Source organism: Pleurodeles waltl, chromosome 2_2 (genome assembly GCF_031143425.1).
Source record: "Pleurodeles waltl isolate 20211129_DDA chromosome 2_2, aPleWal1.hap1.20221129, whole genome shotgun sequence".
NCBI lineage: Eukaryota > Metazoa > Chordata > Amphibia > Caudata > Salamandridae > Pleurodeles > Pleurodeles waltl.
Genome location: NC_090439.1, coordinates 518,023,119 through 518,095,207, shown reverse-complemented (window position 1 = coordinate 518,095,207; position 72,089 = coordinate 518,023,119).

Below are 72,089 nucleotides of genomic sequence, written 5' to 3'. Positions count from 1 at the left end.
GCTGCCTGGAACTGCTTAGAAGCTGCCATTTTCTGAATCTCCTTGTTGTGCATTGGTGTACAAATCACTTGTGTACCAGAGCCCTTGGGGGATTGTGTAACAGTGCAGACCACAGAAGAAACTGTTTTTAGTTCCCACAGTGTTGTTCCTGCTTGTCCCAGTCAGAGTCTGCTCACTGTGTATTTGCCTTGTTCATGTTTGTTCATGACAGAGGGGGTCATTCTGACCTCGGCGGTAAAAGGCGCCTACCGCCGGTCAGAAATCCTCCATAATCCGGCCGCGGTCGCGGAAACCCGCCACGGTCATTCTGACCCGCAGAAGGCAAACCTCCGAAAATCCGACCGCCACAACAGACCGCCAGACCAGCGGTCGGCGGAAAGGTGGAGGTGACCAAACCTCCACCGCCACGCCAACAGAAATACGCCCATCCCATTACGACCCACGAATCCACGCGGCGGTCATTCAAACGCGGTATTCCATTGGCGGGACACACCGCCGCGGTCAGAATACACACAAACGAACAAAACTCAGCCACATTGGACGATTTGAATCCCACACACCTGATACACATACACACACCACTCCCACACACACACACACAATACAATATAAAACACACACCCACATCACCCACAAACCCCTACGCTAAAAAATTCGTCAAGAAGGCAAGAGCGAGACACCAGCATCCAAAAAATAACAGCCACTCAACACCATCACCCACACACTATCCACACACAAAACAACACACACCACCACACTCAACTCACTTAAATACACATACTCCACCCCACACATCATACACACCACCCCATGGCACCCCAAAGACAACCCCGCTTCACAGACGAAGAACTCAGGGTCATGGTGGAGGAAATCATTCGGGTAGAGCCCCAGCTGTTCGGCACACAGATACAATACACCAGCATTGCCCGGAGGACGGAGCTATGGCAGAGGATTGTCGACAGGGTGAACGCAGTGGGACAGCACCCCAGAAATCGGGAAGACATCAGGAAGCGATGGAACGACCTACGGGGGAAGGTGCGTTCCATGGTATCCAGGCACAACATCGCCGTGCAGAAGACTGGCGGAGGACCCCCACCTCAACCCCCACAATTCACATCATGGGAGGAGGAAGTCTTGAACATCCTGCATCCTGACGGCCTCGCAGGAGTCGGCAGAGGAATGGATACTGGTAAGTTGAAGCTTCAATACTGCTTCCCCCCCACCTGCATGCCAAATCAGACCCCAAACCTCACCCCCATCCTCGAACCCCACCCTCACCCCCACCCCCATCCTCACCCCCACCCTCACCCCCACCACCATCCTCACCCCCACCACCATCCTCACCCCCACCCCCAGCACACCTATTCCCCGCCAATGTCTCACCATCACAACCCACACATCCCAAAACCTAGGCCTGCATGCGTCCACTAAGCATGGACACCCATCACCAAAGCATGCCCAATGCATATACACATCCCCCCCACAAGCCACCCTCACCAAAGCCCCCACACACGAATGCCAGCACTTGGGGACACGAGAACCCACAGATACACCCATATGCCACACATTGAAACTATAACCATACCTCTATACCCCTGCAGGACCCGACCGTCAACACACCGCGGCGGAGGGGCCAGAATTCTCCACACCCCCCACCCAAGAGGCCGTCAGCGATGACAGCAGCTCTGTCGACCTGGACACCGATGACCAGCCCGGACCATCGGGGACCTCTGGACAGTCGGTTCCCCTCACACAGGCCCAGGCCACTACAGACCCAAACCCCTCTGGGAACACCAGCACAGCTCCCACCCAGCGGGCCCATGCCTCTGTCTCCAGGGCGCGTCAATCTGCGGTGTGTCTACCACTACAGGGCACCCAGGATAACCCACCACCCCAACAACAACAGGGACCTGGGGGCAGTGGTAGTGGGCACACCGGCCAGGGGGCAGAGGCCCAGGGAAACAGGGGAACTCGGAGGGCAGCTGTGCGACAGGGGGGGGAGGAGAGGCCCAGGGAACCCACTCTCCACGAGGTCCTCACCACCATCATGGGAGCATACAACCGCTCCCAGGAGACGATGGCGACGGTACTGGCCCGGTTCCAGGAGATCCAGGTGCTGCAGGAGGAACAGTATCGGGGGTACAGGGAGGACATCAGAGCCATCAACACCACCCTGGTTACCATGGTAGGGCTGCTGCAGGACCTCGTCAACAACAGGGCGGACACTGAACAACACCCAAGGGCCCCTGCCACTAGCCTGGACCAAGAACAGCCAACCACCTCCGCCGGCGCTAGTGGACAGGAGGCCCCCGCACAGCAGCAGCCCACCAGACCCCCACCTCCTGCAGGAGAAGAACCACCACGCAAGAGGGCCCTGAGATCTCGCAAGAAGACAGAGTAGGATGTCAAGACCCCCGCCAGCAATGGATACCACCTGATGTCATCCCACTGTCCCACATAGTCACCCTGTCCATCCTTGAACTGCCCATGCTCCATCTCTCCACAGGCCTCTGGACAATGCACCTGTGTGACTGTTACTCTGGACGCTGCCATGGACATTCCTTCACCATAGCCCCCACCCACTTGAAACCACCCATCCCATTTTGAGCACTTAAATAAACACCTATTTTGCACCAAAATATCTGGAGTCTGGCTGTGATTTCAATAGATTGTAATTGACATGACAGTGCAAATATGTCCTTGTACATGGTGAAGTCAACAAACAGCTGCCACAAAGCTGTAGTCCATGGGGAAACGAAGCACAGGACTCGTAGTGGGGACCCCAGATCTGAAATAGGGAGGGAAAAGCCAAAACTCAGTCATCATACACTGGGGCAAATAGACAGGCAGCAGAGATGCTGGAGAGTAGTTAACTTTTACTAAATTATCTTTGAAATGTTACCTGTGTCCTATTGGAAGTACTGTTCAATGATTCTGTCCCTGTTGTCTGTTTCAGCCCCGTCGTCTTCCTCCTCGTCACTCTCCTCAGGTTCCACCGCTGCCACAACACCACCGTCTCGACCATCCTCCTGCAGGAAAGGCACCTGGCGGCGCAAAGCCAGGTTGTGAAGCATGCAGCAGGCCACGATGATGTGACACACCTTCTTAGGTGAGTACATTAGGGATCCACCTGTCATATGCAGGCACCGAAACCTGGCCTTTAGGAGGCCAAAGGTGCGTTCGATCACCCTCCTAGTACGCCCATGGGCCTCATTGTACCGTTCCTCTGCCCTGGTCCGGGGATTCCTTACTGGGGTCAGTAGCCACGACAGGTTGGGGTACCCAGAGTCCCCCACTAGCCATACACGGTGTCTCTGTAGCTGTTCCATCACGTAAGGGATGCTGCTATTCCTGAGGATGTAGGCGTCATGCACTGACCCTGGGAATTTGGCATTTACATGCGAGATGTACTGGTCAGCCAAACACACCACCTGGATGTTCATTGAATGGTAATTTTTTCTGTTCCTGTACACCTGCTCCCTGTCTCTTGGGGGAACCAAAGCCACATGGGTCCCATCAATGGCACCAATTACGTTGGGAATATGTCCAAGGGCGTAGAAATCACCCTTCACTGTAGCCAATTCGCCCACCTCAGGGAAAATGATGTAGTTCCTCACGGATTTCATCAGGGCAGACAACACTCTGGATAACACCTTCGAAAACATGGGCTGAGACATCCCAGAAGCAATTCCCACGGTTGTCTGAAATTACCCACTTGCCAAGAAATGGAGTACTGACATGACCTGCACCAGAGGGGGAATCCCTGTGGGTTGGCGGATGGGGGACATCAGGTCGGGCTCCAGCTGGGCACACAGTTCATGGATAGTGGCACGGTTAAGACGGTAGGTCAGGATAATGTGGCGTTCTTCCATTGTCGACAGGTCCACCAGCGGTCGGTACACGGGAGGATTCATCCGTCTCCTCGCCCAACCCAGCGGACGGTGCCTAGGAAGGACAACATGGAGCACACAGTCAAGCAACCCACAGGTACGTACTCACAGCTAGCACAGTATACGATTCTCTATGCAGTGAATGGCGTGTCTGAGTGGCTATGAAAGGCCTAGGCCTGTGTGACGCAGTTGAAATTGAGCCATGTGGGCCCTGGAAATGGCGGCTGCCTGACCTGTGAAGTGTGACAATGGGATGTGAGGTCAATGCGCTGGCGTGGCACACCGCGGCGGGCGGCGGGCGAAGACCGCGGCGCGAAGCCGCATTGGTTAACATTGAAGCCTATGGGTTTCAGGAGCCAATGGCGAAGGGCGCCGGCGGTGGCGGGACGCACCGCCGCGGTACGCACCGCCGCGGACGTGACCGCCATTTTCTATCTACTTATCCACTTGCGACTTGAACTTTCACAGGAGAGGACCTATACTGCAAGTGTTGCTGTGACCTCGGTCTGGAAGGGACAATGGCTGCTGCGCCTGGGGAAAGGGCCCCTGCCTTCACTGGAGAGGAGTTGGAGAAACTTGTGGATGGGGTCCTCCCCCAGTATGCGCTACTCTACGGTCCTCCAGACCAACAAGTGAGTTTCATTCAATATGGATTTGGGGCCACTGGCTGGCTTGGGGGCCTGGCGGGGGGCCTGGCGGGGATGGGGGGCATGTTGGGCCTGGCGGGGGGCATGGCGGGGGGCCTGGCGGGGATGGGGGGCATGTTGGGCCTGGCGGGGGGCATGGCGGGGATGGGGGGCATGTTGGGCATGGCGGGGGGCATGGCGGGGGGCCTGGCGGGGATGGGGGGCGTTGGGCCACTGGAAAGGAAAATGCTGAGAAACTTGAACGTGGTATTTCTCCCTCCCTGTACGTGTCACATAGGTCCGCGCCCATGAGAAGATCGGGATTTGGCGTGCCATCGCCAAGGAAGTCCGGGCCCTGGGGGTCCACCATCGACGGGGCACCCACTGCCGCAAGAGGTGGGAGGACATCCGCCGCGGGACCAAGAAGACCGCCGAGTCTCTGCTGGGGATGGCCTCCCAACGTAGGCGGGGTGCCTGCCGTCAACTGAGCCCCCTGATGTTCCGGATCCTGGCGGTGGCCTACCCTGAATTGGATGGGCGCGTGAGGGCAGCACAGCAGACACAAGGGGGTGAGTACAAGCATTATCTACTCTGTTGTCGCGCAGTGGAGGTGTCTGGGTGGGGGAGGAGGGCTGGGGGTCCCCCTAGGCCAGGGCGATATCTGTAGGCTGGGCACCCCCGTAAGCCCCTGTGTCCCCAGCCACCACCCTCAGTAGTTTGTCAGTACAGCCATCCCTGGGCCGTGTCATCCATGGGTGCAGTTGTCAACTCTAGGAGTGTAGGGCATGTTCCACGGAATGCGTAGCGTACCCCAAGTGCGCAACTTAGTGCAGGGGGCATCTGTGTCTGTCATGTCCGCTAACTGTACCGGAGATCCATGTACTCAATATCCCTTTATTTCTCTCTCCCCCCCCTTTTTGTTTGTCTTTCTGTGCTTGTGTGCATCAGCATCATCAGGCGGAGGAGAAGTGGCATCGGGGCAGGAGGGAGCTGCATCTCACATGGCCCAGGAGGGCCATGCCACAGAGTCAGACTGGACCAGTGAGACGGAGGGCGAGGGGAGCTCCACGACGGGGACGACTGGACCCTGCAGCGACACGGACACGTCCTCGGAAGGGGGCTCCCTTGCGGGGGTGGCACCATCCGTGCCCCCCGCCATTACAGGTACAGCCGCCACCCAGCGCACCATCTCCGCCCTCCCAGCAGCCCCTCAGCGTTCGCCCCGTGCCCGCTCTGCCAGGAAGCCGGGCATCTCCTTCGCCCCAGGCACCTCAGGCCCTGCCCCTGTTACCCCCGCTGCCCTCAGTGAGGAGGTCATTGACCTCCTCCGAACGCTCATTGTTGGGCAGACTATCCTTTTGAATGCCATCCAGGGGGTGGAGAGGGAGGTTCATCGCAGCAATGCGTACCTGGAGGGCATTCATTCGGGTCAGGCTGCCCATCAGCGATCGTTCCAGGCTCTGGCCTCAGCACTGACGGCAGCCATTGTCCCTGTCTCCTGCCTGCCTCTACTAACTCCCTCCTCCCAGTCTCCTGTTCCTCTGCCTGTCCCACCCACACCATCAGACCAGCCTGCACACACCTCAACACCCAAGAGAAGCTCATCCAAACATAAGCACCACAGATCACGCAGACATTCACACACGCAACATTCCGATGCAGACATGCCAACAGTCACTACCACCTCTGTGACCCCCACCTCCTCGTCTCCCTCCTCCCTCCCTGTGACGTCTACACTCACACCTCCATTCACCTCACCATCAGCCAGTGTTTCCATCACCAGCACACCCTCCACTCCAGTCCGCACACGTGCAGTCACCACCCCCACTGCCATTTACACGTCCCCTGTGTCCTCTCCCACTGTGTCTGTCACCCCCTCTTCCACACCACACAAACGCAGCCACCCACCCACCCAACAGCCATCCACCTCACGACAGCCTATCCCTCCTGCACCTGCACCCAAAGACAGCAAACGTGACTCACCTACAACCACATCCTCTCCCTCCACTCCCATTCCCACTGTACCTACCACTCTCCATTGTCCCAAGAAGCTCTTCCTCGCCACTACTAACTTCTTTCCTGACCCTGAGCCCCCCCCTCCTTCTCGTCGGGGTAAGAAGAGCACCTCAGCCACCACCAGCCCTGCAGCCCCCTTGACAAGGGTGCAGGGGTATTGGAGCCCGCCAGCCCGCATGTCTGGATCTTCGCCCAGCAGCAAGGGGACAGCCAGCCCACCCCCTGGGAAGAGGAGCAGAAGGCGGAAGGGGCGCCGCAGGAGCCCGCCTTCTACATCCCCCCCGGACACCACCCAGAGACAGTCACCAGCCACAGCTCCAAAGGGAGGAAAGGGCCACAGGCCCACGACTAAGGAGGGCAAGGGCAGCAAGTCGGAGAGGTCAGGCAGCAGGCCTGCTGCCCAGGAGGAGCCCACAACCCCCATAGCCGCTGCCCCGGGAGGAACCGGCACAGCTGCCCCGGGAGAGCCCACCACCCCCATAGCCGCTGCCCAGGGAGGACCCAGCCCAGCTGGCCAGGAGGGCCCCACCACCCACAGCCCAGGTGGGCAGTGAAGGAGCACCATCCCCGCTGCCCAGGAGGGCACCACCAGGCAATTAGCAGTTGGCCATAGACCGGCCGCCGTCTCAAGAACCGCTGAACTGGGCCCCGCCGTCTCAAGAACCGCTGAACTGGGCCCTTCAGGGCAAGAACCGCTGAACTGGGCCCCGCCGTCTCAAGAACCGCTGAACTGGGCCCCGCCGTCTCAAGAACCGCTGAACTGGGCCCTTCAGGGCAAGAACCGCTGAACTGGGCCCCGCCGTCTCAAGCACCGCTCCGCTGGGCCCCGCCGTCTCACGCACCGCTCCGCTGGGCCCCGCCGTCTCAAGAACCGCTGAACTGGGCCCTTCAAGGCAAGGAGCGCTGAACTGGGCCCCGCCGTCTCAAGAACCGCTGAACTGGGCCCTTCAGGGCAAGAACCGCTGAACTGGGCCCTTCAGGGCAAGAACCGCTGAACTGGGCCCCGCCGTCTCAAGCACCGCTGAACTGGGCCCTTCAGGGCAAGAACCGCTGAACTGGGCCCTTCAAGGCAAGGAGCGCTGAACTGGGCCCCGCCGTCTCAAGAACCGCTGAACTGGGCCCTTCAGGGCAAGGACCGCTGAACTGGGCCCTACAAGGCAAGGAGCGCTGAACTGGGCCCTTCAAGGCAAGGAGCGCTGAACTGGGCCCCGCCGTCTCAAGAACCGCTGAACTGGGCCCTTCAGGGCAAGAACCGCTGGCCCTTTGGCAGACGTGGCAGGGCAGGATCTATCTCGGGCAGGGCTGCAGGATGTCCTCTGGCCAACTTGCCTCCTCCAGTGGCAGTGGGGTCTGTTATGGACTGTATGGACTGTGGCTTTGCTCTCCCCAGGATGGCCCAGTGGGCAGGCCACCCACTGTGTGGACTGTATGGACTGTGGCTTTGCTCTCCCCAGGATGGCCCAGTGGGCAGGCCACCCACTGTATGGACTGTATGGACTGTGGCTTTGCTCTCCCCAGGATGGCCCAGTGGGCAGGCCACCCACTGTATGGACTGTATGGACTGTGGCTTTGCTCTCCCCAAAATGGCCCAGTGGTCATGGAGTCCCCTCGTGGATCTGGCGTCGTGTACTCAAGTGGCTGAGGTGCCCCCCCTTCCCTTCCCCCTGAGGTGCCTGTCCTATTTTCTTTCTGATGCCCCTGCAGTGTTCTCTCCGTGGAGTTCTTGTCGTGGGACTGGGCCTTGCCCCTTTGCACAGGACCCCTGTGATCCACGGACAGTGGTTGGACTACATTTAGTAGCTGTATATATTTTGTACATAGTTTATTTATTAATTGGGATTACTGGTGTCCATATTTCAATATATCTGCCCGTTTATGATCTCTTCTTTTGGTCTTTGCATTATTTCGGAGGGGGGTGGTTTGTGGGTTGTGACAGTGATCTGTGGGAATGCATTGATGTGTGTGTTGTAGTGGGTGTGGGTGGGTGGGTGTGTGCCGGTAATCTTTTCCCTCCCCTGTGTCGTAGGTGCAGTACTCACCGATGTCTTCCGCGCCGCCGGGCGTGCTCCTGGTATATGAGCAGGAATAGGAGTGCGGGGATGACCTGCAACTCTGGCTCCATACTGCCGGAATCTCGCGTGGAGTGCGTAGAGGTGAGCGTTTTCCCGTTCGTAGTCTGTTTCCGCCGTGTTCTTATCGGCGGTGCTCCCGCCCCGGAAAAGGTGGCAGATTGGTGGGTCGTAATAGGGTGGGCGGTACATTGTCTGCCGCCGGGCTGTTGGCGTGAACCGCCGCGCTGTTTGTTTGTACCGCTGTGGCGGTCGGAGTGTTAAGTTGGCGGGCTGTGTTGGCGGTTCCCGCCAGGGTCAGAATTGCATATTTTAGACCGCCGGCCTGTTGGCGGCTTGGCCGCCGCTTTATCACCGACCGCCAGGGTCAGAATGAGGGCCAGAGTCTGCATCCTGTTAGCCAGACTGCTTCCAGTCTTTGCGTTAACTATAGAGGTTTCCTGTGGCTGCATTTGTCTCATAGTTGCTTTCCATGCCCTCTCTTTCCTCCTGGGGTATTGTGTCTGGTAGGTCTACGATGAATCCTCAAATCCTCAAATGTATAGTATTGTTTAATCAGTTTACTTATCATATTCTGTTCTGAGACATGTATTCAAATGGCCTATCCAGCCCCCATCCCTTGTCTGGTTTTGCATGTATTCATTAGTGCCAAACAGTGACAGTGTACTATGGCCGAATGCATGGATTTGGTACTGTGCCTCCAGCACAATAAACAAGGGTTTCTAATGTGTATACAAGGACAAAACATGTTTATGCCCTGACGGTCCAGACACAGATTCACTTCTGCTGCCACCTTTTGATGGGGCTTGCGTGGTGACTAGCTGTGAGATTAATCAGCACAGAGGCACTGATGTTCCCAGTTGCAGTTGGAATTTTAGAGCCCACCCTGTCTACAAATGTTGTGATGAAATATTCCTGTTTCCTCTTACTGATCCATACGTATTTGAGCACACCAAGTTTGCTCTGTTATCAGCCTTCTAAAAGTTCTGCTGTGCCATAGCTGGACTATCCCCATGTGTGCCGTTAGTTGATCTTTGGCTTTTGGTCAAATCTGCTTTGAAGGATACTCTTTTAATTCAAGGGTTGGCTCCACAGACTCATGACTAGACCTGCACGTATCTGTGACAACATGGATGCCAATACTGACACAGAGTACACATTTCCACACACTTGAACTGGACACCTTTGTGCAATGAACCACTGGAAATATGTGAGCACATGCAGCATGGTCTGCTGGTCCTCCACAGCCACAGGAGAAACATAGGTATTTTACATGACTCAAACTGTGGTGAACATAACAATTTTACGATTGGATTTGAGACTCTGGTGGTCATTCTGACCCTGGCGGTCTTTGACCGCCAGGGCGGAGGACCGCGGGAGCACCGCCGACAGGCCGGCGGTGCTCCAATGGGGATTCCGACCGCGGCGGTAAAGCTTGCTGCACCGCCGCGGGGATTCCGACCCCCCCTACCGCCATCCAGATCCCGGCGGTCGGACCGCCGAGATCCGGATGGCGGTAGGGGGGGTCGCGGGGCCCCTGGGGGCCCCTGCAGTGCCCATGCCACTGGCATGGGCATTGCAGGGGCCCCCGTAAGAGGGCCCCTACATGTATTTCACTGTCTGCTGCGCAGACAGTGAAATACGCGACGGGTGCAACTGCACCCGTCGCACAGCTTCCACTCCGCCGGCTCGATTCCGAGCCGGCTTCATCGTGGAAGCCTCTTTCCCGCTGGGCTGGCTGGCGGTCTGAAGGCGACCGCCCGCCAGCCCAGCGGGAAAGTCAGAATTACCGCCGCGGTCTTTCGACCGCGGAACGGTAACCTGACGGCGGGACTTTGGCGGGCGGCCTCCGCCGCCCGCCAAGGTCAGAATGAGGGCCTCTGTGTCACAAACATTGTACCTACCTAGCATGTTCAAATGACTGACTCATGGGTAGTACACACACAAGTGACCATGAAGTGGTATCCAACATTTCATTACATTTGAGGGGTAACATATCTGACATAGCCATTATCAACCGTCCTCGATCTATCCTGTGTATAGTTAGTCATGGGAAATGTTTTGTCCCCAAAGTCAAGGAAGTACACACCGCATAAGACGCAACAGATATAACAAACACATATCATGACTGATGTACCTCAATGAATGGCATCTGATTGTTATACACATTTATAACATATTCATACATGCACATTACGCCAATATTTTCTCATGTCGCTCCCACAGAGGCACAACAATAATTTGAACATCCAATTCACAGACATAAACACACAGGCCATGAGTCTATTTGTTTAGTTGCGTAGCCTTGCTGTCCTCTATTGATGCAACACCTGCTCAAACTTGAAAATACTTATTTTATTTCCAAAGTTTGTGTTGCTGTTGCGTCAGTTATGAGAGCTAATCCTGCACAACAACATGAGTATTATGGACCGCAGTAGTATGGTCTGCCACATGTGCCCAAACACTAGAACACACACTGCAGGTCATACCATCCTATCTTTGTATAGTTATAGGCTGCATGCATGTAAAAAATTGAAAAATCACACAAACACAGTTTAAGACAGATTTTTTTACGCAAACGCTGTAAAAAAGACGCATATGCTTCAAAATATAACACATGTGCGTAACAAAATGACACTAACACACATACATCAATTGGAAAGCGGTTATCCATTTAAAATGTATTGATCCTTGAATGTGGGTCAATTTTCATGCATATGTGTCAAAAAATATTGACGCAAACACCGTAAGCGTCATAAAATGACACGCAATACATAAAAAACAGTCCTCAATTGAGACAGGAATTGATGTAATAGGATATCCTGTTTGCAGAAATGGTACAGTGGGTGTACTTTCACTTTCACTTTGCATTCTGTGATTATTCTAGACTGTGTGGCTGTGTCTTGAGTTGTCTCTGTGAATACTGTGAATTTGTCTCCTGTGTGCTATTGATATTGTATTTTGGTGTTTTGTAAGTGTCTGTGGTATCCTGTGTAAGTGTTATTTGTCATTTATTGCAATTAGAATTGTATTTGTACTGTTGGGAGTCTGTTTGTTGGTATTGTTAGTTGGGGTATCGTTGGTCTATCTGTGGGTTAGTTAAGTTTCCTTTATCTACCTCCTTACCCTGTTTTTCCCTCTTTACCGTTTTATATCCAATTTTGTTGAGACGTTGGGAAGGCCACGTCTGGGGCGAATGGGTGAGGAGGAGCTAGGGGTATTTGTGTGGCTGGTGTGCCACTGATGTTGGAGGCTGGGGGCCGGGTGATACAGAGGTAACACACTGAGGCAAGAAGGCTCAGGTAGGCAAAGGTGCTGTTCCACCTGCGGCACATATTTAACAGTCAGCGCAACAACCACCAGCTGAAGCATCGCTGGGCTGAGCTGGTGGCCCGAGAGCAGGACCTGCTGGACCACCTGGATGTGGTGATTGGTGGCCCTGTTGGTGAGTTCAAAATTTACTAATGTGTACAGGACAATGCTCTGGAGTGACAGTAGCAGCTTTTGTGACATGCTGCATGCAATGTTTGTGGACATGTGGAATCCAAGTTGAACAAACTGTGGCCCTGATTTATACAATGTTTGCAACACATTACGGTCATTTGTTGACGCAAAAGCCGCGCAAACTTACCAAAGACAAATTTATCTTGGAAATTAGTGTCGCTTTGGCGCCACTAGATGATGGTAATGCGGCACAAACAAAATTTTGAATCAGGGCTTGTGAGTGTACCAGGAATGGGATGTATTTCTCATGCTAATACAAGGAACCAATGTAGTCCCCAGTTTTTTTACCACGTCTGAACAGTATTCATGGCCATACGTACAAAGATCTTCCTAACCTCTGCTATTATCTCAGGCCGATATTTCTACTTTGTTTGTGCTGCATTTGCTTTATTTCTGGATGCAAAAGTATAGCACACTTGCTACAATCAAATTTATTTTGCTAATTTCCATAGCTGTAGCGGAATCAAATGAAGCAAGTGCAACACACAAAAAAATGACACAGCTGGCCCTAAGTTCATTATTTCCGTGTGTTTACGTCTGGACAGATAATCTTTCACATGACCAAACCCAAATGTGCCAGGATGCTACCAGATTGCAGTAGCACAAAACAGGTTCATCTCGTGGCTTTTCGGAGTAGGCGTTGAAATCCTATCATTGAGTAGCAGGGCCCAACAACATTTTTGGCTTGGGTGCAATTGCTGGTACTGAGCTAGTGCAGTTACCATCTGTGTCACTTCATAGCCAAACTAATTTTGTAAAGTGAATGGGCCATCATGGGATCCCTGCTCTTTGTGAATGCATGGTCACAAACTATTTTTTAGCATGATGTTGTGCAAGGGACCACTGACTGCTTCCATTACACCATTTTAGTGTCAAAATAGGTTGTTAATTTACTTTTGGTACACCCCTGCTGATATAGTTCAGTATTGGTACAAATGTTAACTTCTCAGTATGAAGGCTGTCACAGACATGGTGGTATGCTAAGATCAGCAGGTCAGCATTCCTGTGAGTGCCGCCATTCCCAAGGTGCTTTCAAATAGAGACCTACCTCATCATGATTGCAGAAGTAGGACATTTGCTAACCCATGTTTTTATTAGCGGACAGTGTCAGTTCGGTTGTACTACAACTGATCACCAGCTTGGCAATTCTAAGTTACTGATTCTGGAAAAGTGTGATTTGCAATACCTGATATAGGTACACAGCGCCCAGAGTAACACATTTCATGTGAAATGACTACACCTGTGCCCATGCATTCAGTCAAGGATGATCAAATAAGACATTGTCAGCAAACATCTTTTAGTTGTTTTGAATCAGAAAAGTGGCCAAACCATGTTTAGCGTAACATTGTCATCAAGTAACACACAGGATCCTTGCCATCATGTTGTCATAGGGGGCATATATGGCTCTGGGAACACTGCTAATGTGGTCTATGTAACCTACATGCAAAACTGGCACACATATAATGGACCACTGAAAGCGCAATAATTACTGAACGCAAATCAACCCACATGAGCATCACACAGTTACTCATTGTCCCTTGATGCACAAGCCACAATACCTGAGTCACTGGTATTTCAGTGCACCAGGAATGTGGCATTGCATGTGTCTCCCAATTACAAATGATGAAATGGAGTACCCTCTGGAATGAATTAAACACAAAATTGAGTAATAATGTTTGGCACCACATGATTGTTAGGGACAGTGCATGTGTGCATATGTGTGACTATCATTCACTGGAGTGTCAGTGGCAATGCATGTTTGCAGTGGTATCTGTGTTGGGGTGTCTACATGCCTGATGTGCAGCTCTAGCAGATAAAATGTCACACACAGTGATTTTTTGTGTCAACCTTTGTACATTAAGCAGACATTGAGCACATATCACCATTCCTAGAATTGTCTTTGTCTTTGTACTGTCTTTGTATCACCCTTCCATGTTTTACAGGTGGACCAGCCCCCTACAAAATTGGTGAAGTGGCTTGATTTGCGGACCCAGACTTGTTCAGTAAGTGGGAATATATCTAGCTCCACATGTTGTACTCCATTTATGTGGCACTTGAGTGAAATGTCATAGGGGTGCATTCAGGTCAAGGCCAGATGGGTGCTTGCATCAATGTGCTAGATTTTGGAAATGTGTCATTGAGATCTAATAATGTTGACAATTGTCCACAAATAGAAAAATGAATGTAGATGTGATTGTCCAATGGTTGACTCAATCCTAGTTGGCAGGCCTCCTTATCTGTGGTGGACTGACTAAACCCATGGACAGCTGTTCAAAGCTTTGTGGTTGTCCTTGATGTTTGAAAGTTTGTGTTGCATGTCCATCCCTCCCCTGAGACACAGGGTTAGCGGTAGAAAATATGTGCAGATAGGTGTGATGATCACAGTGTAAATGACAGACATGTAATTCAAGCATTCATGTGTTCCAAACTACAATGCCCCCTCATGATTACCAACTGCATACTGTCCTGGAAGTTCCATATACAAATCACAGGTCTTGTGTGCCTTGAATTTGATCCAGAAGATAGTGATTAGTCAGCCTGGCACATGTTGAGTACTTGCAGCATTTGTTATGTGACTAATAGCAGTACAAATATGCACAGATTATTTAATTAAGTACACACCTTGTTGTGCATTGCTGTGCTGTTAGATAGTTGATGGGTAGGCTGCGTTGGCATGTCATTCCTCAGGGACATTCTATCATCCGTACTGTGATTCGGACCGCATGTGCTATTTTTGATGAAGTGTTAGAATATCATCTGTACACATATCACACAATGATGTCACTATTGTTTGCCTGCCTCTATTTTTACAGCTGCCAACATGAATGCCCAGGAGAAACGGGAATTTCAGAGGCGGGCAGTGCGGTACTGCCACATACTGGATGTGGAGGCTGGGTTCCTTAATATGTCAAGGAGATATCGCCATGAGAGAGCCACAGGGGTATGGAGGGCATTTAGCCACGGGGGCGAGCATTGCCCACAACTGCCACCACCACCACAGCTCAGACCACAGTGGCCACAGGGATGATAGCCACTCCAGCAGGTCCTTCGACCTCATCAGCCCAGGGCCCACAAGCAGCACCTTCTGCACCTCCCCCTCCAACAACGGCACCAGCACCAGCACAAGCTTCGACAAGTGCTACCCAGATGACCGCAGCTGCAGTATTGGACATGACTGAATTCAGAACACAACAACGTGACATGCAACGTATGTTGCGCCGGATGGACAGGCTGCAGCAGGAGGTGTCCCGCAATAGCAGGAGACTGCGGGGGATTAAGTAGATCCTAGAGAGGGCCGATTTGTGACTTGTTGTTCCTCACCCTTAATTCTGTCCCCTCCCTCCTCTTTCCTTGTTCTTTTCTTTAGTGGGTTTAGGTGGCTTAGTGTTAGGTTAGAGTAGACTGTTAGTTTAGTTATGATAAGTGGGTTGGGGGTGGAGGGTATTATATTATTACATGTTTGTTTGTGGGTGGGTGGGGGATGATGTTAGGGTTTATGTGTATAAACTTTTTTTTTTTAATTACAACTTTAAAAAATACAAAAAAATATATATTTGTTTAGGATACGTTAGTATGAGTTTAGTTTAGTATATGTTGTCCTACACGTGTACCGTCATATAAGGGGGTGGAGGGTTGATGTTTAGAGTGTTTAGTTAAATGTGGTAAGTAAGTTTAGCTTAGGATAGTTAGGGTCAGTTGTGGGTAATATAAAGTCAGGATAGGTTAGGTTAGTTTAGGTGTTTCCCATAGTTTAAGTTTTCTTTCATACTGATGTAATAAAGTTTTATGTGCTTCTTTACAGTATGTGTCATATGCTTGGGGATCAGGGACTTTGCATGAGTGTACAGTGTCATTTTTAGGGTCGAGCCTGCGTTGCATGCGCTCGCGCATGCGTATCGCAGTGAGACGCTTTAGTTATTAGGGCCGAGCCTGCGTTGCGTGGACTACTTTTTCTCTATTTTCCTAGCGCGATTTTGCTTGGCAGAAGTCGAGCACTTACACAGTTAATTTCACTTTTTTACGTACATAAAAGCACTTTTGCAGATAGATGAAAAGTCGGGGTAGGAGTTTACAACGCGATCAGCTCTAACATGAGCAAACGCGAGACCCGTTGCATTGCAAATGCTTGTTGTATTTGCATTTGGGTTCCATCCTGCATCCAAATCCCATTCTTGACATGGTTATTCCCACTTCCAAATGAGCTGTCACATTGGCAGCTACAACAAAGCTACTTCTCTATGCATCTGCCATCCATTGCACCCACCACTCAAGGTAACTATGGCTCCGAATGTGTTGCAAAGGTTGGTGTGATTTTCTATCTGTCATCATTTGAGTCCTGTGTTAGACTATTGGGCACTGTGGAACGTCTGCCTGCAGCCTGATGTTCATGTGAACCCTGATAGGCTGAGTGATGTCATAATCTTATGAAGTTCAGTATACACAACTCACACCTATGATTTCTTACATTGAACTCCCAGGTTACATAATTGTCCACACACTCGTACACATCCATTCCTGCTGTATGGTGTGTGTGTGATTAAAGTTTAGAGTCAGATGTCATATACATAATGATCATCTTGAAGGGAATGTGGGCCACATTGAGTTTCAACTTGTACATACTTTGGACCTGACATATTCAGTTCTACACAGCATTATACTGTTTGTAATCTTTTAACTTCAGAAATAAGCCTAAGGAAGCACAGATAATGAGAAAATCCAGACCCTTGTGCATAGTTATCAGCCCACATTCTTTCTACACTGTTGTATTGACATTCTGTGGCCATTGACATGTTACATGCATCTCAAATCTCCTACACAGTTGATGTGTCACATTACACAGAGACAAAGTGGTTGTGTAAGTGTTATTTATTTTAAAGTGCTGTAGTGCAACATTTACATAGTCCAGGATTGTAAGTCCATTAGTGTGACGCCTTCTATTGTGTCGAAACACAAGTGCAATAGTGAGGGACATGTCATTGGACATGCTGTGGTAAAGTGTCATTCAGTGCAGAGGAACATGAATTGCCAATGAGGTAGTGAGAGACAATTGCAGTGCATAGTGGTAAGGCAAACAGTGTGCTGGAGAACAATGCATTTTACCAACTGTAGCAAGACTGGCATGTTAACAAGCACAAGACATAGGAAATCAGTGCCCATGTGGCATGGACTTGTGCTACCGGGTACTCCTACGGGTGAAGGTGATCTGTTCCACATCTTCATCTTCTGATGTGTGTGTCGTCTCCTCTGCCCTTGGTGGTGGTGGGTTTGAAGGGGCAACACACACTTCAGTGTTTGAAGACGTGGACTCAGAATTCCTGGTTGCTGCCAACTGTGGGGCTATTAAGGGCATTACTGCAGCAAGTAGGAGCTGCTGGTTCTTGAGTATAGCAGCTACATCGCTATGGTAGGCAGCCGGGTCGGCCCTGATGGGGTCATGATGGCAGTCCTGCACGCAGTGAAATGTTTGGGATGCCAGGTGTTGTGGCAACTCCCTAACTGCTGTGGTGAAATCCCTCACACACTGTTGTAGTCCTTGCAGTAGGGATTATTGCACTTGCATGGCTGCTGACTGTTCTGCAGATGACATCATGCGCATGCTCATCCCCTCAAGGCTGGCTGCCATATTTGGCATCCCCAACCGCACCTCCTTAGCCAGCTCCCTCTATACTCCCACTACTGTCCTCTCAAAGGTGGTACCAGTCTCGTCAGAGTCCTCAGCTGTGTTGGAGCTGGCAGGTTGTACTATTGGGGTGGTGGGTGCGTTCTCTGTGATGGCTGCTGCATCTGTGCTCCTCATTGTGACTGAAGGTGGGGTCTGGAGAGTTCCAAATACATCTTGGAGGGTTTGCTGGCTAATGGTTGTCAGCTCGTCATCCATGTCATCAGGGAAGTCCAGGACTGGCATATCCACAATAGAGCCATTGTCCTCTCCAATGAGATATTGTACAATTAGTGTGTCTGTGTTGTGGCAGTTGTAATGTGACGTCACTGACTTCCTATTAGTGAGACATTGTAATCTTGGTTCCTGTTCATTGTTCCTGTCATTAATATTGGCATTCTCACAGGCCTATGTCCCACCTGCATGTCACATGTAGTGTGGCCATTTTGGGGAATTCTCTGCGTCACATCCCCTAGGTGTAGGTTCAATCCAAATTGTGTGTTACCACCTTCTTGTCCTACTCAACCCTCCCTCTTCTTCCATTAGCATGGCGAGGCCTTGCAATGACTGTGGGTGTTCTGATGATACTTGCACCACACCTAACAATATGGGACTGATCCAGTCTCTGATATTTCATATACACCTATACGTTGCTGAGACCAAGCACATACTATGTATAGCATTGGCATGGCACGATACAGGTGTCAGCATCGGTAGTGTGTCATGCTGATGTTTGCCAATGTGTGTTACATTGCATTGCACTGATGGGCCTGGCAGTGTTCCATTTCCTCTCATGACTGTGCGGGTGTGTTTAACTATCTAGACACATATGTCCTCCCCCTCAATGCTGTTGTCTTAGCAGTATGACAGTTGTGATGTTGCAAGGTGGCATTGCAACTATTGTAACACAGGCACGGGGTGGACGCTGGAATGGTCAGCATGGGTATGACATTACTGCTGTGTACTTCATAATGTAAGTAACAATACATGATGTTTATTGCGCCTATAGACATGACCATTTGACAGGATTTACACTTTGGTAGGAATTAAAGGGGATTAATAACATTGTTATCCTGAACCCTCTATTTTGGGTGTGTTTGATCCATGGGCACCTAACTGCCATTTGCTACTTGACCAGCATACACAGCACAGGTGGTAGTGGCAACTGTTGTCAATGGTACATGCCACTTGCGGAAATGGCCTGAGGCTGGAAATTGAGCCCTAGTTCATGTTGTGACAATACCAGCTGTCCTGTGACAGCAGGCCAGTTTTACGTTCTACCCTACCCTCCTAAACTGGCTTTGCCTTTCCAACAGCCTTGGCATGGCAGAGTACCCCCATGCAAAGGTTGTTGGTGTAGTGTTGTGCTGTGCCCCTGGTTTCCCCTGCACCGTTGCCCTTTCCACTGCCTTATTCCATGGCTGACATGCATTGTTTAGTAGGCATGTACCGCCCCCTGCTTGCAGATAACTGTAGGAAAGTACCATCTTGCCTGGCATATTACCCCCATTTTTACTTGTGTGTATGTTTGTTTTTGCCTATGTCACTGGGATCCTGCTAGCCAGGACCCCAGTGCTCATAACTTGTGCCCTGTATGTGTTCCCTGTGTGGTGCCTAACTGTATCACTGAGGATCTGCTAACCAGAACATCAATGTTTATGCCCTCTCTGCTTTTAAAATTGTCACTGCAGGCTAGTGACTATTTTCACCAATTCTGATTGGCACACTGGAACACCCTTATAATTCCCTAGTATATGGTACCTAGCTACCCAGGGTATTGGGGTTCCAAGAGATCCCTATGGGCTGCAGCATTTCTTTTGCCACCCATAGGGAGATCTGACAATTCTTACACAGGACTGCCACTGCAGCCTGAGTGAAATAACGTCCACGTTATTTCACAGCCATTTTACACTGCACTTAAGTAACTTATAAGTCACCTATATGTCTAACCCTCACTTAGTGAAGGTTAGGTGCAAAGTTACTAAGTGTGAGGGCACCCTGGCACTAGCCAAAATGCCCTCACATTGTTCAGGGCAATTTCCCCGGACTATGTGAGTGCGGGGACACTAGTACACATGTGAACTACATATAGGTCAATGGCCATGTAACATCTCTTAGATCATGGAATTGTCCCCCCAAGCCAAATCTGGTATTGGGGTGCCAATCCCTTACGTCCCCAGGGCTCTAGCATGGACCCCGGGTACTGCCAAACTAGCTCTCTGGGGTTTTCTCTGCAGCTACCCTGCTGCCAACCCTCAGACAGGTTTCTGCCCCCCTGGGGCCTGGGCAGCCCAGACCAGGAAGGCAGAACAAAGGTTTTCCTCTGAGAGAGGGTGTTACACCCTCTCCCTTTGGAAATAGGTGTTAAGGGCCTGAGAGTAGTAGTCTCTCCTGGCCTCTGGAAATGCTTTGAAGGGCACAGATGGTGCCCTCCTTGCATAAACCAGTCTACACCGGTTCAGGGATCCCCAGCCCCTCCCCTGGCGCGAAACTGGACAAAGGAAAGGGGAGTGACCACTCCCCTGTCCATCACCACCCCAGGGGTGGTGCCCAGAGCACCTCCAGTGTGTCCCAGACCTCTGCCATCTTGAATGCAGAGGTGTGAGGGCACAATGGAGACCTCTGAGTGGCCAGGGCCAGTAGGTGACGTCAGAGACCCATCCCGATAGGCTCTTACCTGGTTAGGTAGCCAATCCTCCTCTGAGGGCTAGTTATGGTCTCTCCTGTGGGTTTCTCGTCAGATAACAAATGCAAGAGCTCACCAGAGTTCCCCTGCACTTCTCTCTTCAACTTCTGCCAAGGATCGACTGCTGACTGCTCCAGGATGCCTGCAAAACCGAAACAAAGTAGCAAGAAGAATGTAGGAGGCTGGCCTGGCTTATGGTGGGTATCTAGTGGTACTTACACCTTGTGCCAGGTCCAGTTATCCCTTATTAGTAAATTAGAAGTGTTCTAACAGCTTAGGCTGATAGAGGTAGCTATAGCAGAGCAGCTAAGGCTGAACTAGGAGACATGCAAAGCTCATACTATACCACTTATATCATATAGCACTATATCATAAGAAACACAATACTCAGAGTTACTAAAAATAAAGGTACTTTATTTTAGTGACAACATGCCAAATGTATCTCCGAGGATATACTCAATTAGGAGGCAAGTAATATACACAAAATATACACACAAGCTAAAATCAGGTAAGTAAACAGTTCGAAAAGTAGTGCAAACACTGTAGAACACAATAGAATGCAATAGGAGACAATAGCCCTAGGGGCAACACAAACCATATACTTCAAAATTGGAATGGGAACCACAAATGGACCCCAGTCCTAGTGTAGTGTGTAGAGGGTCACTGGGAGTGTAAGAAAACACTAAGGGTGTCCAAGATACCTGTAGGAGGCTGGCCTGGCTTGTAGTGGGTACCAGAGGTACTTACACCTTGTGCCACTTCCAGTTATCCCTTATTAGTGTAGATGAGGTGTTTCTAGCAGCTGAGGCTGATAGAAGGTAGCTATGGCAAAGCAGCTTAGGCTGAACTAGGAGACATGTAAAGCTCCTACTATACCACTGGTGTCATATGCACAATATCATAAGAAAACACAATACACAGAAGTACTAAAAATAAAGGTACTTTATTTTTATGACAATATGCCAAAAGTATCTCAGTGAGTACCCTCAGTATGAGGATAAGTTATATACACAAGATATATGTACACAAACCAAAATTATGCAGGTAATAGCAAGAAAAGTAATGCAAGCAGTGTAAAGTTACAATAGATTGCAATAGGAGCACATAGGTATAGGGGCAACACAAACCATATACTCCAAAAGTGGAATGCGAACCACAAATGGACCCCAAACCTATGTGAGCTTGTAGAGGGTCGCTGGGACTGTAAGAAAACAGTGAGGGTTAGAAAAATAGCCCACCCCAAGACCCTGAAAGGTACGTGTAAATGCACCTACTACTCCCAGGGAGCACAGAAGCCGTGATAGGGGGATTCTGCAGGAAGAACAAACACCCGCAATGCAACAACAGTGGATTTCCGGACCTGAGTACCTGTAAGACAAGGGGACCAAGTCCAAGAGTCGCGACAGTGTCGAGAGTGGGCAGGAGCCCAAGAAATGCCAGCTGAGGGTGCAAGGAAGCTGCCACCTGTTGGAAGAAGCTTGGAGTTCTGCAAGAACGAAGAGGACTAGGAACTTCCCCTTGGAGGATGGATGTCCCACGTCGTGAAGAAGCTTGCAGAGGTGTTCCCACGCAGAAAGACTGCAAACAAGCCTTGGTAGCTGCAAGGGTCGAGGTTAGGGTTTTTGGATGCTGCTGTGTCCCAGGAGGGACCAGGATGTTGCCACTTGGAGGAGGAGACAGAGGGGGTGCCCAGAATGTCAGGGAGCCCTCACAGAAGCAGGCAGCACCCGCAGAAGTACCTGAACAGGCACTTGGAAGAAGAGTGAACCAGAGTCCACCCGAAGTCACAAAAGGGAGTCCCACGACGCCAGAGGAAGACTCAGAAGGTTGTGAACTGCAGGTTAGAGTGTCGGGGACCCAGGCTTGGCTGTGCATGAAGGAAATCCTGGAAGAGTGCACAGGAGCAGCTGAAAATCACGCAGTACCCAGCAATGCACTCTAGCGTGGGGAGGCAAGGACTTACCTCCACCAAACTTGGACTGAAGAGTCACTGGACTGTGGGAGCCACTTGGACAGAGTTTCTGAGTTCCAGGGACCACGCTCGTCATGTGAGTGGGGACCCAGAGGACCGGTTGCAGGGGGAAGATTCCGTCGACCCACAGGAGATTTCTTCAGAGCTCCTGGTGCAGAAAGGAGGCAGGCTACCCCCAGCGCATGCACCACCTGGAAACAGTTGAGAAAGCCGGCAGGATGAAGCGATACAAGGTTGCTAGTAGTCGTCTTGCTACTTTGTTGCGGTTTTGCAGGCGTCCTGAGCAGTCAGCGGTCGATCCTTTGGCAGAAGGTGAAGAGGGAGATGCAGAGGAAGTCTGGTGAGCTCTTGCATTCGTTATCTAAAGAATTCCCCCAAGCAGAGACCCTAAATAGCCAGAAAAGGAGGTTTGGCTACCTAGGAAGGAGGACTGGCTACCAAGAGAGGTAAGAGCCTCAGAAGGAGCCTCTGACGTCACCTGCTGGCACTGGCCACTCAGAGCAGTCCAGTGTGCCACAGACACCTCTGTTTCCAAGATGGTAGAGGTCTGGGAAACACTGGAGGAGCTCTGGGCACCTCCCCTGGGAGGTGCAGGTCAGGGGAGTGGTCACTCCCCTTTCCTTTGTCTAGTTTCGCACCAGAGCAGGGCTGGGGGATCCCTGAACCAGTGTAGACTGGCTTATGCAGAGATGGGCACCATCTGTGCCCATCAAAGCATTTCCAGAGGCTGGGGAAGGCTACTCCTCCCCAGCCCTTCACACCTATTTCCAAAGGGAGAGGGTGTTACACCCTCTCTCAGAGGAAATCCTTTGTTCTGCCTTCCTGGGCCAGGGCTGCCTGGACCCCAGGAGGGCAGAAACCTGTCTGAGGGGTTGGCAGAAGCAGCAGCTGCAGTGGAGACCCCAGAAAGGCAGTTTGGCAGTACCCGGGTTCTGTGCTAGAGATCCAGGGGATCATGGAATTGTCACCCCAATGCCAGAATGGCATTGGGGTGACAATTCCATGATCTTAGACATGTTACATGGCCATGTTCCGAGTTACCATTGTGACGCTGTACATAGGTAGTGACCTATGTACAGTGCACGCGTGCAATGGTGTCCCTGCACTCACAAAGTCCGGGGAATTTGCCCTGAACGATGTGGGGGCACCTTGGCTAGTGCCATGGTGCCCACACACTAAGTAACTTTGCACCCAACCTTCACCTTCAAACAAGCCTTGCTAGCTGCAAGAGTCACGATTGAGGATTTTGGGTGCCACCATGGCCCAGGAAGGACCAGAAGGTCGCCTCTTGGAGGAGGAGACAGAGGGGGTGCTCAGCAATACAGAGAACCCAGAAGCAGGCAGCACCCGCAGAAGCACCTGAACAGGCATTCAGAAGATCTGAGCACAGCGGTCGTCTCAGCACAACAAAAGGGAGTCCCACGAAGTCAGAGGTCAACTCAGCGAGTTGGGCAATGCAGGACGGACTGCTGGGGACCTGGGCTGTGCTGTGCACAAAGGAAGCCTTGCAAAAGTGCACAGAAGCCCTAGCAGCTGCAGTTCACGCAGTAGACAGGATTACTGTCTGGCGTGGGGAGGCAAGGACTTACCTCCACCAAATTTGGACAGAAGGACCACTGGACTGTCGGGGACACTTGGATCCAGGTCCTGTGTTCCAGGGACCAGGCTCGTCAGGATGAAAGGGGTCCCAGAGGACCGGTGATGCAGAAGTTTGGTGCCTGCGTTAGCAAGGGGAAGATTCTGTTGAACCACGGGAGATTTCTTCTTGGATTCCAGTGCAGGGTGAAGGCAGGCAGCCCTCAGAGCATGCACCACCAAGAAACAGTCGAGAAAGCCGGCAGGATTAGGCGCCACAATGTTGCTGGTAGTCTTTGTAGGAAGGTAGCCTCTTTCTAGCCTTGTTACCCCCACTTTTTGCCTGTATTTGAGTATATGTCAGGGTGTTTTTACTGTCTTACTGGGATCCTGCTAGCCAGGGCCCCAGTGCTCTTAGTGGAAACCCTATGTTGTCAGTGTGTTTGATATGTGTCACTGGGATTCTGCTAGCCAGGACCCCAGTGCTCATAAGTTTATGGCCTGAATGTGTGTCCCTGTGTAGTGACTAACTGTGTCACTAAGGCTCTGCTAATCAGAACCTCAGTGCTTATGCTCACTCTGCCTTTAAAATTGTCACTATAGGCTAGTCTCCTCCTCTAAGGTGCGATCTCCTGGTCCTTCCTGGCCCGGGCAGCACCCATTTTCTTCAACCGCAACCTTTGCAGCTAGCAAGGCTTGTTTGAGGTCTTTCTGCGTGGAAACAACTCTGCATCCTCCAGCACGCCGTGGGATATCTTCTGTGCAATGGAGAAGTTCCTGTCATCTTCCGTTGTTGCAGAATCTTCAGCTTCTTCCACCCAGAGGAAGCCATTTTGCACCTTCATCCGGGGTTTAGTGGGCTCCTGCCCCCCCTGGACACTTACGTGACTCTTGGACTTGGTCCTCTTCCTCTACAGGTCCTCAGGTCCAGGAATCCGTCTTCAGTGCTTCGCAGTCTGTTGTGGTCTTTGCAGATTCTCCTATCACGACTTTAGTGTGTTTCTGAGGAATTTGGGTCACTTTTCTCCTACTGTTCAGGGTCTTGAGGTGGGGTATCTTGGACACCCTTTGTGTTTTATTACACTCCCAGCAACCCTCTACACACTACACTAGGCCTGGGGTCCCTAAGTGGTTTGCATTCCACTTTCTTAGTATATGGTTTGTGTTGCCCCTAGGCCTATTGCATCCTATTATATTCTATAGTCTTTGCACTACTTTTCTAACTGTTTACTTACCTGATTTTGGTTTGTGTGTATATTTTGTGTATTTTACTTACCTCCTAACAGAGTATATCCTCTGAGATATTTTTGGCACATTGTCACTAAAATTAAGCACCTTTATTTTTAGTAACTCTGAGTATTGTGTTTTCTTGTGATATAGTGCTAAGTGATATAAGTGGTATAGTAGGAGCTTTGCATGTCTCCTAGTTCAGCTAGGCGGTCGGTGTTAAAGTGGCGGTAAAACCGCAAACAGGCCTGCGGAAAAAAAAATGGAATCACGACCGTGGAGGAAACCGCCAACAAAGACAGCCACTTTAACACTTAGACCGTCACGAGGCGAAGAAATGGTAGCACGCAATGAATATCAATGTCAAATCATCATTAATCGAATCGCGCGTCTTGCCGATTCGTAAAACACGATGTAAATGTCAAGGAATAACAGCTCACAATAAATAACAAGATCAAAGTACAATGAAACGAATCGCGCTTCTTTTGCCGATTCTTAAGCCACCATGTAAAATGTCAAGAAATGGTAGCGCGCAATGAACAACAAAGTTAAATGCTCATGAAACGAGTTGTGCGTCTTGCCAATTCGTAAAATATCATGTAAATGTCAAGAAATAGTAGCGAGCAATGGACAACAATGTTTAAACACCATAAAACGAATCGCGCGTCTTGGCAATTCTTAAGCCACCATGTAAATGTCAAGAAAAGGTAGCAATGAATAACAAAGTCAAACCTTTATGAAATAAATCGCGTGTCTTGCCTATTTGTAAATTACCATATAAATGTCAAGAAATGGTAGCGCGCAAGTAATCTGTTACTCATTTAAGAATTTAAACCAAGAATATGAAAATTCGAAATAACGGTGTCGGGACAGTTCAACCACCGTCTTACCGCCTGGAACAATGATCACCAATGAAGGATTAGGGCAGAAGACTGGAAGATCCAAAAAGGCCGCCGGGACAGGAGCTCAGGAAGAAGCTGCTGCTCTGCACTGGGACCTCTGAATAGTGAGCACTGGGAGTTGGGCTGGCTCTCTTTTATAGAGTCTTGGCCCAGCCCAGAACCACGCCCAGGCATGTTGCAGGGAAAGTCTCTGGAAGGCCCTGGAAAGGGGCCACACCCTAACACACTCTGAAAACCTGCAGCAATACATTGCAAAGGAACAGTATTTATAAGCATATTAAAAATACGTTTTCAGGATTGAACTCTGCAATGCAAAAGGTTAAACCACAACATATCAGCACAATGCATAAATTACTTTGTTTTGAGAGTGCTGGGTTTTTGCATTTTTGATGCCAATAGAACGCATATTGCTCTGGTGTTGACACCTTCATGGCCCAGTGGGGCTGGTGCTGGCGGTCCTTCACGGCCCAGCGGGGCTGGTGCTGGCGGCACTGTCTGGCCCAGCGGGGCTGGCGGTCCTTCATGGCCCAGCGGGGCTGGTGCTGGCGGTCCTTCATGGCCCAGCGGGGCTGGTGCTGGCGGTCCTGTCTGGCCCAGGGGGCAGGTGCTGGCAGTCCTTCGTGGCCCACCGGGGCTGGTGCTGGCGGAGGCCTCCTGGGCAGCTGGGCTGGTGGCGTTAGCCTCCTGGGCAGCAGGGCTGGTGGCGATGGCCTCCTGGGCAGCAGGGATGATGGCGGTCGCCTCCTGGGCAGCTGGGCTGGTGCTGGCAGTGGCCTCCTGGGCAGCAGGGCTGGTGGCCTCCTGGGCAGCGGGGATGATGGCGGTCGCCTCCTGGGCAGCTGGGCTGGTGCTGGCGGCCGCCTCCTGGGCAGCAGGGCTGGTGGCGGTGGCCTCCTGGGCAGCAGGGCTGGTGGCGGTGGCCTCCTGGGCAGCGGGGATGATGGTGGTCTTCTCCGCTGTGCTGCTCTTCCCAGACTTGCTGAGTTTCTTGTGGCTCTTCCCCACCTTGGAAGGTGTCGCAGCTGACTCCACACTCCCACCTGTACCCCTGGGAGCGGCTTTGGTGGCTGGAGTCTTCCCCCTCTCCCGCCGGGCACTGGCCAACTTTTGATGCTTGAAAGGTGGCGGACTGTCCGTGCTGTGGCTCCGTGGCACACTGGCTGCCCTGGTGGTCGGTGCACTCCAGATTCCGGTGACTACAGGCACCACTGGTCCTGGAGATGTTGTGGCTAAGGTGCTAGGTTGGGGCCTGGAGAGTCGGGCCCTAGGAGACGGACGGGGTGGGGGAGGTGAGGGAAAGAGGTCAAGGTTGGACAGGAAAAGTTTTTGGGGAACACTAGGACGGGTAGCTGGAGGGGGTTTGGGAGTGGAGTAAGGGGTTGTGGTTGTAGGAGGTGTTCGTTTGGTGACTTTGGGTGAAGGTGCATGCGCTGGAGGCTGTCGTGAGGTGGATGGCTGTTGGGTGGGTGTGTGCCTGCATTTGTGTATCTTGGGAGGTGGCATCACAGACACACTGGGAGAGGGCACAGGAGACATGTGAATGGCAGTGGGGGTGGTGACTGCACGTGAGCGGTGTGTGGTGGTGGGTGTGCTGGTGATGGAAGTAGTGGCTGAGGATGTGGTGCATGCAGGTGTGATTGTAGATGAGACTGGGAGGGAGGAGAGAGACGAGGAGGAGGGGGACACAGTGGAGGCAGTGGATGTTGGTGTGTCTGCATGTGTGTGATGCTTGCGTGAGTGCCTTTGGGATGTGTGGTGCTTATGTTTGCCAGAGCTTCCCTTGTGTGTTGAAGTGTGTGCATGCTGGTCTGAAGGTGTGCTTGGGATAGGCTGAGGTACAGGGGATTGGGTCTGGGTGGAGGAAGTTGGAGGGGGGAGGCTAGAGAAAGGGGCAATGGCTGCCATCAGTGCTGAGGCCAGAGTCTGAAAAGCTCGCTGAAGGGTAGCCTGACTAGAATGAATGCCCTCCAGGAATGCATTGGTTTGTTGCAACTGCCTTTCTACACCCTGGATGGCATTTAAAATGGTAGACTGCCCAACAGTGAGGGACCTGAGGAGGTCAATGGCCTCCTCACTGAGGGCAGCAGGGGTGACTGGGGCAGGGGCTGAGGCGAAGGTGTTGCCCACCCTCCTGGGTGAGCGGGCATGGGGCAAAGGCTGAGGGGCTGCTGGGAGGGCGGTGCTGGTAGGGGGGTGGCGGCTGTACCTGTAGATGCGGGGGGCACAGATGTTGCCACCACCACAAAGGAGCTCCCATCAGAGGACGAGTCCGTGTCACTGGTGTCAGCTCCTGTCCCCGCCCTGGAGCTCCCCTCGCCCTTCGTCCCACTGGTGAACTCTGAGTCTGTAGTGCCGCCCTCCAGGGCCATGTGGGATGCAGCTCCATCCTGCTCCGGTGCCACTGCTCCTCCGCCTGATGATGCTAATGCACACAAGAACAGTGAGACTACAAAAAGGGGGGGACGGCAGAAGAAAGCATGTTGAGTGCATGCATTACCGCTACCGTTGGCGGACACGACCGACACAGAAGCCCCCTGCACTACGCCGCGCACTTGGGCTCCACTGTTCAATCCCTGGGACATGGCCTACAAGGCTATGGACGACATCTGCACACATGGATGACAGAGGAGCCTGACTAGGTGTACTTGGCACTGTACACAGGTGGGGTGGGGTGCCAGAGGCTCTGCCAGAACAAGTGCACCTAACTAGCACACTCGCCCTGGCCTAGGGAAACCCACAGCCTACCTCCCCCACCCAGACACCTCCACTGCGCGCTAAATCAGCAGAATGAGAGTGTACTCACCCCCTTGTGGATGCTGTGATGCCCTCAAGCGCCCATCCAACTCCGGGTATGCCACCGCCAGGATCCTGAACATCAGGGGGGTCATGGTGCGACGGGCACCCCTCCCACGTTGGGAGGCCATCCCCAGCTGGGCCTCTGCCGTCTTCTTGCTCCAGCGGCGAATGTCCTCCTATGTCTTACGGCAGTGGGTGCTTCGTCTGTGGTAGACCCCCAGGGTCCGGACGTCCTTGGCGATGGCATGCCAAATAGATATTTTTTCTGGTGGGCGCTGACCTAAATAAATTGTACAGGGGGAAGAGAAAAGTTATTACCAAATGCACTGTCACAGTCATTGGCCCCCATCCCTACCCTTGCCATGATTCACTTGCACTTACCGTCGTTTCATGCACTACTCAATCTCCCCCCCCATCTTTCATCCACCCCACTCCACACAGGTATGGCCCATACAGCATGCTCCCAGTGTACTTACCTGTTTGTCTGGAGGACCGTAGAGTAATGTGTACTGGGGGAGGACCCCATCCACAAGTTTCTCCAACTCCTCCGATGTGAAGGCAGGGGCCCTTTCCCCAGATGCACAGGCCATTGTCTCTTCCAGACCGAAGTCACAGCAGCACCTGCAGTGTAGGTCCTCTCCTGTCGAAGATCAGGTATCGCCAGCCTCCTACACGACAAGTGGGGTGGGTCCCCTCTCCTGATGAAGTGCGTGGATCCAGCAACATGGGTGGTTGACTGAAGCTGTCCCCCGACGGTCCTAAGGTCCAGCTGTCCAACTTTGGTGGTGGAGGTAAGAGCTTGCCTCCCCACGCAAGACAGTACCCACGTGCAATGCGAGATTTGCAGCTGCCAAGGCTTGTGTGCGATCTTCCACAAAGTTCTTCATGTACAGCACAGCTCTGGTCCCCAGCACTCCTTCCTGCAATGCACAGCTTCCTGAGTGCTGCGTGGGCCTCCATTTACACCTTCTTTGTCCCTGTGGTGTGGGACTTCTGTGGACGCTTAGAAGTATTGGCAGGTATGTGGGCTTTTGGTACCGGATCTGCATCCACCAGTACAGTAGGCTTACCTTTGTCTGTTCTCCAAAGATATATGGAGATACTTCCTCCCAAGTGTTACACTAGCCAACCCAGGTGTCTGCCCACCAGTGGGGGGCTGTGCCCTCTTTGGACATTTGGAGTCGCCCTTAGAGTGATTCTACTTAGAGCATTATGCACATTGGAGACCCCACACCCTGTCTTGTGATCAAAAAACCCTTTATACTTAGGATCAGACTGTGACTGTTTACCACTATTCCCTTGGGAATTATTTTGGGGGCCTTCAGAGAATTCCTTATTTTTTAGTTTTTCTCCCCCCTCTTTCTTCTTTTGGGATCCCTGACCACCTTTGTGGGTGTCCCCGCCAGATACCTTTTTGGACACTCTGGTGCTAGCCAAGAGGTCCACTTCCTTAGCAAGCTTTGTGGGATTAGTCAGCTTACCGTCAACTAGATGCTGTTGCAACTCTGTAAACCAAATACTAAACATGCTCTCACAGGATTACATTTGCAACCTAACATAATCATTGACTTTGCTGCCCCGCACCCAGTCATTTAGTACCTTACTGGAGTAATCAATGAAAGTCTACCCAGGATTGGTTTGGGAGCTTGTTACTGTCACTGAATCTTTGGTGATACTTCTCAGAGGTCCGTCCACATTTGGCAATCAAAATGGTTTACATGGGAGTGTACTTAATCTGGTCCCCAACCTCTAATGTCAGAAGTGTGTCCCTCCAAAGTGTAGGCACATGTTTCCACATACCCATCCCCAAGTGCTCTTCAGGAACCACATGTGCTCTCAATGCAACTTCATAAGCAGAAAAAAACTTGTCAATTTCATCTCCCACCACATAACTGTGCTCCAAATCCTTGGGTAAACAAACCTTTTTGCCTCCAGCAGGTTCTGCATGTATGCTGCCACCATCACTGCTGGATTCAGACTGCCTAGCCTTGAGCTCCAGCTTCTTCTCAGCTAAGGCTCTTTCAGCCTCAGCCTCCATTTCAGCTCTCTCAACTTCGGCTTTCCTTTCCTCTCTTTCAGCTTCTATTTTAAATTTTGCCAACTGCAGCCTGAATTCTCTCTCCTCTCTCCTTTCGTCTGCCGTCAGGCCATGACTTAAGACACTTCTTCTTGGTCTCACAGGAGCAACACACCCAGGGGTGTCATCCCCTACTGCTGTTGGCAGCTTCTCGGAAGAGCCCTTCTCAGGCTCCCCCATCTCATCATTCTCTTGGGTGCTGGACTCTGCCCAGGCCCTCAGTGCCTTTTGAAACTCTCCCTTCTTGGAAGCTCCAAGGATAGGCACCCCCATATCTTTGCAGAAGAACTTCAGCTGGGTTACTGTGAACTCTTCCAGCTCAGCCAATTCAACCTTCCCAGCTACACTTGTGGACCCAGACAGAGACATAGGGGTTATCACAACTTTGGAGGAGGTGTTAATCCGGCCCAAAAGTGACGGTAAAGTGACGGATGTACCACCAGCCGTATTACGAGTTCCATAGGATATAATGGACTCGTAATACGGCTGGTGGTATATCCATCACTTTACCGTCACTTTTGGGACAGATTACCACCTCCTCCAAAGTTGTAATGACCTCCATGATGTATAGGATTGGTTAAAAATGTAAAGCAGTGAAAACTTGCAGAAGAAGAAAATAATCAAAATTACCTTTAACTGTGGATTGGTACTGTACACGTAGCTATTGTATGGCACTGCACAAACAAAAGTCCTGTCCTCACCACTGATCAGCAATGTTAGAAATTGAGGGCCTGATTCCAACCCTGGCGGGCGGCGGTAGCCGTCCGCCAGGCGGGAACCGGCATTTGGCCGCCATGCGGCCAAAATACCGCTTCCCCCATTCTGACATTCCCGCTGGGCCGGCGGGCGCTAACCAAGTTAGCGCTGGCCGGCCCAGCGGGAATGGGGGCTGCAACACAGGAGCCGGCTCCGAATGGAGCCGGCGGTGTTGCGGCGGTGCGACGGGTGCAGTTGCACCCGTCGCGCTTTTCACTGTCTGCTAGGCAGACAGTGAAAAGCTTCATGGGCCCCTGTTAGGGGGCCCCAGGACACCCCTTACCGCCAGCCCCTTCCTGGCGGTGAAAACCGCCAGAAACAGGCTGGCGGTACGGAGGTCAGAATCCCCAGGGCAGCGCTGCTTACAGCGCTGCCCTGGCAGATTCTCCCAGCTGGGGCAAAAACGGCGGATGACCGCCGGCCCCGGCAATCCGACCGCAGCTTTACCGCCGCGGTCGGAATGGGGATCGAAGCACCGCCAGCCTGTTGGCGGTGCTTCCGTCATTCGTGGCCCTGGCGGTCTTGGACCGCCAGGGTCAGAATGACCCCCTGAGTCTCTAGTTGGCAGAGGTACACACCCTTGTCCAAGTAGGGACTACAATCCTAGTCAGGGTAAGTCACAACACAACCCAAATTCTCCTGTGCCCAACCTCTGGTAGCTTGGCACAGAGCAGTCAGGCTTAACTTACAAGACAATGTGTAACGTATTTCTGCAATAACTCATACAGTAACACAGTGGAAACACCACAAAAATACAACACAAAGGTTTCGAAAAATAGATAATATTTATCTGAATATAATAGGCTTGAAACAATAAAAATCCAATATGCACAAGTTGAGATATCACCTTTTAAAGGTCCAAAAACGTCTCAATCCTTAAGAACATGGGATGCATCAAAAATAACAATGCACGGGGGTCACAGAGGAGGAGATGCATTGAAGAATAAGGTGCTGCGTCGGATTTTCTGGCACGGCACAGACGATGCGTCTGTTCTTTCCACACTGCAAGGTGATGCATCTGTTTCCAGGAGCGCAGCCTTGGTTCCTCACTGTGAAGCGTGGATATTTTGACACCCAGGGCAATGCGTTAAAAATCCTTGATGTGCTGGTAGAAGGAGCGGGCGCTGCATTGATTCAGTGGGCGATGCGGCAAAATTTCAGATGCAAGGAAGTTGCTGCATCGATTTCTGACTATGTTCCCTCGACTTTCCTATGCATGCGGATTTCCTGAAGGGGTGAAGTCTTTGTTGGCCCTGAGACTTCAGAAACAGGAGGCAAGCTCAAGCCAAGCCCTTGGAAAGCACTTTTCAAGGAAGACAGAGTCCTGTCAAGCTGCAGCCAAGCTACAGCAAACAGCTATATCCCAGTGGTGGGAACCCTGGGACATAGCAGGAGCCGGCCTTAAGGGGGTGACAGTCTCCAGGGTCATCAGTGGCTCCTGGAGGGGGGCCACGCGACTCCCTTCCAAAGTGCATAGCCCTGGTTATGGGGTGTTGCCTGGGGCTAAGGGGGTCTGAAACAAACCCCCTTTCTATTGTTTTTATTTTGTCCCCGGGAGGTCATGGTCTGCAGTGCTGTGGGGAGGGCAGATGGGCCTCCCCCACACAATGAAAGCATTTTGCCACAGGGAGGCGGTGGTCTCTGGGGGATGGGGCAGGCCGATGGGCCAACACACACACAATTAAATAATTTTTCCCCTAGAGCTGGTGGTTGCCAGGGCCTGACCCCTCCATATATCACAAAAATTGCCCTGGGGAGGTCATGGTCCCTAGGGCTGTGGGGGGCTTGGAGGCCCCCATTAAAAATTGTGAATGCTCCTGGGACCTGGCCCACCCGGGGCTTATTAAAAAACAATCGCAGGAGCCTGCACTTTTTTTTTTTTACATTTTGTGCTGCAAATTCGCAAATATCATGAATCTGTGGTAAAAAAAATGTAAAAAAGCTTTTTTGCTTGGGACCCCACCACCAGAGCTAAGATGTCGTGGTGTCTATGCAAGTGGATGCAGATATGGGACTCAGCAGAATCCAACTACCAAGATGGCTGCCAGCACTTTCTGGGTTTAAGTCTTGGCAGCCAATCTGAGCTGTGAATTTCCCTGCACAAGCTCATCTTTTTTTTGCAAATACTTTGCAGCCAGAGATATACAAATTTGGATTACTATAAATTTCTGAAAAACTACTGAATGAATTTAAATCAAATAAGCGAACGCACAATCTGTGTACCGAAAGCTAGCTTTCTGCCACATTCGGTGTAATTCCATCTAGTGGTTCAGGCTGTAGACATGTCTAAATGTCCTATTGGAATTAATATTAGAAACACAACTTTTTTCACCCTCCCCCTTTCTATCGGCCCTGCTTAATGGATCACTCCAAAACTTTCTGTGTGCAACAAGAATCACCACAACACTTATTTTTGGAAACATTTGTTAAGATTCGTCAAGCGGTGCCAAAGATATAGACAAGTCAAAAACACTTTTTCTATAGAAACATGGTCCTAACTATAACAACCTAGAGGAGATTGCTAATAGGTAATACATATATACATATATATATATTTATTTATTTATACCATCTCCTCCTATGAAAATACAGACCCACGATTACTTGAACAATGGGCCCAATTTATAACAACTTCCTCGAAAAGTATGGTGAGAATTCTAAGCAAGTATGCATGGAGTGATAGGGTGAAAAAACTAGAAGAAATGAAAAATGCACAGGAACAAATAAATACGAATGGTGACATTAAAACTAGAGAATAAGTCCAAAAATCAATGAAAGACAGACTACTGACATATGATTAAAAGTCGGAAACAAGAGAAATTTGAGAGTACTGTAGGGATTATGAAACCGGGAGAGTCCTAACCTTTGCAAAGAGATATGATGTCCCAAGACGGTAATTGAGTCGAATAAGAAATCAACAACCTCAGCCCCAAATTGTATTTGAAGCAGGGACTGAAACGGAGGTATCAGAGAGGGAACCATCCTCAAGAGTGAAAGATTCAGCACACCAACAAATTGCTTTTTTTGGGAATGCAAATTGATGCACCAAACCAGACAAAGGCCCTTTCTAAAAACACATCCATCAGACCAAAACACAAGAAGACAGGGGTGGCAAAGGACGTCAAAGAAATTCCCCCACAAAGGCAAACCCAAAGGAAATGCGGGAGCAGATGGAAATGAGGGGGAACATTCTTACGATATTAAAACTCATGCAAAGACCTCTCACAGCTATTAAGTTATCTGTACTTTAATTGCAACTCAGTTTCTGCCTATCGACACAGCTGGTTTATGCACAGACAAGAATAGATCTATATAGGTTTGTAAGGAAACTAAAGTTTCTTAAAATGTACACATTGGAGACTTACAAGGGAGAACAAGTGAACGGTGGGACACCTATTATACTAACCGGGGGTGACTTGGAAAGTTTACAAATTTTACACAGTCTGCAGGAAAACATATCATCTAGACAAGAAGATGAACCAATAGATATTGGTATGATGTTGGAAGATGCAGATAGTCAGCAAAGAGGTGGCTCTAGTGATTTTAAACCCAAGTCTAGCCTTATCCCTCAAACCCCCCAAGACTCTGTGGATACATTCCAGGAAGTGGTGAATAAGGAGGTGATTAAACTTCATTGTAAAGCACAGCGAAGAAGTAGAGCAGGCCATTTAAGTACTGAAGAATGATACCAAATTGATTATAAAGCCATCTGATAAAGGTGGGAATATTGTCCTACTCACAAGAGAGCACCACAAGTAGGAAGCCCTGAGACAGCTTAGGGACAGTGATACGAACCTATCAACAGAAAACAATATGCCTGTAGTATTAAATTGTTCTATGAACTTCTTGAGGGCTGGCATGATAAGGGAACATTGGAGTATGAAGAATACTTATAATTGAAGTGTGAATATCCCCAAGTCCCAATATTCTATCATATTCCTAATATGGACACAAATCCAACAAACTGTCTGGCATTCCTGGTAATATCTTTCAAGTCCAGCCTGTTGAAGAACTTATCAACCTATATTGATTCGTTTTTGTTCCCTTTTGTATGAAGCTTAAGTTCCTATGTAAAACGACACAAAGGATTTTTTTTAAGGCTGATTGATGTGGTACAATGGGAAGAAAATGTTCTCATGATAACATTAGATGTGGCGACTTTGTATACTTGTACTTCCCATGAGGCAGGCATAAAGGCAGTAACATTTTTTATGCAAAGAAGAGCACTTAAATATTATAAAATATTATAAACAGAACACCATGACTGTACAATGAACTGAATTTTGTCTTAATCTCAGCATTTTCACATTTGGGTGACAGCTGTACCGTCAGATACAAGGGAAAGCCATGGGCTCCTACTTCGCCCCCAGTTAAGTGAACTTTTTCATGGGCTGGTAGAAGACGCAGGTGGCCTGGGCAGAGGAAAATGAGAACTGGATAGAGAGTCTGGTCTTATGGGCCCAGTATAAAGATGACTTGTTTTTGGTATGGAGCAGCTCACGGGAATTGTCAATAAGGTACATTGCAATCCTTAACAAAAATAACCTCAACTTACGCTTTACTAGTAACATTAGTGAGTCAGAGATGACATTCTTGGATCTCAGAGAATTTGTGGAGGATAGCCAGCTGCAGACTTCCCTATATAGCAAGCCCCCGCTGGGAATTCCCTGCCCATGCCAAAAGTGCTCATCCATGAAGTCTAAAAAACAGCATACCATATGGAGAGCTACATGCATAAAACGTAATTGCACCAAAACAGAGGATTATGAGAAAGCAGCAGAAGGGGCAGTAGATGAATTCAGAAGCACAGGACATGAGAAATCAGTTCCAACTAGTGCAAACAAAAAGGTCAAAGAAAGGACACAACAGGAGCTGATGAGTGATAAACAAATGAAGTCTGAAATTAATCAGATTAGGATGATCATACATTTCTCAACTAGCTCATCCCAGCTCTATAAGAAACTCAAGAGAAATTGGCACATTTTGCGAGTAGATAATGTCATAGGAGGAAAACTCTCCAATCAGTCCACTTGTCACCAATACTAGAGGCACTTCCCTAAATGATCTACTAATACACAGCAATTTTTCCAAGCAAGAGCAAAGAATGTGGGAGGTAGCCAGATCCTTTCCATGCCTCAATTGGGAAGCCTATAGGAGAGCACAAAAGAAAAGGAATATGAATTACCTGGCCACAAACGTAAAGGCAGTATTAGACAAGTGTGAAATTGTAACTTTGATTGCACAGTCTACTGTCTGGTATGTCCATGCAATAAATGCTATGTTGGGAGCAAAACATTACAGGTTAAAAAACAGGAGCTCCAACATATGCGAGCCATAAACAACAAAGACCGTACGTATCCAGTCACTGAACATTTTGAACTAGAACATGACTGCAATACTAAGGAACTTGCTTTTATTTACCTTGACTGAGTACCTGCAGGGGAAACGGGAGTAGATCGAACCTTAAATTTAAGACGGCTGTAGTCAAGCCAAATTTTCACTCTCCAAATAAAGTTTCCAATTGGCCTTAATCATGATGCGCAGCTATGGATCCACATAGGGGACTAAACAGGTTTTATGTTTGAATGGGTGTGATAGTGACCTCAGCCTATTCAGAATAATATAGTTCAAATTACATGTAGCTTTATGTTTTAGAATGTATTTTCCAGGGGACATGTCTACAGTGATGTTCTATATGAAATATTAATTTTGTTAAACCATATAACCCTAGTGCATTCAGGGCATAATTGACTATTTTGCAGCAGCAATCCAAGTTACAAAAGCGAGTTGTACATGTATTTTATATTACTTTATTTTGCTTCATTTTAATTCCTTTTAACCATTGTCATGAGGATTATCTATGCTTGTTGATAAATGTGTATTAAAAAGAGGGTTTTGGTAGGATCACGTATAAAAATCGCTAACTAGTCAGGTGGAAGATAAACAGTTATAACAAACCAAATATCCAATGAGAAAGGAAACCATCAGGGCTAACAATAGCTAGAAATATTTAAGATAGGATGATGTTATTTATTATAACTATGTAAAAAACATAATCAGTCCTCTGATGAATTAGAGAAAATGTGATTTTCAAATATACAAAACACTGGGTCAAAATAGTGTCCGCATTGTGATATACTTTGTAGAGTATGAAGCAATAAGTTCTTCCCTTATTTTGATGTTTCCATAGATTACATTTCTATATTTATTCTAATTAACCAATCATCGAGAGTTTATAGGTGAGGTGCTGCTAAAGGTTTCCTTGACACTGAACAAGGCCTAGTGCTGAAACTTTTCTGTCTTTACACGAGTAAAAGGAACAAGAATGTACCCCACGAGTGCCCTTCATTTTTTCTCGTTAACGAGGAATCTTTGTGGATAGATTGTGTGAGCCTCCTTTACAGAACGAGGCACCCGCTCTGCATGCATTGCCAGCTTCAGGGTGGATTGCTTTCCATGGATATGTATACATGTATACACACACACATCTGGTCTGGTCATCTGCTCATGGTATATCATGCCATCAGCATTACCATTTTAATATTCTAGGGCATTCTAGGGCACACCATCCAAAAAGGTCAGCAACTACGAACAACAGAAGCCTGCACATTTATGGATACTAATAACAAATGTGCATATGAAAATACCAGAAGACATCAATTACAGTTTGAATAGAATAATCCTCAATGCCACTTCAAGAGGATGTAAATTACAAAGCTCTCTCTCTATTTGATGAGATGGCTTAACAGGAGGTGCTCTATCACAACCTAAAAGTAAGCTGATTTGGAACATATAATGAATGAAGATCACTTTTACAGCGTATTGTAAGAAAAACCTATTATCCTGCTCCAAAAAAACATGATTGTAAGAGAAATACGCCCCCACAACCCAATTGTCATGCATTTTACTTCCATCAGAGATAACTGTGTAATAAAAAAGGAGGTTAACCATCAGGGGGATAATTGACACTTATACAAACTATAATATGCGATGAAATTGAGAAAGTACATTTATAAACTATGTGAATTCAAATGTGTATAGCTACCATTACTATAAAAATTTCTAGAATTATAGTAATAATTGCTGCTAATGTTTATCTACATAAAGATATCACATCAATGATAGGTGAAATATGAGAAAAAGTGGAGTTAGAAATATGAAAATAGATAAAAGAATACCCTGATGCTTTCTTATTTGTAGTAGAAGATTTTAATAGAAACTTTACAAATTCAGATATAAGTTTATCCTATGTGGCTAGCCAATTTGTCTCTAAGTATCAACGCTATATAGATTGATGACATAAGCAATTGCCTACCTCAGAAGGGGCTAGTTTGTTTAAATGGTCATAATTTAACCGATTCTTCAGCAAAGCAGAACTTCCATTATGGCCATAATACTTTACCTATTGGATAATTGTTTATAGTATTATGGCACAATGGCTATTTTAGTAAATTTATGATTCAGAGCTTTGAGCAAAATGACAATTAAGCAATACAAAGTTCTTTAATGAGGTTTCACGTTCGATAGAGTATTACTCTGATCTGTTAAATACCCAAGGTGCCTTGCAACTAAACTAGACCAGGGGCATATCCAACTTTGATCAAGTTATCAAGTAAGTGAGCAATATACAGATGATTTTGGGTTAAATAAAAAATGAGGTAATTTGGTTCTCCATGCTTGTGGGTAATGTGCTTGCCTGTTTGTAAGTTTCACTTAGTAATGATTATGGTCAGAGAGGTTTATCTCTAAGCTCTAAAAGAAATGTTTGGTATGTGTTATATCAAAAAAACTTAAAGTAGAATGTGTAAAATAGAAAGAGTATTTAAAAGAGAAGACCAAAAGGGAGCTATTTTGAAATATTTATACAAAGAATATGAGTCTCATTAACTACTAGAAAAAATGCTTTTTATGAAACAATGGCAAATAACGTTGGAAATTATAAACAATGGGAGGCCAGAAAAGATTGTGCAATGTAGTTAAAAGTGGGTTTAATAGACACCCTTGCTCCCTTTACGGCATAATACCGGAAGAGTCTTGGGACACACACTGAGTCAGAGTTTCTGGATGTGCAATTGTAGAAACATGTTCGAACTACAATAGAACAAGAAAAGTAATTTTCTGGGCCCCATTCGTTACCCATTGTACTCCTACTTTTCCTTCACTTATACCTGACAACATGGGCACTGTACTTCTACAGTGCTCTGAAGAAACCAAGAGACAACACACAACACTCTCAAAGACCTCTTATTACATAAAGAAATCAATACACAAGTACATTTCTGGAAATAACATGGTATAGACCCATTTTGCACAGAATGATACTGATGATACCTTATGGCTCAGTCTATAGCACATAAAAGTTTCTCAAAAGCTCTCCTAAACTTTTTATGACAAAGAGGGTACAAAAAGGGATTAATAGAAGAGTTCAACCATAAGAGCCACCATGCTATTTCAAACGCAAGTGGGTCAATGCATTTTTCTGGACAAACTGCTTTAGTGAGAAGCATCAATGTGAATGGAAGCCAACACATAAAATAAACACCCACAATAACTGCAAGGGACTTTGCCAACTGCTTATCCTTTTTGAGTTTTATGTGCTGAGTGATGGCTGCTTGATTGTCTCTAGTTCCTGGATTAACTATAGGAGCAATTATTTCTTTGGTGTGTATATTGTTTAAAGGTTTCCCTTTTCTTGTAACAAATGACTGTCTTTGTACATTGAAAGGTTTGGTCTGTTGTGTGGTCATCTTTGACAGTGGAGGGATTGTTCTATCCTGCGGTGAACTGTCACTTTCTTGTGTGGAATAAATAACTGCCTTCTTGTTGGTTGAATCAAACATTAGGCCGCTTTTTCTCTTAGCACTGCGTTTTCTGATGCTCCAATAGATGCTCATATTAAAATACGCAATACTAATGAAAGGTGCGTAAAATTCCAGCAAAGAAGTGGTGATTACATACACCCAAACATTGCTGTATTCGTAAACGCAGATTCCCTCTGGAACATCGCTGTATCCTGCTACAATATCCCACAAGAAAATTGCTGGTGCGGATAGAAGAAATGCCATCAACCATGCAACACATATTTGGATCAATGCTCTCTTGCCTATTTCATCTGATCCTTGGAGCACTCTATAGGACATCTGCAAATAAATAAAACACACCTGAGAAGAACATTACATACACAAAGACATCACCAACATCTGGTATAAATCAGTATCACATAGTACCCTAAAACGGGACCTGCTCATTAAGCGTCAGAGTAATGAAAGTTGGTGTATGGTTGTAGCCAGAAGTATATTTCCGTAATGCTCGGTCTTATTAACTGCAAGAATAGAGCAGAGTGACTGGACTAGGGTCAGTGAGATTCGCATTCTGGTATTCTTGGGTAGTGCTTCTCTTTCTACTAGAGCAGTATTCGGGAAAATCATGCAAAATACGTTGCAATGTAAACAATAGGTATACGGATGCAATGATCAAACAAGGATACAGATTTACATGGGGCAGTCATTCTCCCCTGACTTTCCTGGGAATTCTGCAATGAATTTGTAGAAAATAGGACTTTCAAAAACACAACAAACAGCACCATTCGTCAAAAGCTATTTGTATTCACAACTCTGGAAAAGAAGCTTTGCAGATCTCGTGTAAGGACTTTGAGAAGAATGAGTGGTGAATAGTGTGTTTTGAAGCAAATTATATCCTCTAAAATCGATTAAAACTGGAATAAAATTATAGACAGTTAATCAGTTGGCCTTCGTTTTTATGTTACAATTAATGGCAAATGGAACCTCTTAAGTCATATTTTGAGGGATCAGTGGTCAAAACTGAATATTATTTTAATTGTTCTCAGCGTGTGAAGGTTGACTTCCAACCGAATAGTGGGAAATGTGTTGCAAATAGTTCTTTTCAGCATCTTAACTAAAAGCATCGGTGATAAGTATTAAGACTCGGGCACGGACTAGATTGACAAACAGTAGCAACAAGGAAAAATAGCACCGGCTTAGATTTTGGCACACAAGGAAAGGGACATGACCCTCAAACACGTAGTCAGGGACACGGTTCAGCATCTTAAAGGTTTCAATTATTTCGATGGGCTATGGGTTGCTTGCAACCTGGCAGGCAATTGCTGTTTCCACCACTATATTTTAAAATAAAATCTGTATGTGTTAGGCAGCAATTTACCCCATGGCGAATTACATGCCCAAAATTCCCTGGCACTAAATGGAAGTACAAAGATTGGGCCCAAACTCTAGCTCCAATTTGTGCTGTCTATGGTTGCCATTGCTGTTCATCTACTTTGGCTGGACAGATGAAGTTCCGTATACAGGGTGAATTTAAAAAAACAAGCACTGGTAACACCAACAGGTCTCACTTACTTTATTAATGCTTGTCTTTTTGTACATGGCTGTTGCGTATGTGTCTGTAGAAAGGTGCAGCAACTATCTTAGATTCCTTTCATGCACAGTAATCATCTTGGAATTCTTTTATGCTCTACGAAAAAACATTTCAAAATGGTTGCAATGCCCTTGCATGTATTATGGCCATCACTGCAATATTTTTCTAGAAGCAAAAAAAAAAAAAATCAAAAATGGACATTGTGCATGTGCACTCAAAAAGACGAGAACAGCGTTTCCTTCCAAAGAGTCCCTTCAGGACACCCGTGAAAGATTAAACTCATCCATTCAAAAGTCACATAAACACAAAAATGTCCATTGGTTGGATAAACCCAACAACAGGTAGCAAAGCAAACAAGTAAGAAGCAGGTAATTAGAATGAACAAGGGAACCATCCAAACAGGAGTATGTGGTTCAGATAAACCCTACTTTACATATTGTACTTCACTGTCGACAATAGATCTTTGTCCAAAGATTGATAGATCTTTCCGTATGCCAAACTTAATTAGCATTGCCACTCTCCTTTGCAGGCCCTTAGGATGATGTCTGTTAGGTGGGTAACAAAACCTTCCTTAGACACACACTCTGATTTCGATTGGATCCCCCTAATATCGACATTGCCCCCCACCAGGTGCACTGTAACTGCAGAAATTACTGCAGAAATTACAGGGGCCGTCTCATAGAGATTAAAATGGCAAATATGTTGATGGATCTGGCATCCTTAGAAGTTGCATCAGGGTTATTAGTAAAAATGTCTTATTATACAACAGCTAATGGGTTGCTGAGGTGAAATCTACATAAGGAATCACTCACGTCCTCATATTATTGCCAGCTTTTCTCAAAAGGCCTTCTATACTTTTCACTGACAATACCATCACTTTTTAGCAGGGCTTCCTGATTCGCAGGAGCATTGCTATACATTTCATGTATAGAGCAAACCTTTTATGCTAAACTATCTGAGCATGACAGCCACAACTGTTATTGGTGGTACTGATAATTCACAGAAGGGATGAATTGATATATATTACAGAACTAATACTTCTCATTGTGGCAGCTTTGTTTTTCACTAACAGCTTTCAGGAGTACTACCATAACTTTAAACTCGATCAATACTTATCGGCAACAATATTATACTTTTATAGAACAGTACCAACACATTAGCAGGGTAGCTGTGTATTTAAAGACTAAACCGTGAACTTTTCAGGATGGCTACCAGCATATATTTGGCCTTAAAAGTGGTTCAATACTTTTCCCCTGGAGCTATGGGGCAGACTTACTAATTTTGCAAGCAGAGCAGCAAGCAAAGTTGCTGCGCTGTGTGAAGGTGAGACAGCAAAAATGTGCTGTATCAACTAAGAAATGGTGCATTTCCGCTGGCTCATAACTCTGGCACATTGCGTGCTGCCTAACACCAATGCAGACACCCTTGCATCACGCTGCAAGGGCGCCTGTGTCACAGCCAGGATTGTTTTTGTGCAGGAAGGAATACCTTTCTTCACAAAAACAATCCCTAAAGGCATTGTTCCCTATTTGTGATGTACAGTGCAGCATACAAAGAAAGATATTTTTCCTGGTTATGCCTGCTTCAGGAAGTATAGGTTTTGGGCTCAGCCCCATGTTAGCTAACTTTAGAAATCATGAGAATGCCCTCTTGTTGGAAAGTGGTTTATTAGTAGCTTGGCCCACGAGTAGTTAGGCTTTACTTAGGAAACAGGTGTGTAAAGTATTTATTATCAACAAAACAATAAATAAGTAAAATACAACACACAATAAAAATCCAACACCAATTTATAGCAATAGGAAATATTTTTATTTTTAAAATGACACCAAAGAGACAAAAATCCAATGTAGGGAACCAGAGATATGGATTTTCAAAGATGATAAATGAAAATGTGCTTTCTAGTGTTTAGAAGCAAAAAGCAGCATCTGCAGCCACCTGGACCAAGTAAATGTTTGAGGCCGACCGCTATAGATCCCATGTCGACTACACTGAGCTTGAAGCCTCAGTCAAAATGTTACTTTTAGACTTAGGGCCTGATTTAAAGTTTGGCAGAGGGGTCACTCTGTCACAAATATGACGGATATCTTGTCTGCCATATTATGACTCCATTATATCCTATGGAAAATGTAATATGATGGATGGGATATCCATCATGTTTGTGACAGAGGATCCCCCCTCTACCAAATCCTAAATCAGATCTTTGTCTCTTTTCGTGAGCTTTTTTTCTTGTAGTCAAGCAGCGCTCCTCTTCAGGCCGGCGTCTTGGGTCAGCGTTATGCCCCGATCAGCTCCTGGAATTCTCGTTGACAGGGAAAAGCTCTGAAGCTTCAGTGGGACGAATCTGAAATTCAAGCCAGGTCGTGGTTAGACATTGCCTGCTTGACTCTCGATGACGGGTCAGTCACCTTATTGAGATTTTTTCTAAAGTTACTTCAAACTTCTCTAAACCTCTGGATCTTCTTCCAGAAGTCCTTTTTGGGGTCTTGCAGTGTCCACAAACTTGGCCCAGTGCTCCAGAAGCTCTGAGTTGCTATTTGGGATTTGGAACTACAATTCCCAGAATGCAACTGGTAAAAGTCCACTTGATGCTGGTCAGCTGGGTTCATCTTGAAGGACTTGATGCAAGGGACTCTTGGTAGCTCCCTTGTACATGTTGTTTAAAGGGAATCCACTCATGAATCTTTAGAAGCAAGGCAAAGTGCTTTTTATGATGGAGCCCAGAGTGTGCAGCTCATGCAGTTCTTGTGGGTGCAGTCCTTCAGGTGCAGACCAGGGGTTCATCAGGGTAGTTCTCCTCCTTCTTTTATTCCAGGGGGGATCTTGCTGGGCAGCTCTTCCACTTTAATCCGTGCTTCTGGGCTGGCAAGCAGAGGGGACCCCTGACCAATGAGGACTCAGGGTGCCATTTTCTGTTATGACCACTTCCTGCAAAGTGTTGCACTTTTCAATCCCAGAAAGTACTGGTTCTCAAAAATTCAAGATGGAGAAAATCTCTTCTGGAGGGTTAGGTCTTGCTAAGCCTACCTACCGGTGTGACTAACTTTCCTTAACACTCCCTTTCCAGCCCCTCTCTTAATCTAATTAGTTGGGCTACCATCTGGCTAGCAGTGCAGGAAATGGAGGAGGTCTGATTTTTGTCCAAACTGTCTTTCCTTCGTTTGAAGATTATTTTGGCCACCCAGTCCACTTCCTGCTCTGTCATCTGCTGTCACAATGTTGTCCTAGTCTGTTTTAATGGGATACAGGAGTTAGCTTAGCCGTTGGCTTGCAGAACTTGTGCTCCCGTCACCTAGTGCTTTTAGCCTACTTAGTCTGCTCTGTTTTAGCACATTTATTAAATTCATTATTTTACAATGGCTGCCTTGTTGTGACTTAGGCCCATGTTTTAATTACCCTTATCTGTGCCACCGTGCTAAGGTGTCAAGACCAGGTGACAAATACAAACAAACTGGAGGTGTCCGCTTTAGGGACTTTCCCTCTTCACGCTTTTGAAGGAATGTCTATACCAATTACCATCCCAAGCATGCCTTGTTATCTATTGTTTTGGAACTAACCGACATCAGGGGTCTAGGCAGATCTATATATATACTCCTCACTTTATCAGATAGATAGAGGGATTCTGACCAGATGCCATTGCTGCTATCGCTGCTGCACGTTGCCTTGGCACTGACCCAGTCTTCGTGTTCTTGTGGAGTCTGAGCCCGAGACCTCATTCCAAGGTAACGAGGGTTAGGGACTCTTCTCATGGACATGGCATTGGCAGATTGAGGTTTAACACACCTAGCTCTCTCCTGGGTTTGAGGTTAGGCCTATAGATTGGGGTATTAGGACTTATAACACACTTCATGAGATCGAGTGATATTGAGAGATGGTGGGGACTCTCGTCTTTTCCATTCTGTTTCCTGCATTGTTCACTATCCTAATCATTGCAGCCAATACAACTTATCGTAGATTGCAGTTCTGATGAAATAAATATTATTGAAACGTTTACTACATCTTCTTCTTTGCCTGTGTATGTTTGAGACTTGTTGTTGATGTGAGAAAGGGGTATTCTCTGTTTAACCATGATATTCCCTGAGATGTCACACTTCTCAGTCTGTGCGTAAAGACTGCCACAAATGACCTCTACCCATTTGGGGTTTAGGTGAGGTGCTGCTTATAAGCCGGAATGGTTAGGACGACAGTTGCGTTTTGTTGTAGTAGTGGCATAGTCGCCTAAAACATAAGTACTGTCCTCCTAAATCAGCAGTCTTGCCCAGAGCAAGAGTCAAAACATAGACATGCCGCCACCAACGATGGTGTTTAGGCACTAATTTACGGAGATCCCGAATATCACAGTCTCACATACTACAGGTACCCTAAGTACCATTGAACGGAGAAGTCCATGGTCTTAGGGAAGATCGTCCTCAGCTGAACAGGGATCACCTAATTAGGCTGTAGGTTGTTCGAGCTCAAACTCATATTAGGACTTATACTCCCCACTTGGTGTTCTATCCCTTCACCCATTTTTTTATATGGTTAATGCCATAGACATTCCTGAGAATGTTAGACATGCATTAACATTACATCTAGTAGTGGCTTAACAGGTGAGGGCGGAGTTGTCACTTTTATAGTAGAGGCTAATGAAGCATACCCAACAGAAACATTTTACTCCTGGGTCACATTTCCTGAGGAAGACAGAAGATCAGTTACATTCCACACATATAAAATAGCGAATGTACCTCCACGGTACCAACCATACCAGTATCATGAAATTCCACTCTCATACCAGGAACATCAGAACTGGTTCGAAGGCACCCTACCACATGTGATACAATACGTGAGGTTAGGTCCTTTAGGCAATGATAGACCTACGTGGCCTATGTTTGCCGCATATACACCTCACCCAGATGTACAAAACATGCAGGCAGCAGACCTGCAAGATTTATATTTGGAATTAGTAAGAATATACAGATGACTAATCCAGTTCGTAATGCGAACATTGAATACAACACCAGGGCGTCCAGCACCACCAGCGCCTGCTGGATACTAATTGGCTACTGGAATCAATCCGCACACAGTACATACCATTATGGGTAAAGTACCCACAGAACGAGAGAGAATACCATTCTCGACAGCCCTGAAAACAAAACAGCTGGAAGCTGTGTTTCCCCATACGGGACCACAGGAGAAATATAGAATTCCCACCATATGCTTGCCTTTCGGGATGGTTCCCACAGTGGACAACTGTCCCACATGTGGTACAGTCTTCGCTGCAATTTACACTGCCACACATGGTACCTCGACACTTGCTAATTTACCAGAAGTGTTAAAACAGAATTAACACAGGGCCACACCAGCCCTAGATTTTGGGGATGAAGCTAATGCGTAACTTCGAGGCACTCTCCTCAATGATACTTAGCAATATTAAAGGGAAAGCGGTAGCACTGGCTATATGCCAGCGTCTCTGGGAGATTCCACATTTGGACAAGAGAGGGAGCTACCAAGAGTATTTCCGACACCTATACTAGTATTGGACGGGATATGTCTGGGAGCAAAACCAAGAAAGCTTGACATACAAAGTACCACCCCTAAAGATGGAGCTAAACAAAAACAAGATAATATCAAGAAGCCCTGGGATAAACAAAAACAATTTAATGATAGACGAAGTAAGAGAGCTTATTCTCCACATCCAGAGACCTCCGAAAGAAGATTTACTCTTAGAAATAGGGAAAGTATAAAAACCCCTCACAGATATACTGATTCAAGTCCCTCTCGTTCCTTTCAGGATGCACCGGATGGATGAAGTGAGAGAGGGGGCTGTCCTGACCGACATCCTGAATATGTGAAACAAAAGAAGGACTCGCCCCAGTCTTCAGACAAAAGAAAGAAAAATCTCCACAACTAAAGCCACAGTTTAAAAAGAAAAAGGTGGCGGCACTGTCAATTAAAAATGCCGGTGCACTTGAGAGCATTGCTGAAGAACAAGACGTGGGCAGTGACACTGTTAGACAGCGCAGCGGAGGTCACAATATGTCGCCAGAGTCTGAAAGATCATCTGGATGCAACAGCAACTAGCGAATTCATTGCAGTTGAAACAGCGGACGGGGTCATCTTCCCACCCAATAGGGTCTATGATCTACAAATTCAACATGAGGGAGATAAAGAATGTGCTATACAAGTAATATTCTGGGATGAACTTTATTGTGATATCCTGTTGGCCGAAAAGAATTCGCTACCTGAGCACATCCGTAAGCTCTCACATGGGGAAGATGTCATTTTTGCCTTCCTTCTCTGATTTTGTTACAGAGGCGGTAAAACAAGACTACGGTGTTGATTGGGCTTTAGTGCAGACTCCTCTACTATAGTGGAATCATGTAGGTTGGGACAATGAGTCTCCTTGTCATATAATTCCTATCAGGTCCACACCCCAACCTCAACCACAATACCCTGTCAAACATGAATCAAAAGCACCGGTGAGGGAGATCCTCACTCAGCTATAATATCAGGGAGTAATTGAGCCCTGTGCCTCTGCGATTAATAATCCATTATTCCCGGTTGCAAAACCCGACCATTCGTACAGAATAGTCTTAGATTATAGACACCTAAACAGTCATACACGCACATACGCTATCCAAAATTTACATAGCACGACACTCATCAAGAATTTAGTGCACAAAAGTACAAAACAACGTTGGACATATCCAACGGGTTTTTCTGTCAAAATGTAGCACAAGAAAGTAGGGACCTGAGTGCGTTCTTATTTGTCTCACAGAAACGCTTTTGTCGTTTACCCCAAGGCTACAAGAACAGCCCAGGACTGTTCTCAGCTTGCGTAACATCAATATTATAATACCTGGACCCCGAGGCGCTATCCTGTGTGGATGACATCTATCTCACAGATGACGACCTCACCATTCATTTTGCAAGGGTCGATCGGATCATTTTAGGATTTGCAGACCTTGGTTACAAATTTAACTTTAAGAAAGGTAAAATAGCCTTTCTCAGTGTATTGTTCGTGGGATATGAGCTATCCAGCGAGGGGAAGAGCCTGGCCTCGCGCTTTCTAGAGAAATGTGCACAATTACACACACCTAACATGCTAAAAAAGCTACAGTCACTACTTGGCTTTTTTAATTTTGGCAGAACATACATTCCTGACGGTGCACAACGTATCAAGCCTCTTTATGACTTAATACGCCCAGATTTCTCTAGTAAACACTGGACAGCTGACCACACACGCATCTTTAGAGAGTTGCAACAGGACATGCTAGAAGCAAAACACTTGCACACATGTGATAATAAAACAAACTCGGGCATCAGAATAATAGCTGGTGCCATTGGGTTTACTTATGTCACCCTCAACGAGGGCGACACAGTGCCCATAGCGTATAAATCCCATTTGTATTCTAATGCAGAACAACGCTTTGCACCTACAGAAAAAATTCCGACTGCTGTCCAAATGGCAGTCATAAAAAAGAGGCCACTAGCCCAAGGGAAACACATTATTGTTGTTTCCCCTGTACCAGCCTTGGAGGCTGTCACTAAAGCAAGCGTTCCAAACGCTAAAGCACTACATCCACAATGGATTCAATAGGCTACCTCCTTGACCTCCAATGATGTTGATTACATCTTTGACCCAAAACTTCAGACATAAGAATATCTCCAGTATGAACAAAAGTACCCCGCTCCTCTAGATATCCTACCATTTGACAGGTATTATGCTGTCATTTATACTGATGGTTCAGCACAACCAGCTGTAAGTACGAAACATCAATATTCACCCGCTTGCACAGCCGTGAGTGGAGTAATGTAGGAAGGAGTGTTACACTCTCAAAATACCTACACACAGACCCTGGGGGACTTCACAGCTCAGTTGGCTGAACTTAAAGCCCTTCTTTTAGCACTGGAACACACAGAGCCAGGGATGCTGACTTTGATGGTCTGTGATTCATATTACTGCGTCCAGTCCTACAATGATTATCTTAACCATTGGAAGCTGAATGGGTTTAGGGATTCCAAAGGGAACACCATAAAACACAAAACTTTGTGGGGGAGGGGGGCTGATCTGAAGGATAACCTACCATGTGTCCATGTAAGACATGCATTGGGCCACCAGCGTGTAGGAGTACACGTTATTGTTAACACTTTGGCGATGAAGCAGCCAAATCAGCAGTAGCTATGGCTTCAGTGGCTGCAGTGACTCGCTCTCAGACGAGATTGGATAATGAACTACTGACTGCTGTAAAGGCTTCGGCTGAAGGTAAGTCGCTCCCAAAAGCATACCCTACAAATTATTCTTACCACAACAGTGCACAGAATGTTGCTTATGTAACGATTCCTGGGGTTGGAGATCGAGCAATCCCCAATGAAGTCCAGAGATTAGGACTAATAAAAGCAGCGCATGAGGGTGTTGCCTCTGCACATGCTGGTATTTCAGCCACAATAACACTCTTACAGAAACGTTTCTGGTGGCCAGGTCTAGGCAGACAGACGAAGCGATGCATCCTTTGTTGCGATGTTTGCCAGCAAATAAAGGGCTCCAACATAAAACGCCCGCAGCAAGACATCCATCTTAGTGTCCAGTAGGCCACTACCATGTGTGTACCTGGACCATTGTGGCCCACTATAACCTGATGGTGCATACAAGTACATCTTAGTCGCTGTAGATTCTTGTTCTAGATTCCTGTGTGTATAGCCACAGCGGTCGGCTGAGGCTCAAACTGTTATAAAACACTTGCTGATCTTTATCAGTACATATGCGTTGTGGCATTCCATCCGGACCCGGGCCCTGCATTTGCCTCAATGGCATTCAGGGACACCATGGGGACGATGGGTGTTGAACTCCATTACTCCTCACCATACCATCCTGAGGGAAATTCGGTCGTGGAGAGACAGAACCGTGATCTAAAGCAGTCCTTGACAGCCAGGGTATTAGGTTTGGGCCGTAGTTGGAGACATCACCTATTCAGGATCCAGAGAGCACTGAACAATCTGCCAAGACAGTCCTTGGGGGGACACACTACTTATGAGGTTCTCTTTGGGATACCTATGTATGTCCCAGATCTTGATGGCCCTGGTTTGGTGGCAGCAGACACACCATTTGACGTAAATGAACATCTCACTGTTTTACAGGGGTTTCAGCAACTTCGCGATGATAAATAATCTGCCAGTGCTGCCACTTTAGGAATAAGGGATTTACCTACAACTTCCACTGGCTGGATTCCTAAAGTCGGGGATCTGGTACGTGAGAAGATTGCTGTGAAAAAGGAATTTGGTCCATCTTACAGAGCACCAGTCCCAGTTTGGGGATACAAGGTACTAGAACTGTCATCATACCACCATTGACAAGTTCCAAAGCAAACAGATTTGTTTCCATTGATGACGTCAAAATTCACCATGTGGCCAATCCTGCACAGTAGACACAGAAGTCCCTTGGGTGGTCCCCGATTCCCTCTCACTACCCAACAGGACATACCTCTTCAAAGTAGAATTAACAACAGTACAACGGACTATGTAACAATGTTCAATGATGTTTCAAATATCTCCTCAACCATGGGGCGGGCGGAGAATAAATTCTTTCTGATTCCTGATACCACATCCATGACAGCACCTACCCGTGATTTGGCTGTTTTCTAACCCAACACAACACAGACTGACAATTATATCTACAATGAGCCTCTACGTGAGATGTGGATCCTTCAACAAGTAATGCACCCGCTCCTGTGTTTGCAGAGACTTCTTCTGGTTACTTTATTGACTTTGATGACTTTTCTTCAGATTCATCAACTCCAGCAATTGAAAACATATCAACGACACATAAGCTGTAACTATGGCTTAAAAATTATTATTTTATTAACCCATGGAACTATTTTTGGCTCAGTTTGACATTTCTTACATTATTCCTATGGATTCGGTTTGTGACCGTTTTTTTTTATCATAAATGGTCAGCACCCTCCTGATCACTCCTTGGTTGAGCTTGTGGATGAAGTATTGACTCCATATCATTCCTCACATAAGGTCGCTTGTCCCTTGTTGTAGGAGGCTGGCCTGGTTTGTAGTGGGTACCTTGGGTACTTACACCGTATGCCAGGTCGAGGTATCCCTTATTAGTGAAGTAGTAGTGTTCTAGCAGCTTAGGCTGATAGAGGTAGCTATAGCAGAGCAGCTTAGGCTGAACTAGGAGACAGGCAAAGCTAATGCAATACCACTTGTAGTTACACAGTACATATATACAAGTGAAGCTAATGCTCAGTGTTACAAAAATAAAGGTAGTTTATTTGGGTGACACAGTACCAAAAATATCTTACAGGCAATACTCCTTCTGGAGGTAAGTATTATACACACTATATACACCAGACACCAAAATAAGGTAAGTAATTAGACATAGGATTGTGCAAACAATAGGAAATGCTATAGAATGCAATGGGAGAAAATAGGTCTATGGGAAACAGAAACCATATACTAAGAAAGTGGAATGCGAATCACAAATTCCCCCCCAGACAAGAGTAGTGTGTGCAGAATTGCTGGGAGAGTAAGAATACTGTAAAGGTAAGTAAATTACCCCAGCCCAGAGCCCAGAAAAGCAGGAGAAAAGTACTGCAAGTTTCCATAGGACACACTATACCTCGTGATTGGAATTATTGCAAGAACCAACCAAGTCTGCAGACAACAAACAGTGGATTCCTGGACCTGAGCACCTGCAAAAGAAGGAGACCAAGTCCAGAAGTCAAAAGAAGTTCCAGGAAGGACAGGAGCCCTGCCAACCCAGAAGAGGGTGCAAAAGAAGAGTCCCCGGTAGGATGAAGACTGCAGAAATGCACCCTAGGAAGACACCAGCGGGTTCCTGCATGGTGCAAAGGATGTCCCACGTCGTGAAGTTGGATGCAGGTGAGTATTGGCGCTAGATACCTCCAACAAGCCTTGATTCCAACAAAGTCAGGTTTTGTGACAACTAGGCGCTATCTGGACCCAGGAGGGACCTGGGTGCCTCAACACTGTGTGAGGAGGAAGAGGGCGCTCTCAGAACTTTAGAGAGCCCTCAGAACACCAGATAGCACCCACGGCAGTTTCAGGACATGGGGACAAAGGAGGTGCAAATTGCAGTTGGTGCAGCACTCCAATGGAAGGTCCCACGCTGCCAGAGAACATCTCGGTGAGTTGAGCATCACAGGATAGAGTGCTGGGACACCTGGGCCAGGCTGTGCACAAAGGAATTTTGGAAATAGTGCACAGAGGCCTCAGGAGGTGAAGAAGACACTGTGCACAGGGGTACTGTTGTTCTGGGGGAAGGCAAGGTTGCACCTCCTCCAAATTGTGACAGAAGGACCTCAGGACAGTAGGTGTGTCAAAGGGGTCCACCCTCTGTGTTCCAAGGAGCACGCTTGTTACCAGGAGAGGAGTCCAAGAGAACCGGTTGTCAACTTAGAAGGGGCCTGCCTGAGCAGGGGAGTGACTCCGTCACCCCACAGGAGATTTCTTTGGTCCTTCTGGTGTAGGGTGAAGACAGTGCGTCCTCAGAGCATACAAACCATGGAAACTGTTGCAGTTGCTAGCTGGAGCTGAAGTTGCAGAAGAAAAGTAATCCTTGTGGATACTTTGTTGCTGTTACAGTGGTTCCTGGAGCAGGCTGTGGTTGATCCGAGGTCAGAGGATGAAGTAGTAGTTGCAGAGGATTCCTGCTGGAAACTTGCAAGTAGAATCTGAAGAGAACCCACAGGAGAGACCCTAAATAGCCCTGAGAGAGGGATTGGCTACCTTATCAGGTAAGGACCTATCAGGAGGGTTCACTGATGTCACCTGCTGACACTGGCCACTCAGAGCCCTCCAGAGTGCCCCCACACCTTGCAAAGCAAGATGACTGAAGTCTGGGACACACTGGAGGAGCTCTGGGAAGGGCACCACCCCTAGGTTTGTGATGGACAGGGGAGTGGTCACTCCCCTTTCCTTTGTCCAGTTTCACACCAGAGCAGGGGACAAGGGGTCCGTGAATCGGTGTAGACTGGCTTATGCAAGGAGGGCACCATCTGTGCCCTTCGAAGCATTACCAGTGGCTGGGGCAAGATACCCCTCTCCAGCCTGTAACACCTATTTCCAAAGGGAGAGGGTGTAACACCCTGCTCTCAGAGTAAATGCTTTGTTCTCTCTTCCTGGGACTGGGCTGCCCAGACCCCAGGAGGGCAGAACACTGTCTGTGAGGTGGCAGCAGCTGTAGCTGCAGTTCAAAATAGAGCTGGTTTGGCAGTTCTTGGGGTCCATGGTGGAGCCCACAGGATGCATGGAATTGGCTCCCCAATACCAGATTTGAAATGGGGGTACAGTTCCATGATCTTAGACGCCATTTTTGGAGTTATTATTGTGAAGTTACATATAGGTATTGACCTATATGTGGTGCACACGTGTAAGGGTGAAAGTCCCGGGAAATGGTGCTGAACTATGTGGGGGCACCTTTGCTAGTGTAAGGGTATAGTAGGCTGGCCTGGCTTATAGTGGGTACCTTGTGGTACTTACACCTTGTGCCAGGTCCAGTTATCCCTTATTAGTAGATTAGAGGTGTTCTAGCAGCTTAGGCTGATAGAGGTAGCTATAGCAGAGCAGCTTAGGTTGAACTAGGAGACATGCAAAGCACCTACTATACCACTCATATCACTAAGCACAATATCATAAGAAAACACAATACTCAGAGTTACTAAAAATAAAAGTACATTATTTTAGTGACAATATGCCAAAAGTATCTCAAAGGATATACTCCCTTAGGAGGTAAGTAATATACACAAAATATATACACATAAACTAAAATCAGGTAAATAACAGTTAGAAAAGTAGTGCAAACACTTTAGAACACAATGGAATGCAATAGGGAGAAATAGGCCTAGGGGCAACACAAACCATATACTCCAAAAGTGGAATGCGAACCACAAATGGACCCCAGGCTTAGTGTATTGTGTAGAGGGTCGCTGGGGGTGTAAGAAAACACTAAGGGTGTCCAAGATACCCCACCCCAAGAACCTGAAAAGTAGGAGTCAAGTTACCCTACTACCCCAGAAAGACAGTAATGTCGAGATAGGGGATTCTGCAAGGACAACAACTGACTGTAAAACACTGAAGACGGATTCCTGGACCTGAGTACCTGCAAAGGAAGGGGACCAAGTCCAATAGTCACGCAAGTGTCCAGGGGTGGCGGGAGCCCACTAAACCCCGGATGAAGGTGCAAAAGGGCTGCCTCCGGGTGGAAGAAGCTGAAGATTCTGCAACAACGGAAGGTGCCAGAAACTTCTCCTTTGGTCAGAGGATGTATCACGGCGTGCTGGAGGACGTAGAGTTCTTTTCACGCAGAAAGACCACAAACAAGCCTTGCTAGCTGCAAGAGTCGATGTTGAGGATTTTTGGTGATGCTAGAGCCCAGGAAGGACCAGGAGGTCGCCCCTTGGAGGAGGAGGCAGAGGGGACGCTCAGCAACATGGAGAGCTATCGCAGCAGCAGACAGCACCCGCAGAAGTACCTGAACAGGCACTTAGAAGATCTGAAGACAATGGTTGACTCAAAGCAACAAAAGAGGGTCCCACCATGTCGGAGTCCAACTCAGCGAGTTGGGCAATGCAGGACAGAGTGCTGGGGACTTGGACTAGGATGTGTACAAAGGAAGTTTTGCAGAAGTGCACAGAAGCCCGAGCAGCTGCAGTTCACACAGTACACAGGATTACTGTCTGGCATGAGGAGGCAAGGACTTACGTCCACCAAATTTGGACTGTAGGGCCACTGGACTGTCGGAGACACTTGGACCCAGCTCCTGTGTTCCAGGGACCACGCTCATCAGGATGAGAGGGGACCCAGAGGACTGGTGATGCAGAAGTTTGGTGCCTGCGTTGGCAGGGGGAAGATTCCGTCGCCGCACAGGCGATTTCTTCTTGCCTTCCAGTGCAGGGTGAAGGCAGACAGCCCTCAGAGCATGCACCACCAGGAAACAGTGGAGAAAGCCAGCAGGATAATGTGCTACAATGTTGCTGGTAGTCTTCTGGCTACTTTGTTGCGGTTATGCAGGCGTCCTGGAGCAGTCAGAGGTCGATCCTTGGCAGAAGTCGAAGAGGGAAGTGCAGAGGAACTCTGGTGAGCTCTTGCATTCGTTATCTGCTGAGATGCCCACAGGAGAGACCCTAAATAGCCCACAGAGGAAGATTGGCTACAGAGAAAGGTAAGCACCTATCAGGAGGGGTTTCTGACGTCACCTGCTGGCACTGGCCACTCAGAGCTGTCCATTGTGCCCCCACACCTCTGCATCCAAGATGGCAGAGGTCTGGGACACACTGGAGGAGCTCTGGGCACTTCCCCTGGGAGGTGCTGGTCAGGGGAGTGGTCACTCCCCTTTCCTTTGTGCAGTTTCGTGCCAGAGCAGGGCTGGGGGGACCCCTGAACCGGTGTAGACTGGCTTATGCAAGGAGGGCACCATCTGTGCCCTTCAAAGCATTTCCAGAGGCCAGGAGAGGCTACTCCTCCCAGGCCCTTCACACCTATTTCCAAAGGGAGAGGGTGTAACACCCTCTCTCAGAGGAAATCGTTTGTTCTGCCTTCCTGGGACCAGGCTGCCCAGGCCCCAGGGGGGCAGAAACCTGTCTGAGGGGTTGGCAGCAGCGGTAGCTGGAGAGGAGACCCTGGAAAGTTAGTTTGGCAGTACCCGGGTTCTATGCTGGAGACCCGGGGATGCATTGAATTGTCCCCCCAATACCAGAGTGGTATTGGGGGTGACAATTCCATGATCCTAGACATGTTACATGGCCATGTTCGGAGTTACCATTGTGACGCTACATATAGGTATTGACCTATTTGTAGTGCATGCGTGTAATGGTGTCCCCGCACTCACAAAGTCCGGTGAATTAGCCCTGAACACAGTGGGGGCACCTTGGCTAGTGCCAGGATGCCCACACACTAAGCAACTTTGCTCCTAACCTTCACCAAGTGAGGGTTAGATATATAGGTGACTTCTAAGTTACTTAAGTGCAGTGTTAAATGGCTGTGAAATAACGTGGGCGTTATTTCACTCAGGCTGCAGTGGCAGTCCTGTGTAAGAATTGTCTGAGCTCTCTATGGGTGGAAAATGCTGACGCCCATAGGGATCTCCTGGAACCCCAATACACTGGGTACCTAGGTACCATATACAAGGGAATTATAAGGGTGTTCCAGTGTGCCAATGAGAATTGGTCAAATTAGTCACTTGTCTGCAGTGACAATTTTAAAAGCAGAGAGAGTATAAACACTGAGGTTCTGGTTAGCAGAGCCTTAGTGATACAGTTAGGCACCACACAGGGAACACATACAGGGCATACTTTATGAGCCCTGGGGTCCTGGCTAGCAGGATCCCAGTGACACATAATCAAAAACAAACATACATACAGTATAAATTGGGGTAACATGCCAGGCAAGATGGTACTTTCCTACAAAGGGTGCCCTCACACTTAGTAACTTTGCACCTAACCTTCAGCAAGTGAAGGTTAGACATAGAGGTGACTTATAAGTTACTTAAGTGCAGTGAAAATGGCTGTGAAATAATGTGTGTGTTATTTCACGCAGGCTGCAATGGCAGGCTTGCGCAAGGGTTTGTCTGAGCTCCTTATGGGTGGCAAGAGAAATGCTGCAGCCCATAAGGATCTCCTGGAACCCCAATGCGCTGGGTACCTAGGTGCCATATACTAGGGACTTATAAGGGGGGGTCCAGTGTCCCAATTGAAATTGGTAAATGAAGTCACTAGCCTATAGTGACAAATTTGAAAGCAGAGAGAGCATAAGCACTCAGGTTCTGATTAGCAGAGCCTCAGTGACACAGTTAAGAACTATACAGACACACACATTAGGCCATAAACTATGAGCACTATGGTCCTGACCAGCATGATCCCAGTGAGACAGGCATAAACATACTGACCAACCAGTAAAAAACTGGGGTAACATGCCAAGAAAGATGGTACTTTCCTACGCAACCTCCCCCCCCAAACGAGGGAGAATATGGCTAACCTTGCCCAGGTGAGTCTTCATTGTCTAAGTGGAAATATCTGGAGAGTCCATCTGCATTGGAGTGGGTACTCCCAGGTCTATGTTCCACTGTAAAGTCCATACCCTGTAGGGAAATGGACCACCTCAACAATTTAGGGTTTTCACCTTTCATTTGTTTAAGCCATAATACAGGTTTGTGGTCTGTCTGAACAATGAAGTGAGTCCTAAACAAGTAGGGTCTCAGCTTCTTCACGGCCCAGACCACAGCAAAGGCCTCCCTCTCTATGGCAGAACAACGCTTTTCTCTAGGGGTCACCCTCCTGCTAATGAAAGCAACAGGTTGATCCTGGCCCTCTGAGTTAAGTTGTGATAGTACAGCCCCTACCCCTAACTCAGAAGCATCTGTTTGGACAATTATTTTTTGGGAGTAGTTTGGGCTCTTCAAGACATGTGCGGAGCTTTCTGACAGCTAGATGCCCACAATACCTTTTTAAACATTTTCTTACTGGTGAGGTCATTAAGAGGGGCTGCAATGGAACCATTGTTCCTAATGAACCTCCTGTAATACCCAGTGAGACCTAAGAAGGCTCTGACCTGGATCTGTGTAGTAGGGGGAGCCCAGTCCATAACGGTCTGAATCTTCCCCTATAGTGGTTCAATCTGTTCTCCACCTACCAGGTGGCCCAGATAAACCACTTGCCCTTGCCCTATCTGGCACTTTGAAGCCTTGATAGTTAGTCCTTCCTTCTGCAGGGCCTCCAAATCTCTCCAGAGGTGGACCAGGTCGTCATCCCTTGTGGAGCTCTAAATACAGCTATTTCATCTAAGTATGCTGCACTGAAAGCTTCCAAACCTTGGAGGACCGTATTCACCAGCCTCTGGAAAGTGGCAGGTGCATTTTTCAAACCAAAGGGCATAACAGTGAATTGATAATGCCCTTCTATGGTAGAAAATGCAGTTTTTGCTTTAGCAACCTCTGACATTTTTTTCTGCCAATACCCTGCATGTCAAATCAAAGGTGCTTAGATACTTGACAGATGCCAGTGTATCTATTAGCTCATCTGCCCTGGGTATAGCGTGAGCATCAGTTTTGGTTACTGTATTAAGACCCCTATAGTCCACACAAAACTGCATTTCTCTTTCATCTTTGCTATGCGGTTTGGGGACAAGCACCACTAGGCTGGCCCAGGAGCTATCAGAAGTGTCAATAACTCGAAGGTCTAACATTTTCTGAACTTCTGTTTTTATGCAATCTCTGACATGGTCAGGTTGCCAGTACATTATACTTTTGACAGGTAAACTGTCTCCATTGTCAATTGCATGTTCACACCAAGTAGTTGTACCATGTGAGTAAGAAGATTTCAGAAAAATGACCTAGGATTTTTTATAGTCTTCCTTCTGCTCAGCAGTAAGGCAGTCTGCAAGAACCACTCCTTCCACTAAGCCATCGGCTTCAGTGTTGGAGAAGAGGTCAGGGAGAGAGTCACTCTCTTCCTCCTGCCCCTCATGTTTAGTTATGAGCAGGGTTAAATCAGCCCTGTCATAGTAAGGTTTCAGGCGGTTGACATGAAGCACCCTAAGGGGGCTTCTCGCAGTGCCCAGGTCCACCAGGTAGGTGACCTCACCTTTCTTTTCGACAATGAGATGGGGTCCACTCCATTTGTTCTGCAGTGTTCTTGGGGCCACAGGCTCCAATACCCACACATTCTGTCCTGGGTGGTACTCTGTCAGCACAGCCTTCTGGTCATGACATTACCTTTGAAGCTATTGGCTGGCCTGAAGGTTTTCAGTGGCCTTTTTCATGTACTCAGCCATTCTACTTCTCAGGCCAAGTACATAGCCCACAATGTCTTGCTTTGGAGGTTTTAAAGGTTGTTCCCAACCCTCCTTTGCAAGAGCAAGGGGACCCCTAACAGGGTGACCAAATAGGAGTTCAAGGGGGCTGTAGGCCACTTCTTTTTGGGGTACCTCTCTGTAGGCGAAAAGGAGGCATTTCAAGAGGACATCCCATCTCCTTCTGAGTTTTTCAGAAAGTCCCATGATCATGCCTTTGAGAGCTTTACTAAACCTCTCAACCACTCCATTAGTTTGTGGATGATAAGGGGTTATGAACTTGTAGGTAACACCACACTCGTTCCATATTGCCTTGAGGTTTGCAGACATGAAGTTACTACCCCTGTCTCTCCCAGGAGAGCTTTTGCCACTGCAGGTGCTGTAGTGGTCCATAAGGGGATAGCTTCTGGATACCTTGTGGCATAGTCCACCACCATAAGGATGAATCTATTGACAGAAGCTGTAGGAGGGTCAAGGGGGGGCAACAATATCAACCCCTACCCTTTCAAAGGGCACCCCGACCACTGGCATTGGGATCAAGGGGGCCTTTGGGGTACCACCAGTCTTGCCACTGGCTTGGCAGGTGACACAGGAGCGGCAAAACTCTTTTGTGCCTTCTGACATATGGGGCCAGTGAAAATGTGGAACACGTCTGTCTCCTGTTTTACTCTGGCCTAAATGCCCAACCAAGGGAATGCCATGAGCAAGAGTTAGGAGGAATTCCCTGTACTGAAGGGGGATGACCAGTCTCCTGGTGGCACCAGGTTTAGGGTCCCTTGCTTCAGTATAGAGCTAATTCTCCCAGTAAACTCTGTGGCTGTCAGTGATATCCCCATTTTGCTGCTTGACAGCTTGCTGTCTAAGACCCTCCAATGTGGGACAAGATTGGTGTGCCACACTCAGCTCTTCCCTGGCCGGCCCCACTGCACCCAAAAGCTCAGCTGTATCAGCTTCCAGCTCCTATGGTGTAGATTCCTCACAGGGAGAGAATTCCTCTTCCCAAAAGGGGAATCATCTGTGGAGGGATGTATGAAAGTTCTATCTTCCGTGGCATGTTGCCCCCATTTTTCACATGATTGTCAGTATGTTTTTGCCTGTCTCACTGGGATCCTGCTGGTCAGGACTCCAGGGCTCATAGTTTGTGACCTAAAGTGTATGTCTGTGCAGTGCCTAACTGTGTCACTGAGGCTCTGCTAAGCAGAACATCAGTGCTTATGCTCTCTCTGCTTTTAAATGTGTCACTGTCGGCCAGTGACTTCATTTACCAATTGCAATTGGCACACAGGATTCCCCCTTATAAGTCCCTGGTATATGGTAACTAGGTACCCAGGGCATTGGGGTTCCAGGAGATCCATATGAGCTGCAGAATTTCTTTGGCCACCCATAGGGAGCTCAGACAAACCCTTACACAAGACTGCGATTGCACCCTGCGTGAAATAGTGCACACACTATTTCACAGCCATTTTCACTACACTTAAGTAACTTATAAGTCACCTATATGTCTAACCTTTACTTGCTGAAGGTTAGGTGCAAAGTTACTAAGTGTGAGGGCACCCTTGCACTAGCAAAGGTGCTGCCACATAGTTCAGGGCCATTACACGCGTGCACTACATATAGCTCAATATCTATATGTCGCTTCACAATAGTAACTCCGAATATGGCCATGTAACATGTGTAAGATCATGGAATTGTCCACCCATTACAAATCTGGCATTGAAGAGCCAATTCCATGCATCCTGGGGGCTCCACCATGGACCCCCCAGTACTGCCAAACCAGCTCTATGAGGCTTGCACTGCAGCTACAGCTGCTGCCACCTCACAGACAGGGTTCTGCCTACCTGGGGTCTGGGCAGCCCAGTCCCAGTAAGGCAGAACAAATCATTTTCTCTGAGAGCAGGGTGTTACACCCTCTCCCTTTGGAAATAGGTGTTACAGGCTGGGGAGGGGTAGCTTCCCACAGCCTCTGAAAATGCTTTGAAAGGCACAGATAGTGCCCTCCTTGCATAAACCAGTCTGCACTGGTTCAGCGACCCCTCCTCCCCTGCTCTGGCACGAAACTGGACAAAGGAAAGGGGAGTGACCACTCCCCTGTCCATCACCACCCTAGGGGTGGTGCCCAGAGCTCCTCCAGTGTGTCCCAGACTTCAGCCATCTTGCTTTGGAAGGTGTGGGAGCACTCTGGAGGTCTCTGAGTGGCCAGTGCCAGCAGGTGACGTCAGAGACCCCTCCTAATAGGTTCATACCTGATAAGGTAGCCAATCCCCCTCTCAGGGCTATTTAGGGTCTCTCCTGTGGGTTCTCTTCAGATTCTGCTTGCAAGTTTCCTTCAGGAATCCTCTGCAACAACTTTAGACTCTTCTGATTTTGGATCAACAGCAGCCTGCTCCAAGAAACGCTGTGTAGGAAAATGGCTCCCTGTTGCAGTTACCCCCCACTTTTTGCCTGATAATGATGCTGACTTGACTGAGAAGTGTTCTGGGGCCCTGCTAACCAGGCCCCAGCACCAGTGTTCTTTCACTTAAAATGTACCATTGTTTCCACAATTGGCACACCTCTGGCACACAGATAAGTCCCTTGTAAAAGGTACCAGTGGTACCAAGGGCCCTGTGACCAGGGAAGGTCTCTAAGGGCTGCAGCATGTGTTATGCCACTCTTAGGTACCCCTCACCTAACACATTGTCAAGGCCCAATTCCTCGGGATCTGTGCATCGCTAATCAAGGGCCCACCTCCCAGCAACACCAACTCAGAATGTCGTTATGGCGCTGATGATTGGAGTTGCCAGGCGGGGGGAAGGGAGAATTAGGAAGGGAACAGCTAGGAGGGAGATCTGCAAAGGAAGACGGTTATTTGCAAAGAGAAAAATATCAAAGATTCTCATAGATATAAAACACTTTTCCTCGTGTTTAGAATTCCCAATTTAGCATAGAACAAATTAAACTTCCCTAGAGATGGATAATAACCCAAAGAAATGGTACTCCAGACCAAAAACAACTATAGATAATTATAAACACCAAACTCCATTGCCAAGAGCGTATGCCAGAAGCTCAAAAGGAGTTAGACAAATTATTTCTTGAATGGAAATCAAATAAGCAAAAAATCAGCTTTCGTTTTCTTTTTTAAAAATAATTTACGATCTTCATAAAGTGCACAAGAACATTTACATAAACATTCAACACTGGCGTAGAATTATTCCTTCAAATAATACACACACACATTCTCTCAAAATTATGAGTCCGTTAGCAAATTGTTAATGTCGCACCCTTGTAAAGAAAATTATTGCAAAGAAATTGGGGTAGAAGAATTATGAAACGAAGTTCAAAATAGCCTCAATACTTTGATCTCCACCGAAGCCGCTAATCTCCTGATTCAAAGAGGAAGCGGCAACTAAGTATCAACAAGCCGTTCGCTTCCGAAGATCAAAGGAGAATCGGAAACAAGTTATCTGAATTCAACAAAGAACTTGGAAAGGCTGGCGGGGGAAGCCCAGTCGGAACGAACTCTCCAGGAGCAAGTTGGTCCAACTCGCTAAAACTGGAATCTCAGACTCAGGCGGAAGAGGCAAACCAGAGAGGATCTCTCTCTCAGGAAGGTTCCAAAATAGTAAGCACTGGAACCTGGGTGTGGCTGGTATTTATAGCACAGCCATACTCTTCAAAATGGCTACCGCTGGAGACTTTTGGGATTTGAAGTCCAAATGAATTAGATTTCTTGAGAATGGGGTCAACGTAGCCACCATCGAGAACTGCCTCCAGGCAGATGAAACTTGCCACATTGATGGCGAGAATAGCGCGATCTGTGGTTAGAGATGGCACAACAGACTCGTACATTTTCCAGGAGTTTTGCATGCAGGGCATTTGTGGAACCGCACCATGGTTTGCGACCGCGTTGGCGACCACGCTGATTCCAAATCCTGACACACATGCACACTGCCATTGCAGATTGTGTGTGTTGGTGGGGAGAACAACGCAAAGTCGACATGACATCCCCTTCAGGGTGCCATGCACACAAAATACTGCCTGTGGAATAGGTAAGTTACCCCTCTAGCAGGCCTTACAGCCCTAAGGCAGGGTGCACTATACCACAGGTGAGGGCATACCTGCATGAGCAATATGCCCCTACAGTGTCTAAGTCCATTCTTAGACATTGTAAGTACAGTGTGGCCATATTAAGTATAGGGTCTGGGAGTTTGTCAAAAACGAACTCCACAGTTCCATAATGGCCACACTGAATACTGGGAAGTTTGGTATCAAACTTTTCAGAATAATAAACCCACACTGATGCCAGTGTTGAATTTAATAAAACAATGCACAGAGGTCATCTTAGAGATGCCCCCTGTATTTTACCCAATCCTTCAGTGCAGGACTGACTGGTCTGTGCCAGCCTGCTGCTGGGAGACACGTTTCTGCCCCCCCCCCCTGGGGTGAGAGCCTTTGTGCTCTCTGAGGACAGAAACAAAGCCTGCACTGGGTGGAGGTGCTTAACACCTCCCCCCTGCAGGAACTGTAACACCTGGCAGTGATCCTCAAAGGCTCAGGCTTCCTGTTACAATGCCTCAGGGCACTCCAGCTAGTGGAGATGCCCGCCCCCTGGACACAGCCCCCACTTTTGGCGGCACGTCCAGGGGAGATAATGAAAAAAATCAAAGGAGGAGTCACCCACCAGTCAGGTCAGCCCCTAAGGTGCCCTGAGCTGAGGTGACCCCTGCCTTTAGAAATCCTGCATCTTGGTCTTGGAGGATTCCCTCAATAGGATTAGGGATGTGCCCCCCTCCCCTCAGGGTGGAGGCACAAAGAGGGTGTAGCCACCCTTCAGGACAGTAGCCATTGGCTACTGCCCTCCTGACCTAAGCACACCCCTAAATTCAGTATTAAGGGGTGACCCAGAACCCAGGAAATCAGATTCCTGCAACCTGAAGAAACAAGGACTGCTGACCTACAAGCCTGCAGAGAAGACGGACAACGACAACTGCTTTGGCCCCAGCCCTACCGGTCTGTCTCCAACTTTGAAAACCTGCAACCAGTGATAAAATCGACAGGGACCAGCAACCTCTGATGCCTCAGAAGACTGCCCTGGACTAAAGGACCAAGAAACTCCTGTGAGCAGTGGCCCTGCTCAAAACCAGCTACTTCTTTGCAACAAAGAAGCAACTTTCAAAGACTGCACGTTTCCCGCCGGAAGCGTGAGACTTCACACTCTGCACCCGACGCGCCCGGCTCGAGAACAAACACCACAGGGAGGACTCCCCAGCAACTGTAAGCCCGTGAGTAGCCAGAGATGACCACCCTGAACCCCCCCAGTGACGCCTGCAGAGAGAATCCAGAGGGTCCTCCTGACCGCGACTGCCTGTAACAAGGGACCCGACACCTGGAACCAGCACTGCACCCGCAGCCCCCAGACCCTGAAGGAACCGAACCTCACGCAGGAGTGACCCCCAGGCGACCCTCTGCCTAGCCCAGGTGGTGTCTGTCCCGAGAAGCCCCCCCTGTGCCTGCCTGCACCGCTGGAGTGACCCCCGGGTCCCTCCATCGTTTCCTATCTAAAACCCGATGCATGCTTTGCACACAGCACCCGGCCGCCCCTATGCCACTGAGGGTGTGTTTTGTGTGCCTACTTGTGTCCCCCCCAGTGCTTTACAAAACCCCCCTGGTCTGCTCCCCGATGACGCAGGTACTTACCTGCTGGCAGACTAGAACCGGAGCACCCCTGTTCTCCATAGGCGCCCATGTGTTTTGGGCACCTCTTTGACCTCTGCCCCTGACCGGCCCTGAGCTGTTGGTGTGGTAACTTTGGGGTTGCCTTGAACCCCCAACGTTGGGCTGCCTTTGCCCCAGGAATGAGACTTGTAAGTGTTTTACTTACCCTCTAATCTAACCTTTACTTACCTCCCCCAGGAACTGTTGATTTTTGCACATTGTCCACTTTGAAATAGCTTATTGCCATTTTTACAAAGACTGTATATGATATTGCTTTTATTCAAAGTTCCTAAAGTATCTAAGTGAAGTACCTTGCATTTATAGTGTTTACTGCAAATCTTGAAACTGTGGTTCCTAAAATAAACTAAGAAAATATATTTTTCAATATAAAAACCTATTGGCCTGGAGTAAGTCTTTGAGTGTGTGTCCCTCATTTATTGCCTGTGTGTGTATAACAAATGCTTAACACTACCCTCTGATCAGCCTACTGCTCGACCACACTACCACAAAATAGAGCATTAGAAGTATCTACTTTTGCCCCATCTTACCTCTAAGGGGAACACTTGGACTCTCTGCACACTATTTCTCACTTTGAAATTGTATGTACAGAGCCAACTTCCTATATGCTGTAACTGCAACAAAGTGTCTACAAAAGACACTTTTCTTCAGCAACCTCAGCTCCAAGTCAGCAACTGCAACAGTTTCCACAGCGTGCATGCTCTGGGGACTCCCTGTCTTCATCCTGCACCAGAAGGACCGAAGAAATCTCCCTTTGAGTGATGGAGTCACTCCCCTACTCCAAGCAGGCACCTTCCAAGACGATGACTGGTATCCTGGGACTCCTCTCAAAATGACGAGCATGCTCCTAAGGACACAGAGGGTGGACATCATCAACAGAGACTGTCCTGAGGTCCTGCTGATGCAATTTGGAGGAGGTAAGACCTTGCCTTCCCTGAGAACGACGGTACCCCTGTGTATTGTGTCTTCTTTGCCTCATGAGGTGTCTGTGCACTCTTTGCAAAATTCCTTCATGCGCAGCCTGGCCCAGGTACCCAGCACTCCACCCTGCAACGTTAAACTCGCTGAGTTGTTCTCCGGCACCGAGGGACCATCTTTTGTTGTGCTGCATCAACTGCATTTGCATCTCCTTTGAACCCAGATCCTGCAGCTTCTGTGGGGTGTTGGCTGGCATCCTTTGGGCTCTCTAAAGTGCAGAGAGCCTCCTCTTCCTCCTCACATAGAGTTGAGGCCCCCAGGTCCCTCCTGGGTCCATTCAGCGCCATTTTGACACAAAACGCACTTCTGTCACAGCCAAGGCTTGTTGGCGCCTTCTAAAAAGAAATCTAATCTGCACCAATCTTCACGCCGTGGGACATCTTTTGCATCATGCAGGAACCAGCTGGCATCTCCCTAGGATGCATTTCTGCAGTCTTCAACTAACCGGGGACAATTCTTTTGCACCCTCTTCTGGGTTGGCAGGAACCCCTTCCTTTGCAGGTCTTCAGGTCCATTAATCCAGCAGTTGTTCTTTGCAGACTTGGTTGGCTGCTGCAAAATCCCCAAAATGATGTGTAGTGTGTCGTAAGGAAACTTTCAGTAATTAACTCCTGCTTTTCTGGGCTCTGGGGTGGGGGAATTTACTTGCCTTTACGGTATTCTTACTCTCCCAGCAATTCTGCACACACTACACTTGTATAGTGGGGAATTCGTGATTCACATTCCACTTTTATAGTATTTGGTTTGTGTTGCCCTAGACCTATTTTCTCCCATTAATTACTATAGGATTTCCTACTGTTTTCTTTGTTCTATGACTATTTACTTGTCTAATTTCGGTGTCTAGTGTATATATTGTGTATAATACTTACCTCCAGAAGAATTGTCTCTAAGATATTTTTGGTACCGTGTCACCCAAATAAATACCTTTATTTTTGGTAACACTGAGTATTGTCTTTACTTGTGTATAAGTACTGTGTAACGATAAGTGGTATTGCATGAGCTTTGCATGTCTCCTAGTTCAGCCTAAGCTGCTCTGCTATAGCTACCTCTATCAGCCTAAGCTGCTGGAACACTACTACTTCACTAATAAGGGATAACTGGTCCTGGTATAAGGTGTAAGTACCCAAGGTACCCATTACAAACCAGGCAAGCCCCCTACAATTCCAAAGTCGAATTTGCATATAACTTTAATTCGAAAGCAGCCAGCAAGGCAGGCCTGCCTTTAAAATTACCCTGGGTGTCTCAGCAGTGCACCTATGGGTGCACTACCTATGCTGGGGTCCCTAAACCTACATGCCCTACCATGTACTAGGGACTTATAGGTAGGTTGACATAGCCAATTATAATTAGCCTAATTTGCATACTCATTTTACACAGCACAGGCCCTGAGACTGGTTAGCAGCAACCAGGGCACCATCAGAGTCAGGAAAACACCAGCAAAAAGTGCAAAATGGGGGCAAAAAGTTAGGGGGCCTCTGCAATCAGCCCTGTTTTCTCACACTAGGTTTCCCTAGATGCCAGCTGGGCTTTGGTCCAAAATCTAGAGATACCCACCTTGGGAGAAGAGGGGCAGTTTTGGGTAGAAAAAATGCACTCAGTCCATGTTGCCTTTTGGGTTGTTTCCTCTCACGGGCATAGGTCTACTCAAGGAAGTGGTGTACCATTTGTATCAGGAGACTTGGGGGATGAAAAGAAGTTTGTGGTCCTCCATGGATTCTAGAACTTTCAATCACGGAAATGTGAGCAAAAGATGTTTTTTGTCAAAGTTTGAGGTTTGCAAGGAATTCTGGATAACAAACCGGGGTGAGAGTCACACAAGTCACCCAAAATGTACAGGTTGCCTAAGTTTCCCTAGGTGTCAGCTAGGCTAGGGTCCACAATCTACAGCTACCCACATTGGAAAAAGTGGGTCAGTTTTGAGTGGAAAGAATGTGCTGCATCCATGTTGTGTTTTGGGCTGTTCCCTGTTGTGGGCACTAGACTTGGAGTAATGCCAGGTCGAAGGAAGTTTGTGGTTTCCTATGGACTCTAGAACTTTCCATCACAGAAATATGAGGGAAAAACAGTTTTGTCCCTCAAAGTTTGAGGTTTGCAAGGGATTCTTCATAACAAAACATGGTGGGAATCATGCAAGTCAGCCCACCCTGGGTACCTCTAGGTATCTAGTTTTCATAAATTAATAGGTTGGCTAGGTTTCTATAGATGCCAGTTAATCTAGGGTCCAAAATCTAGAGTCACCCACTTTAGGAAAAGAGGGTCCATTTTGGGTGGAAAAATGCGCTACCTCCATGCTGCGTTTTGGGCTGTTTCCTCTCATGGGCGCTAGGTTTAAACAGACAAGTGAGGTACCATTTTTATCGGGAGACTTGTGGAAAGGACTTGTGGAAGGGAGTATCTTGAACTTTTAGTCATAGAAATGTGAGGAAAATGTTTTTTGTAGTCAAGGGATTCTGGGTAACAAAACATGGTGAGAGCCATGTAAGTCAGCCCACCCTTGATACCTTGAGATGTCTAGTTTACAAAAATGTACAGGTTGGCTAGGTTTCCCTGGATTCCAGCTAACAGACATAATGGTATATTGCTTTTGTCAATCTGCCATTGTGACAAAACATTACAGATAAAAATGTTGTCACAAATGCTCGTCTTTTCCTACTAATTTTCAATATTTCTTTATTTCAACAGCTATTTTCCCTGGGAAAACCTCAAGAGATCTACACATATGGCCGCTTGCTAAATTTGGAAGTTTGTCTACTTTCTGCAGGTGCTATGAACGTTAGCCCCAGAGAGCTTGGCGAACAGTAGCGAGAACCTTGAATTTGATATTCGCCTCAACCCAAGCCATGGTCTAGGCATAAAGTGATGTTGGCTTGGTATTCTGGTCTGCGTTCCAGTAAATTGTACATTTGTTCTTGCTGGAGTACATTTGGAAGTTCATCTGGTGCTTCTCAAGCAGTTGGGCCAGAGGCCATGTGCAGATGTCCAAAAGTAGGTGGTAGACGGATGACACCCGTGACGTGTCACATGAAACCATTAATGATGATTATTCCAGTGATCAAGTCTGATTTCTTTGGGGGTGGTTTAATGGACTGAATGGGCAATTTCAATCATGATAAGTAGACTTTCCACGACAAATGAGTGGTCCACTGGATCAAAGGCACCAAAGATTTTTCACCTTTTGTGGGCCCTGTAACGTATAGCTTTCCTGAATCATCCATGTGTTTCACATTGGTTTCCACCACAAACTATAGTGAAAATAAGCTACATCTTAGAAAAATGCCAAAACTGTGATACAAAATCAGGGGTCTCATTTACAAGCCTTTTTCTTAACGCAGCAGTGGCAGCTCCATATTTACAAACTGATGCATTCGGCCCAATGCATCAGTTTGTAAAGCCCAGCAACACATTATACATCCTCCAGGTATAATGTATGCAGGGTAGGTGTTCCCACGGGAAAAGCCACGCAGAACTGACACGATGAACATTTCACATTCTGCAACTTCACTGCGTCAAAAATGTACTACTTGCTCAAAGCAGGCGTAAATTTGACACAGGGCTTTTCCCTATGGGATACCTCTCACCTTGCTGGAACTGCTTCTGTTTAACAATGCTTTTATCTGGAGTACTGTTCTCTTTTTAAAAAAATAAATAAATAAATAAATCGACATTTTGCTAAAATTTGCCTATTGTCTTGGTCCCCATCCAGGGGAATCCACAAAGCCTGAGTTTTTTAAATTCCCTAGGATGTTGAAAAAAAAGGATGAAAATTTGGCATGGGTGCCTTATCTTGCAAAAAAAGTATGGAGTCCTAGGGGAACTACCCAAAATAGCCAAACAAGGGGCCAGCCCTAGGGGTGGAGGGGGAAGAAGGCCTAGCAGTGAAGAGGGTTAAATAGCACTGCTGCATACAGTAGCCCTAAAGTCATACCCTTTCACTTTTTCCAGCTTAAAATCTCCCTAATTGGTAAAGGCCACAAGCCATCTCACCACAGTCACATGGAAATGTGTATCACAACTTTCTTTCACCCATATCTCCAAGCCTATTGGCCATCCCTCCTACAATCTGTGCATGCGGCAAAGCAGAAACACCTATCCTTCCCCTGTGAACATGATATATAGTAAGCATGTTGTGTGTACATGAAGGGACAGAATATTCCTAAAGAAAGAAAAACATACATGTGAAGACCGTAGGGGTTTTTAAAGATGTAAATTAGTAGTAGACCTTGGTGGTAGTTGTCTCACAATTGCTGGAGACAATGTCCTCGACCTCCCACACAGTCTGGGACAGTTCAGGTTGTTTGTATTTGGATTTGACTAATAAACACTAAAATGAAACAGAGACAAGATCTTTGTGTTTAATCCACCGCTTTGAAATAGATCCACTATGCCCATTGTATTTTAAGAAAAATGTATTTTCAACAAAGAAAAGACCAAGGACGTCGCCACATGCTCTCACCTTAAACAAAGAGTTGTTCACTATTTTCATCCCCAGAAACCCATTCAGAGACTATTGCTCAACAACAGTTGCAGAAAGAGTTTCTGATTGACAAATCTCTAGCAGGAATTCATTATATCCACCTAGAGTATTATGGCAGGCATCATATTACCATGCATTCTACTCATCACAAGCATTGTGCAGTGCTTACTCACCATGGAACTGGTTTAAACTGATGCATTCTTTAGGGTCCCTCATAGAGTCAAAGGGGTCATATTTCTAAACCCTTGCACAAGGACTCAGTCAATGTACTAATCCGAAAGACAGCTGGACTGCAACCCATTCCAAAACCTACAATGCAATATGGCATAGGATGTGTTTCCTGGTAATGATTATTCCTATAACATGAGTTTGGGACAACAGTGGAATTCCACAACCTCTTTTATTAATAAATCACATACTCAAGAATCACTAGAAAAGGAATATGCACTTTAAGTTGTGTATTTTAAAAATCCAAATCCGATTTTAGCGCACACAATAAGAAAGTCAAGATTACAAATAATGAAATAAAAATAGAAAAGCAGCTTCAGAACAGGGCAAACAACAGAAAAAAAAAATCAAAATGTTTATTGAATTTTATAGTCCTAACCCCTTGATTGTGCTATCCTTAGGGGTTATGCTAGTTCTAGCAGAATAAGAAATAAATAAGTCTCGGTCGTGGTCTGCATACCTGCTTGGGACAACAGTGTCTGTTCCTGCATCTGGAAGAGCAAGCCTGCTATTCCTGCCTCAAGGGCAAGGGCAGTACTGACAGACCAAGAACAAACCTATGCGTGGCGCCAGTCAGTGATGGGTAAGCACAACACAGGACCCTCACAGGAGCCTTCAGTTAAGGTAAATGCTGGCTCAGTGCCCATCCTGATCTTGATCATTTGTGTAAAGTCCTCCCCAACCTGTAATCTGATACTTCGGTTTTTATAGAATCTCTTTATCAATCTTATCATATTTTTAACACAATAATGGGACT